Genomic DNA, 71,139 nt, shown 5'->3' with positions numbered 1-71,139 from the left:
CCATCCACGGCCGATTCGCAAGTATGGCAGCTGGGGTCTACTCGTGAGTCGCTGAGGGGGTTGGTCTACCCGTCGACTTGAACCTTTTAAAGTTCTTTTTGTATTTTCTTACTTGCATGTTTTTTGCAAATGGGTAAACACAAATCTTATTGTTTGCCACCCCAATATGAGCTGGGGTGCTTTTTGACCTCTTCCTGCAACCACTGAGTATTTCTACCTGTAACTTCAAGCTGAGGGGGCTAAGATTGAAGAAGTGTGTAGCATTTGAATGAAACTCCCCCCATCTTGTTCTTTACATTTTCGAAGCTTATCCAAGCTGCTTTTTAAGTCTAGCACAGCGGGCTTTTTCTCTGGTGCAGCATGCCTGCTGTGTTCAGAAACTTCTCGTTTTATCACCAGGTGTAAGCTTGCACATGGAAGTTTTTCCTATCCTTTTCAGTTGCAATGCAAGAGAATTCCGCTGGCATTTCCACGTGTAGGGGAGATTTAAGCTCTGTCGATAAGTGGGTTTTGCTAGCACCTTTAGAACTAACAATACCGTAGGAAGGTATTGTGGAAGCCTTTGCTCAAACAGCATGGAAAGGAACACGCGTGAGTAGCAGCCAGGGTGTCTACTCATGAGTAAGCCAACTGGTGTCTACTCATGAGCAAGTGAAATCGGGCCTACTCAGGAGAGAGCTTAGCGGGGTCTACTCACGAGAAAGCTTAGCGGGGTCTACTCGTGAGTAAGCCCATGAGGGTCTACTCGTGAGTAAACCGTCCACGGCCGATTCGCAAGTATGGCACCTGGGGTCTACTCGTGAGTCGCTGAGGGGGTTGGTCTACCCGTCGACTTTAACCTTTTAAAGTTCTTTTTGTATTTTCTTACTTGCATGTTTTTTGCAAATGGGTAAACACAAATCTTATTGTTTGCCACCCCAATATGAGCTGGGGTGCTTTTTGACCTGTTCCTGCAACCACTGAGTATTTCTACCTGTAACTAAAAGCTGAGGGGGCTAAGATTGAAGAAGTGTGTAGCATTTGAATGAAACTCCCCCCATCTTGTTCTTTACATTTTCGAAGCTTATCCAAGCTGCTTTTTAAGTCTAGCACAGCGGGCTTTTTCTCTGGTGCAGCATGCCTGCTGTGTTCAGAAACTTCTCGTTTTATCACCAGGTGTAAGCTTGCACATGGAAGTTTTTCCTATCCTTTTCAGTTGCAATGCAAGAGAATTCCGCTGGCATTTCCACGTGTAGGGGAGATTTAAGCTCTGTCGATAAGTGGGTTTTGCTAGCACCTTTAGAACTAACAATACCGTAGGAAGGTATTGTGGAAGCCTTTGCTCAAACAGCATGGAGGGGAACACGCGTGAGTAGTGGACAGGGTGTCTACTCACGAGTAAGCCAACTGGTGTCTACTCATGAGCAAGTGAAATGGGGTCTACTCATGAGTAAGCGAAATGGGGCCTACTCAGGAGAAAGCTTAGCGGGGTCTACTCGTGAGTAAGCCCACCAGGGTCTACTCGTGAGTAAACCGTCCAAGGCCGATTCGCAAGTATGGCACCTGGGGTCTACTCGTGAGTCGCTGAGGGGGTTGGTCTACCCGTCGACTTGAACCTTTTAAAGTTCTTTTTGTATTTTCTTACTTGCATGTTTTTTGCAAATGGGTAAACACAATTCTTATTGTCTGCAACCCCAATATGAGCTGGGGTGCTTTTTGACCTCTTCCTGCAACCACTGAGTATTTCTACCTGTAACTAAAAGCTGAGGGGGCTAAGATTGAAGAAGTGTGTAGCATTTGAATGAAACTCCCCCCATCTTGTTCTTTACATTTTCGAAGCTTATCCAAGCTGCTTTTTAAGTCTAGCACAGCGGGCTTTTTCTCTGGTGCAGCATGCCTGCTGTGTTCAGAAACTTCTCGTTTTATCACCAGGTGTAAGCTTGCACATGGAAGTTTTTCCTATCCTTTTCAGTTGCAATGCAAGAGAATTCCGCTGGCATTTCCACGTGTAGGGGAGATTTAAGCTCTGTCGATAAGTGGGTTTTGCTAGCACCTTTAGAACTAACAATACCGTAGGAAGGTATTGTGGAAGCCTTTGCTCAAACAGCATGGAAAGGAACACGCGTGAGTAGCAGCCAGGGTGTCTACTCATGAGTAAGCCAACTGGTGTCTACTCATGAGCAAGTGAAATCGGGCCTACTCAGGAGAGAGCTTAGCGGGGTCTACTCACGAGAAAGCTTAGCGGGGTCTACTCGTGAGTAAGCCCATGAGGGTCTACTCGTGAGTAAACCGTCCACGGCCGATTCGCAAGTATGGCACCTGGGGTCTACTCGTGAGTCGCTGAGGGGGTTGGTCTACCCGTCGACTTTAACCTTTTAAAGTTCTTTTTGTATTTTCTTACTTGCATGTTTTTTGCAAATGGGTAAACACAAATCTTATTGTTTGCCACCCCAATATGAGCTGGGGTGCTTTTTGACCTGTTCCTGCAACCACTGAGTATTTCTACCTGTAACTAAAAGCTGAGGGGGCTAAGATTGAAGAAGTGTGTAGCATTTGAATGAAACTCCCCCCATCTTGTTCTTTACATTTTCGAAGCTTATCCAAGCTGCTTTTTAAGTCTAGCACAGCGGGCTTTTTCTCTGGTGCAGCATGCCTGCTGTGTTCAGAAACTTCTCGTTTTATCACCAGGTGTAAGCTTGCACATGGAAGTTTTTCCTATCCTTTTCAGTTGCAATGCAAGAGAATTCCGCTGGCATTTCCACGTGTAGGGGAGATTTAAGCTCTGTCGATAAGTGGGTTTTGCTAGCACCTTTAGAACTAACAATACCGTAGGAAGGTATTGTGGAAGCCTTTGCTCAAACAGCATGGAGGGGAACACGCGTGAGTAGTGGACAGGGTGTCTACTCACGAGTAAGCCAACTGGTGTCTACTCATGAGCAAGTGAAATGGGGTCTACTCATGAGTAAGCGAAATGGGGCCTACTCAGGAGAAAGCTTAGCGGGGTCTACTCGTGAGTAAGCCCACCAGGGTCTACTCGTGAGTAAACCGTCCAAGGCCGATTCGCAAGTATGGCACCTGGGGTCTACTCGTGAGTCGCTGAGGGGGTTGGTCTACCCGTCGACTTGAACCTTTTAAAGTTCTTTTTGTATTTTCTTACTTGCATGTTTTTTGCAAATGGGTAAACACAATTCTTATTGTCTGCAACCCCAATTTGAGCTGGGGTGCTTTTTGACCTCTTCCTGCAACCACTGAGTATTTCTACCTGTAACTAAAAGCTGAGGGGGCTAAGATTGAAGAAGTGTGTAGCATTTGAATGAAACTCCCCCCATCTTGTTCTTTACATTTTCGAAGCTTATCCAAGCTGCTTTTTAAGTCTAGCACAGCGGGCTTTTTCTCTGGTGCAGCATGCCTGCTGTGTTCAGAAACTTCTCGTTTTATCACCAGGTGTAAGCTTGCACATGGAAGTTTTTCCTATCCTTTTCAGTTGCAATGCAAGAGAATTCCGCTGGCATTTCCACGTGTAGGGGAGATTTAAGCTCTGTCGATAAGTGGGTTTTGCTAGCACCTTTAGAACTAACAATACCGTAGGAAGGTATTGTGGAAGCCTTTGCTCAAACAGCATGGAAAGGAACACGCGTGAGTAGCAGCCAGGGTGTCTACTCATGAGTAAGCCAACTGGTGTCTACTCATGAGCAAGTGAAATCGGGCCTACTCAGGAGAGAGCTTAGCGGGGTCTACTCACGAGAAAGCTTAGCGGGGTCTACTCGTGAGTAAGCCCATGAGGGTCTACTCGTGAGTAAACCGTCCACGGCCGATTCGCAAGTATGGCACCTGGGGTCTACTCGTGAGTCGCTGAGGGGGTTGGTCTACCCGTCGACTTTAACCTTTTAAAGTTCTTTTTGTATTTTCTTACTTGCATGTTTTTTGCAAATGGGTAAACACAAATCTTATTGTCTGCCACCCCAATATGAGCTGGGGTGCTTTTTGACCTCTTCCTGCAACCACTGAGTATTTCTACCTGTAACTAAAAGCTGAGGGGGCTAAGATTGAAGAAGTGTGTAGCATTTGAATGAAACTCCCCCCATCTTGTTCTTTACATTTTCGAAGCTTATCCAAGCTGCTTTTTAAGTCTAGCACAGCGGGCTTTTTCTCTGGTGCAGCATGCCTGCTGTGTTCAGAAACTTCTCGTTTCATCACCAGGTGTAAGCTTGCACATGGAAGTTTTTCCTATCCTTTTCAGTTGCAATGAAAGAGAATTTCGCAGGGATTTCTAGGTGCAGGGGAGATTTAAGCTCTGTCGATAAGTGGGTTTTGCTAGCACCTTTAGAACTAACAATACCGTAGGAAGGTATTGTGGAAGCCTTTGCTCAAACAGCATGGAGAGGAACACGCGTGAGTAGCAGCCAGGGTGTCTACTCATGAGTAAGCCAACTGGTGTCTACTCATGAGGAAGTGAAATCGGGCCTACTCAGGAGAGAGCTTAGCGGGGTCTACTCACGAGAAAGCTTAGCGGGGTCTACTCGTGAGTAAGCCCATGAGGGTCTACTCGTGAGTAAACCGTCCACGGCCGATTCGCAAGTATGGCACCTGGGGTCTACTCGTGAGTCGCTGAGGGGGTTGGTCTACCCGTCGACTTGAACCTTTTAAAGTTCTTTTTGTATTTTCTTACTTGCATGTTTTTTGCAAATGGGTAAACACAAATCTTATTGTTTGCCACCCCAATATGAGCTGGGGTGCTTTTTGACCTCTTCCTGCAACCACTGAGTATTTCTACCTGTAACTAAAAGCTGAGGGGGCTAAGATTGAAGAAGTGTGTAGCATTTGAATGAAACTCCCCCCATCTTGTTCTTTACATTTTCGAAGCTTATCCAAGCTGCTTTTTAAGTCTAGCACAGCGGGCTTTTTCCCTGGTGCAGCATGCCTGCTGTGTTCAGAAACTTCTCGTTTTATCACCAGGTGTAAGCTTGCACATGGAAGTTTTTCCTATCCTTTTCAGTTGCAATGCAAGAGAATTCCGCTGGCATTTCCACGTGTAGGGGAGATTTAAGCTCTGTCGATAAGTGGGTTTTGCTAGCACCTTTAGAACTAACAATACCGTAGGAAGGTATTGTGGAAGCCTTTGCTCAAACAGCATGGAGGGGAACACGCGTGAGTAGTGGACAGGGTGTCTACTCACGAGTAAGCCAACTGGTGTCTACTCATGAGCAAGTGAAATGGGGTCTACTCATGAGTAAGCGAAATGGGGCCTACTCAGCAGAAAGCTTAGCGGGGTCTACTCGTGAGTAAGCCCACCAGGGTCTACTCGTGAGTAAACCGTCCACGGCCGATTCGCAAGTATGGCACCTGGGGTCTACTCGTGAGTCGCTGAGGGGGTTGGTCTACCCGTCGACTTGAACCTTTTAAAGTTCTTTTTGTATTTTCTTACTTGCATGTTTTTTGCAAATGGGTAAACACAATTCTTATTGTCTGCCACCCCAATATGAGCTGGGGTGCTTTTTGACCTCTTCCTGCAACCACTGAGTATTTCTACCTGTAACTAAAAGCTGAGGGGGCTAAGATTGAAGAAGTGTGTAGCATTTGAATGAAACTCCCCCCATCTTGTTCTTTACATTTTCGAAGCTTATCCAAGCTGCTTTTTAAGTCTAGCACAGCGGGCTTTTTCTCTGGTGCAGCATGCCTGCTGTGTTCAGAAACTTCTCGTTTCATCACCAGGTGTAAGCTTGCACATGGAAGTTTTTCCTCTCCTTTTCAGTTGCAATGCAAGAGAATTCCGCTGGCATTTCCACGTGTAGGGGAGATTTAAGCTCTGTCGATAAGTGGGTTTTGCTAGCACCTTTAGAACTAACAATACCGTAGGAAGGTATTGTGGAAGCCTTTGCTCAAACAGCATGGAGAGGAACACGCGTGAGTAGCAGCCAGGGTGTCTACTCATGAGTAAGCCAACTGGTGTCTACTCATGAGGAAGTGAAATCGGGCCTACTCAGGAGAGAGCTTAGCGGGGTCTACTCACGAGAAAGCTTAGCGGGGTCTACTCGTGAGTAAGCCCACCAGGGTCTACTCGTGAGTAAACCATCCACGGCCGATTCGCAAGTATGGCACCTGGGGTCTACTCGTGAGTCGCTGAGGGGGTTGGTCTACCCGTCGACTTTAACCTTTTAAAGTTCTTTTTGTATTTTCTTACTTGCATGTTTTTTGCAAATGGGTAAACACAAATCTTATTGTTTGCCACCCCAATATGAGCTGGGGTGCTTTTTGACCTGTTCCTGCAACCACTGAGTATTTCTACCTGTAACTAAAAGCTGAGGGGGCTAAGATTGAAGAAGTGTGTAGCATTTGAATGAAACTCCCCCCATCTTGTTCTTTACATTTTCGAAGCTTATCCAAGCTGCTTTTTAAGTCTAGCACAGCGGGCTTTTTCTCTGGTGCAGCATGCCTGCTGTGTTCAGAAACTTCTCGTTTTATCACCAGGTGTAAGCTTGCACATGGAAGTTTTTGCTATCCTTTCAGTTGCAATGCAAGAGAATTCCGCAGGCATTTCCACGTGTAGGGGAGATTTAAGCTCTGTCAATAAGTGGGTTTTGCTAGCACCTTTAGAACTAACAATACCGTAGGAAGGTACTGTGGAAGCCTTTGCTCAAACAGCATGGAGGGGAACACACGTGAGTAGCGGACAGGGTGTCTACTCACGAGTAAGCCAACTGGTGTCTACTCATGAGGAAGTGAAATCGGGCCTACTCAGGAGAGAGCTTAGCGGGGTCTACTCACGAGAAAGCTTAGCGGGGTCTACTCATGAGTAAGCCCATGAGGGTCTACTCGTGAGTAAACCGTCCACGGCCGATTCGCAAGTATGGCACCTGGGGTCTACTCGTGAGTCGCTGAGGGGGTTGGTCTACCCGTCGACTTGAACCTTTTAAAGTTCTTTTTGTATTTTCTTACTTGCATGTTTTTTGCAAATGGGTAAACACAATTCTTATTGTTTGCCACCCCAATATGAGCTGGGGTGCTTTTTGACCTCTTCCTGCAACCACTGAGTATTTCTACCTGTAACTAAAAGCTGAGGGGGCTAAGATTGAAGAAGTGTGTAGCATTTGAATGAAACTCCCCCCATCTTGTTCTTTACATTTTCGAAGCTTATCCAAGCTGCTTTTTAAGTCTAGCACAGCGGGCTTTTTCTCTGGTGCAGCATGCCTGCTGTGTTCAGAAACTTCTCGTTTCATCACCAGGTGTAAGCTTGCACATGGAAGTTTTTCCTATCCTTTTCAGTTGCAATGAAAGAGAATTTCGCAGGGATTTCTAGGTGCAGGGGAGATTTAAGCTCTGTCGATAAGTGGGTTTTGCTAGCACCTTTAGAACTAACAATACCGTAGGAAGGTATTGTGGAAGCCTTTGCTCAAACAGCATGGAGAGGAACACGCGTGAGTAGCAGCCAGGGTGTCTACTCATGAGTAAGCCAACTGGTGTCTACTCATGAGGAAGTGAAATCGGGCCTACTCAGGAGAGAGCTTAGCGGGGTCTACTCACGAGAAAGCTTAGCGGGGTCTACTCGTGAGTAAGCCCATGAGGGTCTACTCGTGAGTAAACCGTCCACGGCCGATTCGCAAGTATGGCACCTGGGGTCTACTCGTGAGTCGCTGAGGGGGTTGGTCTACCCGTCGACTTGAACCTTTTAAAGTTCTTTTTGTATTTTCTTACTTGCATGTTTTTTGCAAATGGGTAAACACAAATCTTATTGTTTGCCACCCCAATATGAGCTGGGGTGCTTTTTGACCTCTTCCTGCAACCACTGAGTATTTCTACCTGTAACTAAAAGCTGAGGGGGCTAAGATTGAAGAAGTGTGTAGCATTTGAATGAAACTCCCCCCATCTTGTTCTTTACATTTTCGAAGCTTATCCAAGCTGCTTTTTAAGTCTAGCACAGCGGGCTTTTTCCCTGGTGCAGCATGCCTGCTGTGTTCAGAAACTTCTCGTTTTATCACCAGGTGTAAGCTTGCACATGGAAGTTTTTCCTATCCTTTTCAGTTGCAATGCAAGAGAATTCCGCTGGCATTTCCACGTGTAGGGGAGATTTAAGCTCTGTCGATAAGTGGGTTTTGCTAGCACCTTTAGAACTAACAATACCGTAGGAAGGTATTGTGGAAGCCTTTGCTCAAACAGCATGGAGGGGAACACGCGTGAGTAGTGGACAGGGTGTCTACTCACGAGTAAGCCAACTGGTGTCTACTCATGAGCAAGTGAAATGGGGTCTACTCATGAGTAAGCGAAATGGGGCCTACTCAGGAGAAAGCTTAGCGGGGTCTACTCGTGAGTAAGCCCACCAGGGTCTACTCGTGAGTAAACCGTCCACGGCCGATTCGCAAGTATGGCACCTGGGGTCTACTCGTGAGTCGCTGAGGGGGTTGGTCTACCCGTCGACTTGAACCTTTTAAAGTTCTTTTTGTATTTTCTTACTTGCATGTTTTTTGCAAATGGGTAAACACAATTCTTATTGTCTGCCACCCCAATATGAGCTGGGGTGCTTTTTGACCTCTTCCTGCAACCACTGAGTATTTCTACCTGTAACTAAAAGCTGAGGGGGCTAAGATTGAAGAAGTGTGTAGCATTTGAATGAAACTCCCCCCATCTTGTTCTTTACATTTTCGAAGCTTATCCAAGCTGCTTTTTAAGTCTAGCACAGCGGGCTTTTTCTCTGGTGCAGCATGCCTGCTGTGTTCAGAAACTTCTCGTTTCATCACCAGGTGTAAGCTTGCACATGGAAGTTTTTCCTCTCCTTTTCAGTTGCAATGCAAGAGAATTCCGCTGGCATTTCCACGTGTAGGGGAGATTTAAGCTCTGTCGATAAGTGGGTTTTGCTAGCACCTTTAGAACTAACAATACCGTAGGAAGGTATTGTGGAAGCCTTTGCTCAAACAGCATGGAGAGGAACACGCGTGAGTAGCAGCCAGGGTGTCTACTCATGAGTAAGCCAACTGGTGTCTACTCATGAGGAAGTGAAATCGGGCCTACTCAGGAGAGAGCTTAGCGGGGTCTACTCACGAGAAAGCTTAGCGGGGTCTACTCGTGAGTAAGCCCACCAGGGTCTACTCGTGAGTAAACCATCCACGGCCGATTCGCAAGTATGGCACCTGGGGTCTACTCGTGAGTCGCTGAGGGGGTTGGTCTACCCGTCGACTTTAACCTTTTAAAGTTCTTTTTGTATTTTCTTACTTGCATGTTTTTTGCAAATGGGTAAACACAAATCTTATTGTTTGCCACCCCAATATGAGCTGGGGTGCTTTTTGACCTGTTCCTGCAACCACTGAGTATTTCTACCTGTAACTAAAAGCTGAGGGGGCTAAGATTGAAGAAGTGTGTAGCATTTGAATGAAACTCCCCCCATCTTGTTCTTTACATTTTCGAAGCTTATCCAAGCTGCTTTTTAAGTCTAGCACAGCGGGCTTTTTCTCTGGTGCAGCATGCCTGCTGTGTTCAGAAACTTCTCGTTTTATCACCAGGTGTAAGCTTGCACATGGAAGTTTTTGCTATCCTTTCAGTTGCAATGCAAGAGAATTCCGCAGGCATTTCCACGTGTAGGGGAGATTTAAGCTCTGTCAATAAGTGGGTTTTGCTAGCACCTTTAGAACTAACAATACCGTAGGAAGGTACTGTGGAAGCCTTTGCTCAAACAGCATGGAGGGGAACACACGTGAGTAGCGGACAGGGTGTCTACTCACGAGTAAGCCAACTGGTGTCTACTCATGAGGAAGTGAAATCGGGCCTACTCAGGAGAGAGCTTAGCGGGGTCTACTCACGAGAAAGCTTAGCGGGGTCTACTCATGAGTAAGCCCATGAGGGTCTACTCGTGAGTAAACCGTCCACGGCCGATTCGCAAGTATGGCACCTGGGGTCTACTCGTGAGTCGCTGAGGGGGTTGGTCTACCCGTCGACTTGAACCTTTTAAAGTTCTTTTTGTATTTTCTTACTTGCATGTTTTTTGCAAATGGGTAAACACAATTCTTATTGTTTGCCACCCCAATATGAGCTGGGGTGCTTTTTGACCTCTTCCTGCAACCACTGAGTATTTCTACCTGTAACTAAAAGCTGAGGGGGCTAAGATTGAAGAAGTGTGTAGCATTTGAATGAAACTCCCCCCATCTTGTTCTTTACATTTTCGAAGCTTATCCAAGCTGCTTTTTAAGTCTAGCACAGCGGGCTTTTTCTCTGGTGCAGCATGCCTGCTGTGTTCAGAAACTTCTCGTTTCATCACCAGGTGTAAGCTTGCACATGGAAGTTTTTCCTATCCTTTTCAGTTGCAATGAAAGAGAATTTCGCAGGGATTTCTAGGTGCAGGGGAGATTTAAGCTCTGTCGATAAGTGGGTTTTGCTAGCACCTTTAGAACTAACAATACCGTAGGAAGGTATTGTGGAAGCCTTTGCTCAAACAGCATGGAGAGGAACACGCGTGAGTAGCAGCCAGGGTGTCTACTCATGAGTAAGCCAACTGGTGTCTACTCATGAGGAAGTGAAATCGGGCCTACTCAGGAGAGAGCTTAGCGGGGTCTACTCACGAGAAAGCTTAGCGGGGTCTACTCGTGAGTAAGCCCATGAGGGTCTACTCGTGAGTAAACCGTCCACGGCCGATTCGCAAGTATGGCACCTGGGGTCTACTCGTGAGTCGCTGAGGGGGTTGGTCTACCCGTCGACTTGAACCTTTTAAAGTTCTTTTTGTATTTTCTTACTTGCATGTTTTTTGCAAATGGGTAAACACAAATCTTATTGTTTGCCACCCCAATATGAGCTGGGGTGCTTTTTGACCTCTTCCTGCAACCACTGAGTATTTCTACCTGTAACTAAAAGCTGAGGGGGCTAAGATTGAAGAAGTGTGTAGCATTTGAATGAAACTCCCCCCATCTTGTTCTTTACATTTTCGAAGCTTATCCAAGCTGCTTTTTAAGTCTAGCACAGCGGGCTTTTTCCCTGGTGCAGCATGCCTGCTGTGTTCAGAAACTTCTCGTTTTATCACCAGGTGTAAGCTTGCACATGGAAGTTTTTCCTATCCTTTTCAGTTGCAATGCAAGAGAATTCCGCTGGCATTTCCACGTGTAGGGGAGATTTAAGCTCTGTCGATAAGTGGGTTTTGCTAGCACCTTTAGAACTAACAATACCGTAGGAAGGTATTGTGGAAGCCTTTGCTCAAACAGCATGGAGGGGAACACGCGTGAGTAGTGGACAGGGTGTCTACTCACGAGTAAGCCAACTGGTGTCTACTCATGAGCAAGTGAAATGGGGTCTACTCATGAGTAAGCGAAATGGGGCCTACTCAGGAGAAAGCTTAGCGGGGTCTACTCGTGAGTAAGCCCACCAGGGTCTACTCGTGAGTAAACCGTCCATGGCCGATTCGCAAGTATGGCACCTGGGGTCTACTCGTGAGTCGCTGAGGGGGTTGGTCTACCCGTCGACTTGAACCTTTTAAAGTTCTTTTTGTATTTTCTTACTTGCATGTTTTTTGCAAATGGGTAAACACAATTCTTATTGTCTGCCACCCCAATATGAGCTGGGGTGCTTTTTGACCTCTTCCTGCAACCACTGAGTATTTCTACCTGTAACTAAAAGCTGAGGGGGCTAAGATTGAAGAAGTGTGTAGCATTTGAATGAAACTCCCCCCATCTTGTTCTTTACATTTTCGAAGCTTATCCAAGCTGCTTTTTAAGTCTAGCACAGCGGGCTTTTTCTCTGGTGCAGCATGCCTGCTGTGTTCAGAAACTTCTCGTTTCATCACCAGGTGTAAGCTTGCACATGGAAGTTTTTCCTCTCCTTTTCAGTTGCAATGCAAGAGAATTCCGCTGGCATTTCCACGTGTAGGGGAGATTTAAGCTCTGTCGATAAGTGGGTTTTGCTAGCACCTTTAGAACTAACAATACCGTAGGAAGGTATTGTGGAAGCCTTTGCTCAAACAGCATGGAGAGGAACACGCGTGAGTAGCAGCCAGGGTGTCTACTCATGAGTAAGCCAACTGGTGTCTACTCATGAGGAAGTGAAATCGGGCCTACTCAGGAGAGAGCTTAGCGGGGTCTACTCACGAGAAAGCTTAGCGGGGTCTACTCGTGAGTAAGCCCACCAGGGTCTACTCGTGAGTAAACCATCCACGGCCGATTCGCAAGTATGGCACCTGGGGTCTACTCGTGAGTCGCTGAGGGGGTTGGTCTACCCGTCGACTTGAACCTTTTAAAGTTCTTTTTGTATTTTCTTACTTGCATGTTTTTTGCAAATGGGTAAACACAAATCTTATTGTTTGCCACCCCAATATGAGCTGGGGTGCTTTTTGACCTGTTCCTGCAACCACTGAGTATTTCTACCTGTAACTAAAAGCTGAGGGGGCTAAGATTGAAGAAGTGTGTAGCATTTGAATGAAACTCCCCCCATCTTGTTCTTTACATTTTCGAAGCTTATCCAAGCTGCTTTTTAAGTCTAGCACAGCGGGCTTTTTCTCTGGTGCAGCATGCCTGCTGTGTTCAGAAACTTCTCGTTTTATCACCAGGTGTAAGCTTGCACATGGAAGTTTTTCCTATCCTTTTCAGTTGCAATGCAAGAGAATTCCGCAGGCATTTCCACGTGTAGGGGAGATTTAAGCTCTGTCAATAAGTGGGTTTTGCTAGCACCTTTAGAACTAACAATACCGTCGGAAGGTACTGTGGAAGCCTTTGCTCAAACAGCATGGAGGGGAACACACGTGAGTAGCGGACAGGGTGTCTACTCACGAGTAAGCCAACTGGTGTCTACTCATGAGGAAGTGAAATCGGGCCTACTCAGGAGAGAGCTTAGCGGGGTCTACTCACGAGAAAGCTTAGCGGGGTCTACTCGTGAGTAAGCCCATGAGGGTCTACTCGTGAGTAAACCGTCCACGGCCGATTCGCAAGTATGGCACCTGGGGTCTACTCGTGAGTCGCTGAGGGGGTTGGTCTACCCGTCGACTTGAACCTTTTAAAGTTCTTTTTGTATTTTCTTACTTGCATGTTTTTTGCAAATGGGTAAACACAAATCTTATTGTTTGCCACCCCAATATGAGCTGGGGTGCTTTTTGACCTGTTCCTGCAACCACTGAGTATTTCTACCTGTAACTAAAAGCTGAGGGGGCTAAGATTGAAGAAGTGTGTAGCATTTGAATGAAACTCCCCCCATCTTGTTCTTTACATTTTCGAAGCTTATCCAAGCTGCTTTTTAAGTCTAGCACAGCGGGCTTTTTCTCTGGTGCAGCATGCCTGCTGTGTTCAGAAACTTCTCGTTTTATCACCAGGTGTAAGCTTGCACATGGAAGTTTTTGCTATCCTTTTCAGTTGCAATGCAAGAGAATTCCGCTGGCATTTCCACGTGTAGGGGAGATTTAAGCTCTGTCGATAAGTGGGTTTTGCTAGCACCTTTAGAACTAACAATACCGTAGGAAGGTATTGTGGAAGCCTTTGCTCAAACAGCATGGAGGGGAACACGCGTGAGTAGTGGACAGGGTGTCTACTCACGAGTAAGCCAACTGGTGTCTACTCATGAGCAAGTGAAATGGGGTCTACTCATGAGTAAGCGAAATGGGGCCTACTCAGGAGAAAGCTTAGCGGGGTCTACTCGTGAGTAAGCCCACCAGGGTCTACTCGTGAGTAAACCGTCCAAGGCCGATTCGCAAGTATGGCACCTGGGGTCTACTCGTGAGTCGCTGAGGGGGTTGGTCTACCCGTCGACTTGAACCTTTTAAAGTTCTTTTTGTATTTTCTTACTTGCATGTTTTTTGCAAATGGGTAAACACAATTCTTATTGTCTGCAACCCCAATATGAGCTGGGGTGCTTTTTGACCTCTTCCTGCAACCACTGAGTATTTCTACCTGTAACTAAAAGCTGAGGGGGCTAAGATTGAAGAAGTGTGTAGCATTTGAATGAAACTCCCCCCATCTTGTTCTTTACATTTTCGAAGCTTATCCAAGCTGCTTTTTAAGTCTAGCACAGCGGGCTTTTTCTCTGGTGCAGCATGCCTGCTGTGTTCAGAAACTTCTCGTTTCATCACCAGGTGTAAGCTTGCACATGGAAGTTTTTCCTATCCTTTTCAGTTGCAATGCAAGAGAATTTCGCAGGGATTTCTAGGTGTAGGGGAGATTTAAGCTCTGTCGATAAGTGGGTTTTGCTAGCACCTTTAGAACTAACAATACCGTAGGAAGGTATTGTGGAAGCCTTTGCTCAAACAGCATGGAGAGGAACACGCGTGAGTAGCAGCCAGGGTGTCTACTCATGAGTAAGCCAACTGGTGTCTACTCATGAGGAAGTGAAATCGGGCCTACTCAGGAGAGAGCTTAGCGGGGTCTACTCACGAGAAAGCTTAGCGGGGTCTACTCGTGAGTAAGCCCATGAGGGTCTACTCGTGAGTAAACCGTCCACGGCCGATTCGCAAGTATGGCACCTGGGGTCTACTCGTGAGTCGCTGAGGGGGTTGGTCTACCCGTCGACTTTAACCTTTTAAAGTTCTTTTTGTATTTTCTTACTTGCATGTTTTTTGCAAATGGGTAAACACAAATCTTATTGTTTGCCACCCCAATATGAGCTGGGGTGCTTTTTGACCTGTTCCTGCAACCACTGAGTATTTCTACCTGTAACTAAAAGCTGAGGGGGCTAAGATTGAAGAAGTGTGTAGCATTTGAATGAAACTCCCCCCATCTTGTTCTTTACATTTTCGAAGCTTATCCAAGCTGCTTTTTAAGTCTAGCACAGCGGGCTTTTTCTCTGGTGCAGCATGCCTGCTGTGTTCAGAAACTTCTCGTTTTATCACCAGGTGTAAGCTTGCACATGGAAGTTTTTCCTATCCTTTTCAGTTGCAATGCAAGAGAATTTCGCAGGGATTTCTAGGTGTAGGGGAGATTTAAGCTCTGTCGATAAGTGGGTTTTGCTAGCACCTTTAGAACTAACAATACCGTAGGAAGGTATTGTGGAAGCCTTTGCTCAAACAGCATGGAGGGGAACACGCGTGAGTAGTGGACAGGGTGTCTACTCACGAGTAAGCCAACTGGTGTCTACTCATGAGCAAGTGAAATGGGGTCTACTCATGAGTAAGCGAAATGGGGCCTACTCAGCAGAAAGCTTAGCGGGGTCTACTCGTGAGTAAGCCCACCAGGGTCTACTCGTGAGTAAACCGTCCAAGGCCGATTCGCAAGTATGGCACCTGGGGTCTACTCGTGAGTCGCTGAGGGGGTTGGTCTACCCGTCGACTTGAACCTTTTAAAGTTCTTTTTGTATTTTCTTACTTGCATGTTTTTTGCAAATGGGTAAACACAATTCTTATTGTCTGCCACCCCAATATGAGCTGGGGTGCTTTTTGACCTCTTCCTGCAACCACTGAGTATTTCTACCTGTAACTAAAAGCTGAGGGGGCTAAGATTGAAGAAGTGTGTAGCATTTGAATGAAACTCCCCCCATCTTGTTCTTTACATTTTCGAAGCTTATCCAAGCTGCTTTTTAAGTCTAGCACAGCGGGCTTTTTCTCTGGTGCAGCATGCCTGCTGTGTTCAGAAACTTCTCGTTTCATCACCAGGTGTAAGCTTGCACATGGAAGTTTTTCCTATCCTTTTCAGTTGCAATGCAAGAGAATTTCGCAGGGATTTCTAGGTGTAGGGGAGATTTAAGCTCTGTCGATAAGTGGGTTTTGCTAGCACCTTTAGAACTAACAATACCGTAGGAAGGTATTGTGGAAGCCTTTGCTCAAACAGCATGGAGAGGAACACGCGTGAGTAGCAGCCAGGGTGTCTACTCATGAGTAAGCCAACTGGTGTCTACTCATGAGGAAGTGAAATCGGGCCTACTCAGGAGAGAGCTTAGCGGGGTCTACTCACGAGAAAGCTTAGCGGGGTCTACTCGTGAGTAAGCCCATGAGGGTCTACTCGTGAGTAAACCGTCCACGGCCGATTCGCAAGTATGGCACCTGGGGTCTACTCGTGAGTCGCTGAGGGGGTTGGTCTACCCGTCGACTTTAACCTTTTAAAGTTCTTTTTGTATTTTCTTACTTGCATGTTTTTTGCAAATGGGTAAACACAAATCTTATTGTTTGCCACCCCAATATGAGCTGGGGTGCTTTTTGACCTGTTCCTGCAACCACTGAGTATTTCTACCTGTAACTAAAAGCTGAGGGGGCTAAGATTGAAGAAGTGTGTAGCATTTGAATGAAACTCCCCCCATCTTGTTCTTTACATTTTCGAAGCTTATCCAAGCTGCTTTTTAAGTCTAGCACAGCGGGCTTTTTCTCTGGTGCAGCATGCCTGCTGTGTTCAGAAACTTCTCGTTTTATCACCAGGTGTAAGCTTGCACATGGAAGTTTTTCCTATACTTTTCAGTTGCAATGCAAGAGAATTCCGCTGGCATTTCCACGTGTAGGGGAGATTTAAGCTCTGTCGATAAGTGGGTTTTGCTAGCACCTTTAGAACTAACAATACCGTAGGAAGGTATTGTGGAAGCCTTTGCTCAAACAGCATGGAGGGGAACACGCGTGAGTAGTGGACAGGGTGTCTACTCACGAGTAAGCCAACTGGTGTCTACTCATGAGCAAGTGAAATGGGGTCTACTCATGAGTAAGCGAAATGGGGCCTACTCAGCAGAAAGCTTAGCGGGGTCTACTCGTGAGTAAGCCCACCAGGGTCTACTCGTGAGTAAACCGTCCAAGGCCGATTCGCAAGTATGGCACCTGGGGTCTACTCGTGAGTCGCTGAGGGGGTTGGTCTACCCGTCGACTTGAACCTTTTAAAGTTCTTTTTGTATTTTCTTACTTGCATGTTTTTTGCAAATGGGTAAACACAATTCTTATTGTCTGCCACCCCAATATGAGCTGGGGTGCTTTTTGACCTCTTCCTGCAACCACTGAGTATTTCTACCTGTAACTAAAAGCTGAGGGGGCTAAGATTGAAGAAGTGTGTAGCATTTGAATGAAACTCCCCCCATCTTGTTCTTTACATTTTCGAAGCTTATCCAAGCTGCTTTTTAAGTCTAGCACAGCGGGCTTTTTCTCTGGTGCAGCATGCCTGCTGTGTTCAGAAACTTCTCGTTTCATCACCAGGTGTAAGCTTGCACATGGAAGTTTTTCCTATCCTTTTCAGTTGCAATGCAAGAGAATTTCGCAGGGATTTCTAGGTGTAGGGGAGATTTAAGCTCTGTCGATAAGTGGGTTTTGCTAGCACCTTTAGAACTAACAATACCGTAGGAAGGTATTGTGGAAGCCTTTGCTCAAACAGCATGGAGAGGAACACGCGTGAGTAGCAGCCAGGGTGTCTACTCATGAGTAAGCCAACTGGTGTCTACTCATGAGGAAGTGAAATCGGGCCTACTCAGGAGAGAGCTTAGCGGGGTCTACTCACGAGAAAGCTTAGCGGGGTCTACTCGTGAGTAAGCCCATGAGGGTCTACTCGTGAGTAAACCGTCCACGGCCGATTCGCAAGTATGGCACCTGGGGTCTACTCGTGAGTCGCTGAGGGGGTTGGTCTACCCGTCGACTTGAACCTTTTAAAGTTCTTTTTGTATTTTCTTACTTGCATGTTTTTTGCAAATGGGTAAACACAAATCTTATTGTTTGCCACCCCAATATGAGCTGGGGTGCTTTTTGACCTCTTCCTGCAACCACTGAGTATTTCTACCTGTAACTAAAAGCTGAGGGGGCTAAGATTGAAGAAGTGTGTAGCATTTGAATGAAACTCCCCCCATCTTGTTCTTTACATTTTCGAAGCTTATCCAAGCTGCTTTTTAAGTCTAGCACAGCGGGCTTTTTCCCTGGTGCAGCATGCCTGCTGTGTTCAGAAACTTCTCGTTTTATCACCAGGTGTAAGCTTGCACATGGAAGTTTTTCCTATCCTTTTCAGTTGCAATGCAAGAGAATTCCGCTGGCATTTCCACGTGTAGGGGAGATTTAAGCTCTGTCGATAAGTGGGTTTTGCTAGCACCTTTAGAACTAACAATACCGTAGGAAGGTATTGTGGAAGCCTTTGCTCAAACAGCATGGAGGGGAACACGCGTGAGTAGTGGACAGGGTGTCTACTCACGAGTAAGCCAACTGGTGTCTACTCATGAGCAAGTGAAATGGGGTCTACTCATGAGTAAGCGAAATGGGGCCTACTCAGCAGAAAGCTTAGCGGGGTCTACTCGTGAGTAAGCCCACCAGGGTCTACTCGTGAGTAAACCGTCCAAGGCCGATTCGCAAGTATGGCACCTGGGGTCTACTCGTGAGTCGCTGAGGGGGTTGGTCTACCCGTCGACTTGAACCTTTTAAAGTTCTTTTTGTATTTTCTTACTTGCATGTTTTTTGCAAATGGGTAAACACAATTCTTATTGTCTGCCACCCCAATATGAGCTGGGGTGCTTTTTGACCTCTTCCTGCAACCACTGAGTATTTCTACCTGTAACTAAAAGCTGAGGGGGCTAAGATTGAAGAAGTGTGTAGCATTTGAATGAAACTCCCCCCATCTTGTTCTTTACATTTTCGAAGCTTATCCAAGCTGCTTTTTAAGTCTAGCACAGCGGGCTTTTTCTCTGGTGCAGCATGCCTGCTGTGTTCAGAAACTTCTCGTTTCATCACCAGGTGTAAGCTTGCACATGGAAGTTTTTCCTATCCTTTTCAGTTGCAATGCAAGAGAATTTCGCAGGGATTTCTAGGTGTAGGGGAGATTTAAGCTCTGTCGATAAGTGGGTTTTGCTAGCACCTTTAGAACTAACAATACCGTAGGAAGGTATTGTGGAAGCCTTTGCTCAAACAGCATGGAGAGGAACACGCGTGAGTAGCAGCCAGGGTGTCTACTCATGAGTAAGCCAACTGGTGTCTACTCATGAGGAAGTGAAATCGGGCCTACTCAGGAGAGAGCTTAGCGGGGTCTACTCACGAGAAAGCTTAGCGGGGTCTACTCGTGAGTAAGCCCATGAGGGTCTACTCGTGAGTAAACCGTCCACGGCCGATTCGCAAGTATGGCACCTGGGGTCTACTCGTGAGTCGCTGAGGGGGTTGGTCTACCCGTCGACTTGAACCTTTTAAAGTTCTTTTTGTATTTTCTTACTTGCATGTTTTTTGCAAATGGGTAAACACAATTCTTATTGTCTGCCACCCCAATATGAGCTGGGGTGCTTTTTGACCTCTTCCTGCAACCACTGAGTATTTCTACCTGTAACTAAAAGCTGAGGGGGCTAAGATTGAAGAAGTGTGTAGCATTTGAATGAAACTCTCCCCATCTTGTTCTTTACATTTTCGAAGCTTATCCAAGCTGCTTTTTAAGTCTAGCACAGCGGGCTTTTTCTCTGGTGCAGCATGCCTGCTGTGTTCAGAAACTTCTCGTTTCATCACCAGGTGTAAGCTTGCACATGGAAGTTTTTCCTATCCTTTTCAGTTGCAATGCAAGAGAATTTCGCAGGGATTTCCAGGTGTAGGGGAGATTTAAGCTCTGTCGATAAGTGGGTTTTGCTAGCACCTTTAGAACTAACAATACCGTAGGAAGGTATTGTGGAAGCCTTTGCTCAAACAGCATGGAGAGGAACACGCGTGAGTAGCAGCCAGGGTGTCTACTCATGAGTAAGCCAACTGGTGTCTACTCATGAGGAAGTGAAATCGGGCCTACTCAGGAGAGAGCTTAGCGGGGTCTACTCACGAGAAAGCTTAGCGGGGTCTACTCGTGAGTAAGCCCATGAGGGTCTACTCGTGAGTAAACCGTCCACGGCTGATTCGCAAGTATGGCACCTGGGGTCTACTCGTGAGTCGCTGAGGGGGTTGGTCTACCCGTCGACTTGAACCTTTTAAAGTTCTTTTTGTATTTTCTTACTTGCATGTTTTTTGCAAATGGGTAAACACAAATCTTATTGTTTGCCACCCCAATATGAGCTGGGGTGCTTTTTGACCTCTTCCTGCAACCACTGAGTATTTCTACCTGTAACTAAAAGCTGAGGGGGCTAAGATTGAAGAAGTGTGTAGCATTTGAATGAAACTCCCCCCATCTTGTTCTTTACATTTTCGAAGCTTATCCAAGCTGCTTTTTAAGTCTAGCACAGCGGGCTTTTTCCCTGGTGCAGCATGCCTGCTGTGTTCAGAAACTTCTCGTTTTATCACCAGGTGTAAGCTTGCACATGGAAGTTTTTCCTATCCTTTTCAGTTGCAATGCAAGAGAATTCCGCTGGCATTTCCACGTGTAGGGGAGATTTAAGCTCTGTCGATAAGTGGGTTTTGCTAGCACCTTTAGAACTAACAATACCGTAGGAAGGTATTGTGGAAGCCTTTGCTCAAACAGCATGGAGGGGAACACGCGTGAGTAGTGGACAGGGTGTCTACTCACGAGTAAGCCAACTGGTGTCTACTCATGAGCAAGTGAAATGGGGTCTACTCATGAGTAAGCGAAATGGGGCCTACTCAGCAGAAAGCTTAGCGGGGTCTACTCGTGAGTAAGCCCACCAGGGTCTACTCGTGAGTAAACCGTCCATGGCCGATTCGCAAGTATGGCACCTGGGGTCTACTCGTGAGTCGCTGAGGGGGTTGGTCTACCCGTCGACTTGAACCTTTTAAAGTTCTTTTTGTATTTTCTTACTTGCATGTTTTTTGCAAATGGGTAAACACAATTCTTATTGTCTGCCACCCCAATATGAGCTGGGGTGCTTTTTGACCTCTTCCTGCAACCACTGAGTATTTCTACCTGTAACTAAAAGCTGAGGGGGCTAAGATTGAAGAAGTGTGTAGCATTTGAATGAAACTCCCCCCATCTTGTTCTTTACATTTTCGAAGCTTATCCAAGCTGCTTTTTAAGTCTAGCACAGCGGGCTTTTTCTCTGGTGCAGCATGCCTGCTGTGTTCAGAAACTTCTCGTTTCATCACCAGGTGTAAGCTTGCACATGGAAGTTTTTCCTATCCTTTTCAGTTGCAATGCAAGAGAATTCCGCTGGCATTTCCACGTGTAGGGGAGATTTAAGCTCTGTCGATAAGTGGGTTTTGCTAGCACCTTTAGAACTAACAATACCGTAGGAAGGTATTGTGGAAGCCTTTGCTCAAACAGCATGGAAAGGAACACGCGTGAGTAGCAGCCAGGGTGTCTACTCATGAGTAAGCCAACTGGTGTCTACTCATGAGCAAGTGAAATCGGGCCTACTCAGGAGAGAGCTTAGCGGGGTCTACTCACGAGAAAGCTTAGCGGGGTCTACTCGTGAGTAAGCCCATGAGGGTCTACTCATGAGTAAACCGTCCACGGCCGATTCGCAAGTATGGCACCTGGGGTCTACTCGTGAGTCGCTGAGGGGGTTGGTCTACCCGTCGACTTGAACCTTTTAAAGTTCTTTTTGTATTTTCTTACTTGCATGTTTTTTGCAAATGGGTAAACACAAATCTTATTGTTTGCCACCCCAATATGAGCTGGGGTGCTTTTTGACCTGTTCCTGCAACCACTGAGTATTTCTACCTGTAACTAAAAGCTGAGGGGGCTAAGATTGAAGAAGTGTGTAGCATTTGAATGAAACTCCCCCCATCTTGTTCTTTACATTTTCGAAGCTTATCCAAGCTGCTTTTTAAGTCTAGCACAGCGGGCTTTTTCTCTGGTGCAGCATGCCTGCTGTGTTCAGAAACTTCTCGTTTTATCACCAGGTGTAAGCTTGCACATGGAAGTTTTTCCTATCCTTTTCAGTTGCAATGCAAGAGAATTCCGCTGGCATTTCCACGTGTAGGGGAGATTTAAGCTCTGTCGATAAGTGGGTTTTGCTAGCACCTTTAGAACTAACAATACCGTAGGAAGGTATTGTGGAAGCCTTTGCTCAAACAGCATGGAGGGGAACACGCGTGAGTAGTGGACAGGGTGTCTACTCACGAGTAAGCCAACTGGTGTCTACTCATGAGCAAGTGAAATGGGGTCTACTCATGAGTAAGCGAAATGGGGCCTACTCAGCAGAAAGCTTAGCGGGGTCTACTCGTGAGTAAGCCCACCAGGGTCTACTCGTGAGTAAACCGTCCAAGGCCGATTCGCAAGTATGGCACCTGGGGTCTACTCGTGAGTCGCTGAGGGGGTTGGTCTACCCGTCGACTTGAACCTTTTAAAGTTCTTTTTGTATTTTCTTACTTGCATGTTTTTTGCAAATGGGTAAACACAATTCTTATTGTCTGCAACCCCAATATGAGCTGGGGTGCTTTTTGACCTCTTCCTGCAACCACTGAGTATTTCTACCTGTAACTAAAAGCTGAGGGGGCTAAGATTGAAGAAGTGTGTAGCATTTGAATGAAACTCCCCCCATCTTGTTCTTTACATTTTCGAAGCTTATCCAAGCTGCTTTTTAAGTCTAGCACAGCGGGCTTTTTCTCTGGTGCAGCATGCCTGCTGTGTTCAGAAACTTCTCGTTTCATCACCAGGTGTAAGCTTGCACATGGAAGTTTTTCCTATCCTTTTCAGTTGCAATGCAAGAGAATTTCGCAGGGATTTCTAGGTGTAGGGGAGATTTAAGCTCTGTCGATAAGTGGGTTTTGCTAGCACCTTTAGAACTAACAATACCGTAGGAAGGTATTGTGGAAGCCTTTGCTCAAACAGCATGGAGAGGAACACGCGTGAGTAGCAGCCAGGGTGTCTACTCATGAGTAAGCCAACTGGTGTCTACTCATGAGGAAGTGAAATCGGGCCTACTCAGGAGAGAGCTTAGCGGGGTCTACTCACGAGAAAGCTTAGCGGGGTCTACTCGTGAGTAAGCCCATGAGGGTCTACTCGTGAGTAAACCGTCCACGGCCGATTCGCAAGTATGGCACCTGGGGTCTACTCGTGAGTCGCTGAGGGGGTTGGTCTACCCGTCGACTTGAACCTTTTAAAGTTCTTTTTGTATTTTCTTACTTGCATGTTTTTTGCAAATGGGTAAACACAAATCTTATTGTTTGCCACCCCAATATGAGCTGGGGTGCTTTTTGACCTCTTCCTGCAACCACTGAGTATTTCTACCTGTAACTAAAAGCTGAGGGGGCTAAGATTGAAGAAGTGTGTAGCATTTGAATGAAACTCCCCCCATCTTGTTCTTTACATTTTCGAAGCTTATCCAAGCTGCTTTTTAAGTCTAGCACAGCGGGCTTTTTCCCTGGTGCAGCATGCCTGCTGTGTTCAGAAACTTCTCGTTTTATCACCAGGTGTAAGCTTGCACATGGAAGTTTTTCCTATCCTTTTCAGTTGCAATGCAAGAGAATTCCGCTGGCATTTCCACGTGTAGGGGAGATTTAAGCTCTGTCGATAAGTGGGTTTTGCTAGCACCTTTAGAACTAACAATACCGTAGGAAGGTATTGTGGAAGCCTTTGCTCAAACAGCATGGAGGGGAACACGCGTGAGTAGTGGACAGGGTGTCTACTCACGAGTAAGCCAACTGGTGTCTACTCATGAGCAAGTGAAATGGGGTCTACTCATGAGTAAGCGAAATGGGGCCTACTCAGCAGAAAGCTTAGCGGGGTCTACTCGTGAGTAAGCCCACCAGGGTCTACTCGTGAGTAAACCGTCCATGGCCGATTCGCAAGTATGGCACCTGGGGTCTACTCGTGAGTCGCTGAGGGGGTTGGTCTACCCGTCGACTTGAACCTTTTAAAGTTCTTTTTGTATTTTCTTACTTGCATGTTTTTTGCAAATGGGTAAACACAATTCTTATTGTCTGCCACCCCAATATGAGCTGGGGTGCTTTTTGACCTCTTCCTGCAACCACTGAGTATTTCTACCTGTAACTAAAAGCTGAGGGGGCTAAGATTGAAGAAGTGTGTAGCATTTGAATGAAACTCCCCCCATCTTGTTCTTTACATTTTCGAAGCTTATCCAAGCTGCTTTTTAAGTCTAGCACAGCGGGCTTTTTCCCTGGTGCAGCATGCCTGCTGTGTTCAGAAACTTCTCGTTTTATCACCAGGTGTAAGCTTGCACATGGAAGTTTTTCCTATCCTTTTCAGTTGCAATGCAAGAGAATTCCGCTGGCATTTCCACGTGTAGGGGAGATTTAAGCTCTGTCGATAAGTGGGTTTTGCTAGCACCTTTAGAACTAACAATACCGTAGGAAGGTATTGTGGAAGCCTTTGCTCAAACAGCATGGAGGGGAACACGCGTGAGTAGTGGACAGGGTGTCTACTCACGAGTAAGCCAACTGGTGTCTACTCATGAGCAAGTGAAATGGGGTCTACTCATGAGTAAGCGAAATGGGGCCTACTCAGCAGAAAGCTTAGCGGGGTCTACTCGTGAGTAAGCCCACCAGGGTCTACTCGTGAGTAAACCGTCCATGGCCGATTCGCAAGTATGGCACCTGGGGTCTACTCGTGAGTCGCTGAGGGGGTTGGTCTACCCGTCGACTTGAACCTTTTAAAGTTCTTTTTGTATTTTCTTACTTGCATGTTTTTTGCAAATGGGTAAACACAATTCTTATTGTCTGCCACCCCAATATGAGCTGGGGTGCTTTTTGACCTCTTCCTGCAACCACTGAGTATTTCTACCTGTAACTAAAAGCTGAGGGGGCTAAGATTGAAGAAGTGTGTAGCATTTGAATGAAACTCCCCCCATCTTGTTCTTTACATTTTCGAAGCTTATCCAAGCTGCTTTTTAAGTCTAGCACAGCGGGCTTTTTCTCTGGTGCAGCATGCCTGCTGTGTTCAGAAACTTCTCGTTTCATCACCAGGTGTAAGCTTGCACATGGAAGTTTTTCCTATCCTTTTCAGTTGCAATGCAAGAGAATTCCGCTGGCATTTCCACGTGTAGGGGAGATTTAAGCTCTGTCGATAAGTGGGTTTTGCTAGCACCTTTAGAACTAACAATACCGTAGGAAGGTATTGTGGAAGCCTTTGCTCAAACAGCATGGAGAGGAACACGTGTGAGTAGCAGCCAGGGTGTCTACTCATGAGTAAGCCAACTGGTGTCTACTCATGAGGAAGTGAAATCGGGCCTACTCAGGAGAGAGCTTAGCGGGGTCTACTCACGAGAAAGCTTAGCGGGGTCTACTCGTGAGTAAGCCCATGAGGGTCTACTCATGAGTAAACCGTCCACGGCCGATTCGCAAGTATGGCACCTGGGGTCTACTCGTGAGTCGCTGAGGGGGTTGGTCTACCCGTCGACTTGAACCTTTTAAAGTTCTTTTTGTATTTTCTTACTTGCATGTTTTTTGCAAATGGGTAAACACAAATCTTATTGTTTGCCACCCCAATATGAGCTGGGGTGCTTTTTGACCTCTTCCTGCAACCACTGAGTATTTCTACCTGTAACTAAAAGCTGAGGGGGCTAAGATTGAAGAAGTGTGTAGCATTTGAATGAAACTCCCCCCATCTTGTTCTTTACATTTTCGAAGCTTATCCAAGCTGCTTTTTAAGTCTAGCACAGCGGGCTTTTTCTCTGGTGCAGCATGCCTGCTGTGTTCAGAAACTTCTCGTTTTATCACCAGGTGTAAGCTTGCACATGGAAGTTTTTGCTATCCTTTTCAGTTGCAATGCAAGAGAATTCCGCTGGCATTTCCACGTGTAGGGGAGATTTAAGCTCTGTCGATAAGTGGGTTTTGCTAGCACCTTTAGAACTAACAATACCGTAGGAAGGTATTGTGGAAGCCTTTGCTCAAACAGCATGGAGGGGAACACGCGTGAGTAGTGGACAGGGTGTCTACTCACGAGTAAGCCAACTGGTGTCTACTCATGAGCAAGTGAAATGGGGTCTACTCATGAGTAAGCGAAATGGGGCCTACTCAGCAGAAAGCTTAGCGGGGTCTACTCGTGAGTAAGCCCACCAGGGTCTACTCGTGAGTAAACCGTCCACGGCCGATTCGCAAGTATGGCACCTGGGGTCTACTCGTGAGTCGCTGAGGGGGTTGGTCTACCCGTCGACTTGAACCTTTTAAAGTTCTTTTTGTATTTTCTTACTTGCATGTTTTTTGCAAATGGGTAAACACAAATCTTATTGTTTGCCACCCCAATATGAGCTGGGGTGCTTTTTGACCTCTTCCTGCAACCACTGAGTATTTCTACCTGTAACTAAAAGCTGAGGGGGCTAAGATTGAAGAAGTGTGTAGCATTTGAATGAAACTCCCCCCATCTTGTTCTTTACATTTTCGAAGCTTATCCAAGCTGCTTTTTAAGTCTAGCACAGCGGGCTTTTTCTCTGGTGCAGCATGCCTGCTGTGTTCAGAAACTTCTCGTTTTATCACCAGGTGTAAGCTTGCACATGGAAGTTTTTCCTATCCTTTTCAGTTGCAATGCAAGAGAATTTCGCAGGGATTTCTAGGTGTAGGGGAGATTTAAGCTCTGTCGATAAGTGGGTTTTGCTAGCACCCTTAGAACTAACAATACCGTAGGAAGGTATTGTGGAAGCCTTTGCTCAAACAGCATGGAGAGGAACACGCGTGAGTAGCAGCCAGGGTGTCTACTCATGAGTAAGCCAACTGGTGTCTACTCATGAGCAAGTGAAATGGGGCCTACTCAGGAGAGAGCTTAGCGGGGTCTACTCACGAGAAAGCTTAGCGGGGTCTACTCGTGAGTAAGCCCACCAGGGTCTACTCGTGAGTAAACCGTCCACGGCCGATTCGCAAGTATGGCACCTGGGGTCTACTCGTGAGTCGCTGAGGGGGTTGGTCTACCCGTCGACTTGAACCTTTTAAAGTTCTTTTTGTATTTTCTTACTTGCATGTTTTTTGCAAATGGGTAAACACAAATCTTATTGTTTGCCACCCCAATATGAGCTGGGGTGCTTTTTGACCTCTTCCTGCAACCACTGAGTATTTCTACCTGTAACTAAAAGCTGAGGGGGCTAAGATTGAAGAAGTGTGTAGCATTTGAATGAAACTCCCCCCATCTTGTTCTTTACATTTTCGAAGCTTATCCAAGCTGCTTTTTAAGTCTAGCACAGCGGGCTTTTTCTCTGGTGCAGCATGCCTGCTGTGTTCAGAAACTTCTCGTTTTATCACCAGGTGTAAGCTTGCACATGGAAGTTTTTCCTATCCTTTTCAGTTGCAATGCAAGAGAATTCCGCTGGCATTTCCACGTGTAGGGGAGATTTAAGCTCTGTCGATAAGTGGGTTTTGCTAGCACCTTTAGAACTAACAATACCGTAGGAAGGTATTGTGGAAGCCTTTGCTCAAACAGCATGGAGGGGAACACGCGTGAGTAGTGGACAGGGTGTCTACTCACGAGTAAGCCAACTGGTGTCTACTCATGAGCAAGTGAAATGGGGTCTACTCATGAGTAAGCGAAATGGGGCCTACTCAGCAGAAAGCTTAGCAGGGTCTACTCGTGAGTAAGCCCACCAGGGTCTACTCGTGAGTAAACCGTCCACGGCCGATTCGCAAGTATGGCACCTGGGGTCTACTCGTGAGTCGCTGAGGGGGTTGGTCTACCCGTCGACTTGAACCTTTTAAAGTTCTTTTTGTATTTTCTTACTTGCATGTTTTTTGCAAATGGGTAAACACAAATCTTATTGTTTGCAACCCCAATATGAGCTGGGGTGCTTTTTGACCTCTTCCTGCAACCACTGAGTATTTCTACCTGTAACTAAAAGCTGAGGGGGCTAAGATTGAAGAAGTGTGTAGCATTTGAATGAAACTCCCCCCATCTTGTTCTTTACATTTTCGAAGCTTATCCAAGCTGCTTTTTAAGTCTAGCACAGCGGGCTTTTTCTCTGGTGCAGCATGCCTGCTGTGTTCAGAAACTTCTCGTTTTATCACCAGGTGTAAGCTTGCACATGGAAGTTTTTCCTATCCTTTTCAGTTGCAATGCAAGAGAATTTCGCAGGGATTTCTAGGTGTAGGGGAGATTTAAGCTCTGTCGATAAGTGGGTTTTGCTAGCACCCTTAGAACTAACAATACCGTAGGAAGGTATTGTGGAAGCCTTTGCTCAAACAGCATGGAGAGGAACACGCGTGAGTAGCAGCCAGGGTGTCTACTCATGAGTAAGCCAACTGGTGTCTACTCATGAGCAAGTGAAATGGGGCCTACTCAGGAGAGAGCTTAGCGGGGTCTACTCACGAGAAAGCTTAGCGGGGTCTACTCGTGAGTAAGCCCATGAGGGTCTACTCGTGAGTAAACCGTCCACGGCCGATTCGCAAGTATGGCACCTGGGGTCTACTCGTGAGTCGCTGAGGGGGTTGGTCTACCCGTCGACTTGAACCTTTTAAAGTTCTTTTTGTATTTTCTTACTTGCATGTTTTTTGCAAATGGGTAAACACAAATCTTATTGTTTGCCACCCCAATATGAGCTGGGGTGCTTTTTGACCTCTTCCTGCAACCACTGAGTATTTCTACCTGTAACTAAAAGCTGAGGGGGCTAAGATTGAAGAAGTGTGTAGCATTTGAATGAAACTCCCCCCATCTTGTTCTTTACATTTTCGAAGCTTATCCAAGCTGCTTTTTAAGTCTAGCACAGCGGGCTTTTTCTCTGGTGCAGCATGCCTGCTGTGTTCAGAAACTTCTCGTTTTATCACCAGGTGTAAGCTTGCACATGGAAGTTTTTCCTATCCTTTTCAGTTGCAATGCAAGAGAATTCCGCTGGCATTTCCACGTGTAGGGGAGATTTAAGCTCTGTCGATAAGTGGGTTTTGCTAGCACCTTTAGAACTAACAATACCGTAGGAAGGTATTGTGGAAGCCTTTGCTCAAACAGCATGGAGGGGAACACGCGTGAGTAGTGGACAGGGTGTCTACTCACGAGTAAGCCAACTGGTGTCTACTCATGAGCAAGTGAAATGGGGTCTACTCATGAGTAAGCGAAATGGGGCCTACTCAGCAGAAAGCTTAGCAGGGTCTACTCGTGAGTAAGCCCACCAGGGTCTACTCGTGAGTAAACCGTCCACGGCCGATTCGCAAGTATGGCACCTGGGGTCTACTCGTGAGTCGCTGAGGGGGTTGGTCTACCCGTCGACTTGAAGCTTTTAAAGTTCTTTTTGTATTTTCTTACTTGCATGTTTTTTGCAAATGGGTAAACACAAATCTTATTGTTTGCCACCCCAATATGAGCTGGGGTGCTTTTTGACCTCTTCCTGCAACCACTGAGTATTTCTACCTGTAACTAAAAGCTGAGGGGGCTAAGATTGAAGAAGTGTGTAGCATTTGAATGAAACTCCCCCCATCTTGTTCTTTACATTTTCGAAGCTTATCCAAGCTGCTTTTTAAGTCTAGCACAGCGGGCTTTTTCTCTGGTGCAGCATGCCTGCTGTGTTCAGAAACTTCTCGTTTTATCACCAGGTGTAAGCTTGCACATGGAAGTTTTTCCTATCCTTTTCAGTTGCAATGCAAGAGAATTTCGCAGGGATTTCTAGGTGTAGGGGAGATTTAAGCTCTGTCGATAAGTGGGTTTTGCTAGCACCCTTAGAACTAACAATACCGTAGGAAGGTATTGTGGAAGCCTTTGCTCAAACAGCATGGAGAGGAACACGCGTGAGTAGCAGCCAGGGTGTCTACTCATGAGTAAGCCAACTGGTGTCTACTCATGAGCAAGTGAAATGGGGCCTACTCAGGAGAGAGCTTAGCGGGGTCTACTCACGAGAAAGCTTAGCGGGGTCTACTCGTGAGTAAGCCCATGAGGGTCTACTCGTGAGTAAACCGTCCACGGCCGATTCGCAAGTATGGCACCTGGGGTCTACTCGTGAGTCGCTGAGGGGGTTGGTCTACCCGTCGACTTTAACCTTTTAAAGTTCTTTTTGTATTTTCTTACTTGCATGTTTTTTGCAAATGGGTAAACACAAATCTTATTGTTTGCCACCCCAATATGAGCTGGGGTGCTTTTTGACCTCTTCCTGCAACCACTGAGTATTTCTACCTGTAACTAAAAGCTGAGGGGGCTAAGATTGAAGAAGTGTGTAGCATTTGAATGAAACTCCCCCCATCTTGTTCTTTACATTTTCGAAGCTTATCCAAGCTGCTTTTTAAGTCTAGCACAGCGGGCTTTTTCTCTGGTGCAGCATGCCTGCTGTGTTCAGAAACTTCTCGTTTTATCACCAGGTGTAAGCTTGCACATGGAAGTTTTTCCTATCCTTTTCAGTTGCAATGCAAGAGAATTCCGCTGGCATTTCCACGTGTAGGGGAGATTTAAGCTCTGTCGATAAGTGGGTTTTGCTAGCACCTTTAGAACTAACAATACCGTAGGAAGGTATTGTGGAAGCCTTTGCTCAAACAGCATGGAGGGGAACACGCGTGAGTAGTGGACAGGGTGTCTACTCACGAGTAAGCCAACTGGTGTCTACTCATGAGCAAGTGAAATGGGGTCTACTCATGAGTAAGCGAAATGGGGCCTACTCAGGAGAAAGCTTAGCGGGGTCTACTCGTGAGTAAGCCCACCAGGGTCTACTCGTGAGTAAACCGTCCATGGCCGATTCGCAAGTATGGCACCTGGGGTCTACTCGTGAGTCGCTGAGGGGGTTGGTCTACCCGTCGACTTGAACCTTTTAAAGTTCTTTTTGTATTTTCTTACTTGCATGTTTTTTGCAAATGGGTAAACACAAATCTTATTGTTTGCCACCCCAATATGAGCTGGGGTGCTTTTTGACCTCTTCCTGCAACCACTGAGTATTTCTACCTGTAACTAAAAGCTGAGGGGGCTAAGATTGAAGAAGTGTGTAGCATTTGAATGAAACTCCCCCCATCTTGTTCTTTACATTTTCGAAGCTTATCCAAGCTGCTTTTTAAGTCTAGCACAGCGGGCTTTTTCTCTGGTGCAGCATGCCTGCTGTGTTCAGAAACTTCTCGTTTCATCACCAGGTGTAAGCTTGCACATGGAAGTTTTTCCTATCCTTTTCAGTTGCAATGCAAGAGAATTTCGCAGGGATTTCTAGGTGTAGGGGAGATTTAAGCTCTGTCGATAAGTGGGTTTTGCTAGCACCTTTAGAACTAACAATACCGTAGGAAGGTATTGTGGAAGCCTTTGCTCAAACAGCATGGAGAGGAACACGCGTGAGTAGCAGCCAGGGTGTCTACTCATGAGTAAGCCAACTGGTGTCTACTCATGAGGAAGTGAAATGGGGCCTACTCAGGAGAGAGCTTAGCGGGGTCTACTCACGAGAAAGCTTAGCGGGGTCTACTCATGAGTAAGCCCATGAGGGTCTACTCGTGAGTAAACCGTCCACGGCCGATTCGCAAGTATGGCACCTGGGGTCTACTCGTGAGTCGCTGAGGGGGTTGGTCTACCCGTCGACTTTAACCTTTTAAAGTTCTTTTTGTATTTTCTTACTTGCATGTTTTTTGCAAATGGGTAAACACAAATCTTATTGTTTGCCACCCCAATATGAGCTGGGGTGCTTTTTGACCTCTTCCTGCAACCACTGAGTATTTCTACCTGTAACTAAAAGCTGAGGGGGCTAAGATTGAAGAAGTGTGTAGCATTTGAATGAAACTCCCCCCATCTTGTTCTTTACATTTTCGAAGCTTATCCAAGCTGCTTTTTAAGTCTAGCACAGCGGGCTTTTTCTCTGGTGCAGCATGCCTGCTGTGTTCAGAAACTTCTCGTTTCATCACCAGGTGTAAGCTTGCACATGGAAGTTTTTCCTATCCTTTTCAGTTGCAATGCAAGAGAATTTCGCAGGGATTTCTAGGTGTAGGGGAGATTTAAGCTCTGTCGATAAGTGGGTTTTGCTAGCACCTTTAGAACTAACAATACCGTAGGAAGGTATTGTGGAAGCCTTTGCTCAAACAGCATGGAGAGGAACACGCGTGAGTAGCAGCCAGGGTGTCTACTCATGAGTAAGCCAACTGGTGTCTACTCATGAGGAAGTGAAATGGGGCCTACTCAGGAGAGAGCTTAGCGGGGTCTACTCACGAGAAAGCTTAGCGGGGTCTACTCGTGAGTAAGCCCATGAGGGTCTACTCGTGAGTAAACCGTCCACGGCCGATTCGCAAGTATGGCACCTGGGGTCTACTCGTGAGTCGCTGAGGGGGTTGGTCTACCCGTCGACTTTAACCTTTTAAAGTTCTTTTTGTATTTTCTTACTTGCATGTTTTTTGCAAATGGGTAAACACAAATCTTATTGTTTGCCACCCCAATATGAGCTGGGGTGCTTTTTGACCTCTTCCTGCAACCACTGAGTATTTCTACCTGTAACTAAAAGCTGAGGGGGCTAAGATTGAAGAAGTGTGTAGCATTTGAATGAAACTCCCCCCATCTTGTTCTTTACATTTTCGAAGCTTATCCAAGCTGCTTTTTAAGTCTAGCACAGCGGGCTTTTTCTCTGGTGCAGCATGCCTGCTGTGTTCAGAAACTTCTCGTTTCATCACCAGGTGTAAGCTTGCACATGGAAGTTTTTCCTATCCTTTTCAGTTGCAATGCAAGAGAATTTCGCAGGGATTTCTAGGTGTAGGGGAGATTTAAGCTCTGTCGATAAGTGGGTTTTGCTAGCACCTTTAGAACTAACAACACCGTAGGAAGGTATTGTGGAAGCCTTTGCTCAAACAGCATGGAGAGGAACACGCGTGAGTAGCAGCCAGGGTGTCTACTCATGAGTAAGCCAACTGGTGTCTACTCATGAGGAAGTGAAATCGGGCCTACTCAGGAGAGAGCTTAGCGGGGTCTACTCACGAGAAAGCTTAGCGGGGTCTACTCGTGAGTAAGCCCATGAGGGTCTACTCGTGAGTAAACCGTCCACGGCCGATTCGCAAGTATGGCACCTGGGGTCTACTCGTGAGTCGCTGAGGGGGTTGGTCTACCCGTCGACTTGAACCTTTTAAAGTTCTTTTTGTATTTTCTTACTTGCATGTTTTTTGCAAATGGGTAAACACAAATCTTATTGTTTGCCACCCCAATATGAGCTGGGGTGCTTTTTGACCTCTTCCTGCAACCACTGAGTATTTCTACCTGTAACTAAAAGCTGAGGGGGCTAAGATTGAAAAAGTGTGTAGCATTTGAATGAAACTCCCCCCATCTTGTTCTTTACATTTTCGAAGCTTATCCAAGCTGCTTTTTAAGTCTAGCACAGCGGGCTTTTTCTCTGGTGCAGCATGCCTGCTGTGTTCAGAAACTTCTCGTTTTATCACCAGGTGTAAGCTTGCACATGGAAGTTTTTCCTATCCTTTTCAGTTGCAATGCAAGAGAATTCCGCTGGCATTTCCACGTGTAGGGGAGATTTAAGCTCTGTCGATAAGTGGGTTTTGCTAGCACCTTTAGAACTAACAATACCGTAGGAAGGTATTGTGGAAGCCTTTGCTCAAACAGCATGGAGGGGAACACGCGTGAGTAGTGGACAGGGTGTCTACTCACGAGTAAGCCAACTGGTGTCTACTCATGAGCAAGTGAAATGGGGTCTACTCATGAGTAAGCGAAATGGGGCCTACTCAGGAGAAAGCTTAGCGGGGTCTACTCGTGAGTAAGCCCACCAGGGTCTACTCGTGAGTAAACCGTCCATGGCCGATTCGCAAGTATGGCAGCTGGGGTCTACTCGTGAGTCGCTGAGGGGGTTGGTCTACCCGTCGACTTGAACCTTTTAAAGTTCTTTTTGTATTTTCTTACTTGCATGTTTTTTGCAAATGGGTAAACACAATTCTTATTGTCTGCCACCCCAATATGAGCTGGGGTGCTTTTTGACCTCTTCCTGCAACCACTGAGTATTTCTACCTGTAACTAAAAGCTGAGGGGGCTAAGATTGAAGAAGTGTGTAGCATTTGAATGAAACTCCCCCCATCTTGTTCTTTACATTTTCGAAGCTTATCCAAGCTGCTTTTTAAGTCTAGCACAGCGGGCTTTTTCTCTGGTGCAGCATGCCTGCTGTGTTCAGAAACGTCTCGTTTCATCACCAGGTGTAAGCTTGCACATGGAAGTTTTTCCTATCCTTTTCAGTTGCAATGCAAGAGAATTTCGCAGGGATTTCTAGGTGTAGGGGAGATTTAAGCTCTGTCGATAAGTGGGTTTTGCTAGCACCTTTAGAACTAACAATACCGTAGGAAGGTATTGTGGAAGCCTTTGCTCAAACAGCATGGAGAGGAACACGCGTGAGTAGCAGCCAGGGTGTCTACTCATGAGTAAGCCAACTGGTGTCTACTCATGAGGAAGTGAAATGGGGCCTACTCAGGAGAGAGCTTAGCCGGGTCTACTCACGAGAAAGCTTAGCGGGGTCTACTCATGAGTAAGCCCATGAGGGTCTACTCGTGAGTAAACCGTCCACGGCCGATTCGCAAGTATGGCACCTGGGGTCTACTCGTGAGTCGCTGAGGGGGTTGGTCTACCCGTCGACTTGAACCTTTTAAAGTTCTTTTTGTATTTTCTTACTTGCATGTTTTTTGCAAATGGGTAAACACAAATCTTATTGTTTGCCACCCCAATATGAGCTGGGGTGCTTTTTGACCTCTTCCTGCAACCACTGAGTATTTCTACCTGTAACTAAAAGCTGAGGGGGCTAAGATTGAAGAAGTGTGTAGCATTTGAATGAAACTCCCCCCATCTTGTTCTTTACATTTTCGAAGCTTATCCAAGCTGCTTTTTAAGTCTAGCACAGCGGGCTTTTTCTCTGGTGCAGCATGCCTGCTGTGTTCAGAAACTTCTCGTTTTATCACCAGGTGTAAGCTTGCACATGGAAGTTTTTCCTATCCTTTTCAGTTGCAATGCAAGAGAATTCCGCTGGCATTTCCACGTGTAGGGGAGATTTAAGCTCTGTCGATAAGTGGGTTTTGCTAGCACCTTTAGAACTAACAATACCGTAGGAAGGTATTGTGGAAGCCTTTGCTCAAACAGCATGGAGGGGAACACGCGTGAGTAGTGGACAGGGTGTCTACTCACGAGTAAGCCAACTGGTGTCTACTCATGAGCAAGTGAAATGGGGTCTACTCATGAGTAAGCGAAATGGGGCCTACTCAGGAGAAAGCTTAGCGGGGTCTACTCGTGAGTAAGCCCACCAGGGTCTACTCGTGAGTAAACCGTCCATGGCCGATTCGCAAGTATGGCAGCTGGGGTCTACTCGTGAGTCGCTGAGGGGGTTGGTCTACCCGTCGACTTGAACCTTTTAAAGTTCTTTTTGTATTTTCTTACTTGCATGTTTTTTGCAAATGGGTAAACACAATTCTTATTGTCTGCCACCCCAATATGAGCTGGGGTGCTTTTTGACCTCTTCCTGCAACCACTGAGTATTTCTACCTGTAACTAAAAGCTGAGGGGGCTAAGATTGAAGAAGTGTGTAGCATTTGAATGAAACTCCCCCCATCTTGTTCTTTACATTTTCGAAGCTTATCCAAGCTGCTTTTTAAGTCTAGCACAGCGGGCTTTTTCTCTGGTGCAGCATGCCTGCTGTGTTCAGAAACTTCTCGTTTCATCACCAGGTGTAAGCTTGCACATGGAAGTTTTTCCTATCCTTTTCAGTTGCAATGCAAGAGAATTTCGCAGGGATTTCTACGTGTAGGGGAGATTTAAGCTCTGTCGATAAGTGGGTTTTGCTAGCACCTTTAGAACTAACAATACCGTAGGAAGGTATTGTGGAAGCCTTTGCTCAAACAGCATGGAGAGGAACACGCGTGAGTAGCAGCCAGGGTGTCTACTCATGAGTAAGCCAACTGGTGTCTACTCATGAGGAAGTGAAATCGGGCCTACTCAGGAGAGAGCTTAGCGGGGTCTACTCACGAGAAAGCTTAGCGGGGTCTACTCGTGAGTAAGCCCATGAGGGTCTACTCGTGAGTAAACCGTCCACGGTCGATTCGCAAGTATGGCACCTGGGGTCTACTCGTGAGTCGCTGAGGGGGTTGGTCTACCCGTCGACTTGAACCTTTTAAAGTTCTTTTTGTATTTTCTTACTTGCATGTTTTTTGCAAATGGGTAAACACAAATCTTATTGTTTGCCACCCCAATATGAGCTGGGGTGCTTTTTGACCTCTTCCTGCAACCACTGAGTATTTCTACCTGTAACTAAAAGCTGAGGGGGCTAAGATTGAAGAAGTGTGTAGCATTTGAATGAAACTCCCCCCATCTTGTTCTTTACATTTTCGAAGCTTATCCAAGCTGCTTTTTAAGTCTAGCACAGCGGGCTTTTTCTCTGGTGCAGCATGCCTGCTGTGTTCAGAAACTTCTCGTTTCATCACCAGGTGTAAGCTTGCACATGGAAGTTTTTCCTATCCTTTTCAGTTGCAATGCAAGAGAATTCCGCTGGCATTTCCACGTGTAGTGGAGATTTAAGCTCTGTCAATAAGTGGGTTTTGCTAGCACCTTTAGAACTAACAATACCGTAGGAAGGTACTGTGGAAGCCTTTGCTCAAACAGCATGGAGGGGAACACACGTGAGTAGCGGACAGGGTGTCTACTCACGAGTAAGCCAACTGGTGTCTACTCATGAGAAAGTGAAATCGGGCCTACTCAGGAGAGAGCTTAGCGGGGTCTACTCACGAGAAAGCTTAGCGGGGTCTACTCGTGAGTAAGCCCACCAGGGTCTACTCGTGAGTAAACCGTCCACGGCCGATTCGCAAGTATGGCACCTGGGGTCTACTCGTGAGTCGCTGAGGGGGTTGGTCTACCCGTCGACTTGAACCTTTTAAAGTTCTTTTTGTATTTTCTTACTTGCATGTTTTTTGCAAATGGGTAAACACAATTCTTATTGTCTGCCACCCCAATATGAGCTGGGGTGCTTTTTGACCTCTTCCTGCAACCACTGAGTATTTCTACCTGTAACTAAAAGCTGAGGGGGCTAAGATTGAAGAAGTGTGTAGCATTTGAATGAAACTCCCCCCATCTTGTTCTTTACATTTTCGAAGCTTATCCAAGCTGCTTTTTAAGTCTAGCACAGCGGGCTTTTTCTCTGGTGCAGCATGCCTGCTGTGTTCAGAAACTTCTCGTTTTATCACCAGGTGTAAGCTTGCACATGGAAGTTTTTGCTATCCTTTTCAGTTGCAATGCAAGAGAATTCCGCAGGCATTTCCACGTGTAGTGGAGATTTAAGCTCTGTCAATAAGTGGGTTTTGCTAGCACCTTTAGAACTAACAATACCGTAGGAAGGTACTGTGGAAGCCTTTGCTCAAACAGCATGGAGGGGAACACGCGTGAGTAGCGGACAGGGTGTCTACTCACGAGTAAGCCAACTGGTGTCTACTCATGAGAAAGTGAAATCGGGCCTACTCAGGAGAGAGCTTAGCGGGGTCTACTCACGAGAAAGCTTAGCGGGGTCTACTCGTGAGTAAGCCCACCAGGGTCTACTCGTGAGTAAACCGTCCACGGCCGATTCGCAAGTATGGCACCTGGGGTCTACTCGTGAGTCGCTGAGGGGGTTGGTCTACCCGTCGACTTGAACCTTTTAAAGTTCTTTTTGTATTTTCTTACTTGCATGTTTTTTGCAAATGGGTAAACACAATTCTTATTGTCTGCCACCCCAATATGAGCTGGGGTGCTTTTTGACCTCTTCCTGCAACCACTGAGTATTTCTACCTGTAACTAAAAGCTGAGGGGGCTAAGATTGAAGAAGTGTGTAGCATTTGAATGAAACTCCCCCCATCTTGTTCTTTACATTTTCGAAGCTTATCCAAGCTGCTTTTTAAGTCTAGCACAGCGGGCTTTTTCTCTGGTGCAGCATGCCTGCTGTGTTCAGAAACTTCTCGTTTTATCACCAGGTGTAAGCTTGCACATGGAAGTTTTTGCTATCCTTTTCAGTTGCAATGCAAGAGAATTCCGCAGGCATTTCCACGTGTAGTGGAGATTTAAGCTCTGTCAATAAGTGGGTTTTGCTAGCACCTTTAGAACTAACAATACCGTAGGAAGGTACTGTGGAAGCCTTTGCTCAAACAGCATGGAGGGGAACACGCGTGAGTAGCGGACAGGGTGTCTACTCACGAGTAAGCCAACTGGTGTCTACTCATGAGCAAGTGAAATGGGGTCTACTCATGAGTAAGCAAAATGGGGCCTACTCAGGAGAAAGACTAGCGGGGTCTACTCGTGAGTAAGCCCACCAGGGTCTACTCGTGAGTAAACCGTCCACGGCCGATTCGCAAGTATGGCACCTGGGGTCTACTCGTGAGTCGCTGAGGGGGTTGGTCTACCCGTCGACTTGAACCTTTTAAAGTTCTTTTTGTATTTTCTTACTTGCATGTTTTTTGCAAATGGGTAAACACAATTCTTATTGTCTGCCACCCCAATATGAGCTGGGGTGCTTTTTGACCTCTTCCTGCAACCACTGAGTATTTCTACCTGTAACTAAAAGCTGAGGGGGCTAAGATTGAAGAAGTGTGTAGCATTTGAATGAAACTCCCCCCATCTTGTTCTTTATATTTTCGAAGCTTATCCAAGCTGCTTTTTAAGTCTAGCACAGCGGGCTTTTTCTCTGGTGCAGCATGCCTGCTGTGTTCAGAAACTTCTCGTTTTATCACCAGGTGTAAGCTTGCACATGGAAGTTTTTCCTATCCTTTTCAGTTGCAATGCAAGAGAATTCCGCTGGCATTTCCACGTGTAGGGGAGATTTAAGCTCTGTCGATAAGTGGGTTTTGCTAGCACCTTTAGAACTAACAATACCGTAGGAAGGTATTGTGGAAGCCTTTGCTCAAACAGCATGGAGAGGAACACGCGTGAGTAGCAGCCAGGGTGTCTACTCATGAGTAAGCCAACTGGTGTCTACTCATGAGGAAGTGAAATCGGGCCTACTCAGGAGAGAGCTTAGCGGGGTCTACTCACGAGAAAGCTTAGCGGGGTCTACTCGTGAGTAAGCCCATGAGGGTCTACTCGTGAGTAAACCGTCCACGGTCGATTCGCAAGTATGGCACCTGGGGTCTACTCGTGAGTCGCTGAGGGGGTTGGTCTACCCGTCGACTTGAACCTTTTAAAGTTCTTTTTGTATTTTCTTACTTGCATGTTTTTTGCAAATGGGTAAACACAAATCTTATTGTTTGCCACCCCAATATGAGCTGGGGTGCTTTTTGACCTCTTCCTGCAACCACTGAGTATTTCTACCTGTAACTAAAAGCTGAGGGGGCTAAGATTGAAGAAGTGTGTAGCATTTGAATGAAACTCCCCCCATCTTGTTCTTTACATTTTCGAAGCTTATCCAAGCTGCTTTTTAAGTCTAGCACAGCGGGCTTTTTCTCTGGTGCAGCATGCCTGCTGTGTTCAGAAACTTCTCGTTTTATCACCAGGTGTAAGCTTGCACATGGAAGTTTTTCCTATCCTTTTCAGTTGCAATGCAAGAGAATTCCGCTGGCATTTCCACGTGTAGGGGAGATTTAAGCTCTGTCGATAAGTGGGTTTTGCTAGCACCTTTAGAACTAACAATACCGTAGGAAGGTATTGTGGAAGCCTTTGCTCAAACAGCATGGAGGGGAACACGCGTGAGTAGTGGACAGGGTGTCTACTCACGAGTAAGCCAACTGGTGTCTACTCATGAGCAAGTGAAATGGGGTCTACTCATGAGTAAGCGAAATGGGGCCTACTCAGGAGAAAGCTTAGCGGGGTCTACTCGTGAGTAAGCCCACCAGGGTCTACTCGTGAGTAAACCGTCCACGGCCGATTCGCAAGTATGGCACCTGGGGTCTACTCGTGAGTCGCTGAGGGGGTTGGTCTACCCGTCGACTTGAACCTTTTAAAGTTCTTTTTGTATTTTCTTACTTGCATGTTTTTTGCAAATGGGTAAACACAATTCTTATTGTCTGCCACCCCAATATGAGCTGGGGTGCTTTTTGACCTCTTCCTGCAACCACTGAGTATTTCTACCTGTAACTAAAAGCTGAGGGGGCTAAGATTGAAGAAGTGTGTAGCATTTGAATGAAACTCCCCCCATCTTGTTCTTTACATTTTCGAAGCTTATCCAAGCTGCTTTTTAAGTCTAGCACAGCGGGCTTTTTCTCTGGTGCAGCATGCCTGCTGTGTTCAGAAACTTCTCGTTTCATCACCAGGTGTAAGCTTGCACATGGAAGTTTTTCCTATCCTTTTCAGTTGCAATGCAAGAGAATTTCGCAGGGATTTCTACGTGTAGGGGAGATTTAAGCTCTGTCGATAAGTGGGTTTTGCTAGCACCTTTAGAACTAACAATACCGTAGGAAGGTATTGTGGAAGCCTTTGCTCAAACAGCATGGAGAGGAACACGCGTGAGTAGCAGCCAGGGTGTCTACTCATGAGTAAGCCAACTGGTGTCTACTCATGAGGAAGTGAAATCGGGCCTACTCAGGAGAGAGCTTAGCGGGGTCTACTCACGAGAAAGCTTAGCGGGGTCTACTCGTGAGTAAGCCCATGAGGGTCTACTCGTGAGTAAACCGTCCATGGCCGATTCGCAAGTATGGCACCTGGGGTCTACTCGTGAGTCGCTGAGGGGGTTGGTCTACCCGTCGACTTGAACCTTTTAAAGTTCTTTTTGTATTTTCTTACTTGCATGTTTTTTGCAAATGGGTAAACACAAATCTTATTGTTTGCCACCCCAATATGAGCTGGGGTGCTTTTTGACCTCTTCCTGCAACCACTGAGTATTTCTACCTGTAACTAAAAGCTGAGGGGGCTAAGATTGAAGAAGTGTGTAGCATTTGAATGAAACTCCCCCCATCTTGTTCTTTACATTTTCGAAGCTTATCCAAGCTGCTTTTTAAGTCTAGCACAGCGGGCTTTATCTCTGGTGCAGCATGCCTGCTGTGTTCAGAAACTTCTCGTTTCATCACCAGGTGTAAGCTTGCACATGGAAGTTTTTCCTATCCTTTTCAGTTGCAATGCAAGAGAATTCCGCTGGCATTTCCACGTGTAGTGGAGATTTAAGCTCTGTCAATAAGTGGGTTTTGCTAGCACCTTTAGAACTAACAATACCGTAGGAAGGTACTGTGGAAGCCTTTGCTCAAACAGCATGGAGGGGAACACACGTGAGTAGCGGACAGGGTGTCTACTCACGAGTAAGCCAACTGGTGTCTACTCATGAGCAAGTGAAATCGGGCCTACTCAGGAGAGAGCTTAGCGGGGTCTACTCACGAGAAAGCTTAGCGGGGTCTACTCGTGAGTAAGCCCACCAGGGTCTACTCGTGAGTAAACCGTCCACGGCCGATTCGCAAGTATGGCACCTGGGGTCTACTCGTGAGTCGCTGAGGGGGTTGGTCTACCCGTCGACTTGAACCTTTTAAAGTTCTTTTTGTATTTTCTTACTTGCATGTTTTTTGCAAATGGGTAAACACAATTCTTATTGTCTGCCACCCCAATATGAGCTGGGGTGCTTTTTGACCTCTTCCTGCAACCACTGAGTATTTCTACCTGTAACTAAAAGCTGAGGGGGCTAAGATTGAAGAAGTGTGTAGCATTTGAATGAAACTCCCCCCATCTTGTTCTTTATATTTTCGAAGCTTATCCAAGCTGCTTTTTAAGTCTAGCACAGCGGGCTTTTTCTCTGGTGCAGCATGCCTGCTGTGTTCAGAAACTTCTCGTTTTATCACCAGGTGTAAGCTTGCACATGGAAGTTTTTCCTATCCTTTTCAGTTGCAATGCAAGAGAATTCCGCTGGCATTTCCACGTGTAGGGGAGATTTAAGCTCTGTCGATAAGTGGGTTTTGCTAGCACCTTTAGAACTAACAATACCGTAGGAAGGTATTGTGGAAGCCTTTGCTCAAACAGCATGGAGAGGAACACGCGTGAGTAGCAGCCAGGGTGTCTACTCATGAGTAAGCCAACTGGTGTCTACTCATGAGGAAGTGAAATCGGGCCTACTCAGGAGAGAGCTTAGCGGGGTCTACTCACGAGAAAGCTTAGCGGGGTCTACTCGTGAGTAAGCCCATGAGGGTCTACTCGTGAGTAAACCGTCCACGGTCGATTCGCAAGTATGGCACCTGGGGTCTACTCGTGAGTCGCTGAGGGGGTTGGTCTACCCGTCGACTTGAACCTTTTAAAGTTCTTTTTGTATTTTCTTACTTGCATGTTTTTTGCAAATGGGTAAACACAAATCTTATTGTTTGCCACCCCAATATGAGCTGGGGTGCTTTTTGACCTCTTCCTGCAACCACTGAGTATTTCTACCTGTAACTAAAAGCTGAGGGGGCTAAGATTGAAGAAGTGTGTAGCATTTGAATGAAACTCCCCCCATCTTGTTCTTTACATTTTCGAAGCTTATCCAAGCTGCTTTTTAAGTCTAGCACAGCGGGCTTTTTCTCTGGTGCAGCATGCCTGCTGTGTTCAGAAACTTCTCGTTTCATCACCAGGTGTAAGCTTGCACATGGAAGTTTTTCCTATCCTTTTCAGTTGCAATGCAAGAGAATTCCGCTGGCATTTCCACGTGTAGTGGAGATTTAAGCTCTGTCAATAAGTGGGTTTTGCTAGCACCTTTAGAACTAACAATACCGTAGGAAGGTACTGTGGAAGCCTTTGCTCAAACAGCATGGAGGGGAACACACGTGAGTAGCGGACAGGGTGTCTACTCACGAGTAAGCCAACTGGTGTCTACTCATGAGAAAGTGAAATCGGGCCTACTCAGGAGAGAGCTTAGCGGGGTCTACTCACGAGAAAGCTTAGCGGGGTCTACTCGTGAGTAAGCCCACCAGGGTCTACTCGTGAGTAAACCGTCCACGGCCGATTCGCAAGTATGGCACCTGGGGTCTACTCGTGAGTCGCTGAGGGGGTTGGTCTACCCGTCGACTTGAACCTTTTAAAGTTCTTTTTGTATTTTCTTACTTGCATGTTTTTTGCAAATGGGTAAACACAATTCTTATTGTCTGCCACCCCAATATGAGCTGGGGTGCTTTTTGACCTCTTCCTGCAACCACTGAGTATTTCTACCTGTAACTAAAAGCTGAGGGGGCTAAGATTGAAGAAGTGTGTAGCATTTGAATGAAACTCCCCCCATCTTGTTCTTTACATTTTCGAAGCTTATCCAAGCTGCTTTTTAAGTCTAGCACAGCGGGCTTTTTCTCTGGTGCAGCATGCCTGCTGTGTTCAGAAACTTCTCGTTTTATCACCAGGTGTAAGCTTGCACATGGAAGTTTTTGCTATCCTTTTCAGTTGCAATGCAAGAGAATTCCGCAGGCATTTCCACGTGTAGTGGAGATTTAAGCTCTGTCAATAAGTGGGTTTTGCTAGCACCTTTAGAACTAACAATACCGTAGGAAGGTACTGTGGAAGCCTTTGCTCAAACAGCATGGAGGGGAACACGCGTGAGTAGCGGACAGGGTGTCTACTCACGAGTAAGCCAACTGGTGTCTACTCATGAGCAAGTGAAATGGGGTCTACTCATGAGTAAGCAAAATGGGGCCTACTCAGGAGAAAGACTAGCGGGGTCTACTCGTGAGTAAGCCCACCAGGGTCTACTCGTGAGTAAACCGTCCACGGCCGATTCGCAAGTATGGCACCTGGGGTCTACTCGTGAGTCGCTGAGGGGGTTGGTCTACCCGTCGACTTGAACCTTTTAAAGTTCTTTTTGTATTTTCTTACTTGCATGTTTTTTGCAAATGGGTAAACACAATTCTTATTGTCTGCCACCCCAATATGAGCTGGGGTGCTTTTTGACCTCTTCCTGCAACCACTGAGTATTTCTACCTGTAACTAAAAGCTGAGGGGGCTAAGATTGAAGAAGTGTGTAGCATTTGAATGAAACTCCCCCCATCTTGTTCTTTATATTTTCGAAGCTTATCCAAGCTGCTTTTTAAGTCTAGCACAGCGGGCTTTTTCTCTGGTGCAGCATGCCTGCTGTGTTCAGAAACTTCTCGTTTTATCACCAGGTGTAAGCTTGCACATGGAAGTTTTTGCTATCCTTTTCAGTTGCAATGCAAGAGAATTCCGCAGGCATTTCCACGTGTAGTGGAGATTTAAGCTCTGTCAATAAGTGGGTTTTGCTAGCACCTTTAGAACTAACAATACCGTAGGAAGGTATTGTGGAAGCCTTTGCTCAAACAGCATGGAGAGGAACACACGTGAGTAGCGGACAGGGTGTCTACTCATGAGTAAGCCAACTGGTGTCTACTCATTAGCAAGTGAAATCGGGCCTACTCAGGAGAGAGCTTAGCGGGGTCTACTCACGAGAAAGCTTAGCGGGGTCTACTCATGAGTAAGCCCATGAGGGTCTACTCGTGAGTAAACCGTCCACGGCCAATTCGCAAGTATGGCACCTGGGGTCTACTCGTGAGTCGCTGAGGGGGTTGGTCTACCCGTCGACTTGAACCTTTTAAAGTTCTTTTTGTATTTTCTTACTTGCATGTTTTTTGCAAATGGGTAAACACAAATCTTATTGTTTGCCACCCCAATATGAGCTGGGGTGCTTTTTGACCTCTTCCTGCAACCACTGAGTATTTCTACCTGTAACTAAAAGCTGAGGGGGCTAAGATTGAAGAAGTGTGTAGCATTTGAATGAAACTCCCCCCATCTTGTTCTTTACATTTTCGAAGCTTATCCAAGCTGCTTTTTAAGTCTAGCACAGCGGGCTTTTTCTCTGGTGCAGCATGCCTGCTGTGTTCAGAAACTTCTCGTTTTATCACCAGGTGTAAGCTTGCACATGGAAGTTTTTCCTATCCTTTTCAGTTGCAATGCAAGAGAATTCCGCTGGCATTTCCACGTGTAGGGGAGATTTAAGCTCTGTCGATAAGTGGGTTTTGCTAGCACCTTTAGAACTAACAATACCGTAGGAAGGTATTGTGGAAGCCTTTGCTCAAACAGCATGGAGGGGAACACGCGTGAGTAGTGGACAGGGTGTCTACTCACGAGTAAGCCAACTGGTGTCTACTCATGAGCAAGTGAAATGGGGTCTACTCATGAGTAAGCGAAATGGGGCCTACTCAGGAGAAAGCTTAGCGGGGTCTACTCGTGAGTAAGCCCACCAGGGTCTACTCGTGAGTAAACCGTCCATGGCCGATTCGCAAGTATGGCACCTGGGGTCTACTCGTGAGTCGCTGAGGGGGTTGGTCTACCCGTCGACTTGAACCTTTTAAAGTTCTTTTTGTATTTTCTTACTTGCATGTTTTTTGCAAATGGGTAAACACAATTCTTATTGTCTGCCACCCCAATATGAGCTGGGGTGCTTTTTGACCTCTTCCTGCAACCACTGAGTATTTCTACCTGTAACTAAAAGCTGAGGGGGCTAAGATTGAAGAAGTGTGTAGCATTTGAATGAAACTCCCCCCATCTTGTTCTTTACATTTTCGAAGCTTATCCAAGCTGCTTTTTAAGTCTAGCACAGCGGGCTTTTTCTCTGGTGCAGCATGCCTGCTGTGTTCAGAAACTTCTCGTTTCATCACCAGGTGTAAGCTTGCACATGGAAGTTTTTCCTATCCTTTTCAGTTGCAATGCAAGAGAATTTCGCAGGGATTTCTACGTGTAGGGGAGATTTAAGCTCTGTCGATAAGTGGGTTTTGCTAGCACCTTTAGAACTAACAATACCGTAGGAAGGTATTGTGGAAGCCTTTGCTCAAACAGCATGGAGAGGAACACGCGTGAGTAGCAGCCAGGGTGTCTACTCATGAGTAAGCCAACTGGTGTCTACTCATGAGGAAGTGAAATCGGGCCTACTCAGGAGAGAGCTTAGCGGGGTCTACTCACGAGAAAGCTTAGCGGGGTCTACTCGTGAGTAAGCCCATGAGGGTCTACTCGTGAGTAAACCGTCCACGGTCGATTCGCAAGTATGGCACCTGGGGTCTACTCGTGAGTCGCTGAGGGGGTTGGTCTACCCGTCGACTTGAACCTTTTAAAGTTCTTTTTGTATTTTCTTACTTGCATGTTTTTTGCAAATGGGTAAACACAAATCTTATTGTTTGCCACCCCAATATGAGCTGGGGTGCTTTTTGACCTCTTCCTGCAACCACTGAGTATTTCTACCTGTAACTAAAAGCTGAGGGGGCTAAGATTGAAGAAGTGTGTAGCATTTGAATGAAACTCCCCCCATCTTGTTCTTTACATTTTCGAAGCTTATCCAAGCTGCTTTTTAAGTCTAGCACAGCGGGCTTTTTCTCTGGTGCAGCATGCCTGCTGTGTTCAGAAACTTCTCGTTTCATCACCAGGTGTAAGCTTGCACATGGAAGTTTTTCCTATCCTTTTCAGTTGCAATGCAAGAGAATTCCGCTGGCATTTCCACGTGTAGTGGAGATTTAAGCTCTGTCAATAAGTGGGTTTTGCTAGCACCTTTAGAACTAACAATACCGTAGGAAGGTACTGTGGAAGCCTTTGCTCAAACAGCATGGAGGGGAACACACGTGAGTAGCGGACAGGGTGTCTACTCACGAGTAAGCCAACTGGTGTCTACTCATGAGAAAGTGAAATCGGGCCTACTCAGGAGAGAGCTTAGCGGGGTCTACTCACGAGAAAGCTTAGCGGGGTCTACTCATGAGTAAGCCCACCAGGGTCTACTCGTGAGTAAACCGTCCACGGCCGATTCGCAAGTATGGCACCTGGGGTCTACTCGTGAGTCGCTGAGGGGGTTGGTCTACCCGTCGACTTGAACCTTTTAAAGTTCTTTTTGTATTTTCTTACTTGCATGTTTTTTGCAAATGGGTAAACACAATTCTTATTGTCTGCCACCCCAATATGAGCTGGGGTGCTTTTTGACCTCTTCCTGCAACCACTGAGTATTTCTACCTGTAACTAAAAGCTGAGGGGGCTAAGATTGAAGAAGTGTGTAGCATTTGAATGAAACTCCCCCCATCTTGTTCTTTACATTTTCGAAGCTTATCCAAGCTGCTTTTTAAGTCTAGCACAGCGGGCTTTTTCTCTGGTGCAGCATGCCTGCTGTGTTCAGAAACTTCTCGTTTTATCACCAGGTGTAAGCTTGCACATGGAAGTTTTTGCTATCCTTTTCAGTTGCAATGCAAGAGAATTCCGCAGGCATTTCCACGTGTAGTGGAGATTTAAGCTCTGTCAATAAGTGGGTTTTGCTAGCACCTTTAGAACTAACAATACCGTAGGAAGGTACTGTGGAAGCCTTTGCTCAAACAGCATGGAGGGGAACACGCGTGAGTAGCGGACAGGGTGTCTACTCACGAGTAAGCCAACTGGTGTCTACTCATGAGCAAGTGAAATGGGGTCTACTCATGAGTAAGCAAAATGGGGCCTACTCAGGAGAAAGACTAGCGGGGTCTACTCGTGAGTAAGCCCACCAGGGTCTACTCGTGAGTAAACCGTCCACGGCCGATTCGCAAGTATGGCACCTGGGGTCTACTCGTGAGTCGCTGAGGGGGTTGGTCTACCCGTCGACTTGAACCTTTTAAAGTTCTTTTTGTATTTTCTTACTTGCATGTTTTTTGCAAATGGGTAAACACAATTCTTATTGTCTGCCACCCCAATATGAGCTGGGGTGCTTTTTGACCTCTTCCTGCAACCACTGAGTATTTCTACCTGTAACTAAAAGCTGAGGGGGCTAAGATTGAAGAAGTGTGTAGCATTTGAATGAAACTCCCCCCATCTTGTTCTTTATATTTTCGAAGCTTATCCAAGCTGCTTTTTAAGTCTAGCACAGCGGGCTTTTTCTCTGGTGCAGCATGCCTGCTGTGTTCAGAAACTTCTCGTTTTATCACCAGGTGTAAGCTTGCACATGGAAGTTTTTGCTATCCTTTTCAGTTGCAATGCAAGAGAATTCCGCTGGCATTTCCACGTGTAGGGGAGATTTAAGCTCTGTCGATAAGTGGGTTTTGCTAGCACCTTTAGAACTAACAATACCGTAGGAAGGTATTGTGGAAGCCTTTGCTCAAACAGCATGGAGAGGAACACGCGTGAGTAGCAGCCAGGGTGTCTACTCATGAGTAAGCCAACTGGTGTCTACTCATGAGGAAGTGAAATCGGGCCTACTCAGGAGAGAGCTTAGCGGGGTCTACTCACGAGAAAGCTTAGCGGGGTCTACTCGTGAGTAAGCCCATGAGGGTCTACTCGTGAGTAAACCGTCCACGGTCGATTCGCAAGTATGGCACCTGGGGTCTACTCGTGAGTCGCTGAGGGGGTTGGTCTACCCGTCGACTTGAACCTTTTAAAGTTCTTTTTGTATTTTCTTACTTGCATGTTTTTTGCAAATGGGTAAACACAAATCTTATTGTTTGCCACCCCAATATGAGCTGGGGTGCTTTTTGACCTCTTCCTGCAACCACTGAGTATTTCTACCTGTAACTAAAAGCTGAGGGGGCTAAGATTGAAGAAGTGTGTAGCATTTGAATGAAACTCCCCCCATCTTGTTCTTTACATTTTCGAAGCTTATCCAAGCTGCTTTTTAAGTCTAGCACAGCGGGCTTTTTCTCTGGTGCAGCATGCCTGCTGTGTTCAGAAACTTCTCGTTTCATCACCAGGTGTAAGCTTGCACATGGAAGTTTTTCCTATCCTTTTCAGTTGCAATGCAAGAGAATTCCGCTGGCATTTCCACGTGTAGTGGAGATTTAAGCTCTGTCAATAAGTGGGTTTTGCTAGCACCTTTAGAACTAACAATACCGTAGGAAGGTACTGTGGAAGCCTTTGCTCAAACAGCATGGAGGGGAACACACGTGAGTAGCGGACAGGGTGTCTACTCACGAGTAAGCCAACTGGTGTCTACTCATGAGAAAGTGAAATCGGGCCTACTCAGGAGAGAGCTTAGCGGGGTCTACTCACGAGAAAGCTTAGCGGGGTCTACTCGTGAGTAAGCCCACCAGGGTCTACTCGTGAGTAAACCGTCCACGGCCGATTCGCAAGTATGGCACCTGGGGTCTACTCGTGAGTCGCTGAGGGGGTTGGTCTACCCGTCGACTTGAACCTTTTAAAGTTCTTTTTGTATTTTCTTACTTGCATGTTTTTTGCAAATGGGTAAACACAATTCTTATTGTCTGCCACCCCAATATGAGCTGGGGTGCTTTTTGACCTCTTCCTGCAACCACTGAGTATTTCTACCTGTAACTAAAAGCTGAGGGGGCTAAGATTGAAGAAGTGTGTAGCATTTGAATGAAACTCCCCCCATCTTGTTCTTTACATTTTCGAAGCTTATCCAAGCTGCTTTTTAAGTCTAGCACAGCGGGCTTTTTCTCTGGTGCAGCATGCCTGCTGTGTTCAGAAACTTCTCGTTTTATCACCAGGTGTAAGCTTGCACATGGAAGTTTTTGCTATCCTTTTCAGTTGCAATGCAAGAGAATTCCGCAGGCATTTCCACGTGTAGTGGAGATTTAAGCTCTGTCAATAAGTGGGTTTTGCTAGCACCTTTAGAACTAACAATACCGTAGGAAGGTACTGTGGAAGCCTTTGCTCAAACAGCATGGAGGGGAACACGCGTGAGTAGCGGACAGGGTGTCTACTCACGAGTAAGCCAACTGGTGTCTACTCATGAGCAAGTGAAATGGGGTCTACTCATGAGTAAGCAAAATGGGGCCTACTCAGGAGAAAGACTAGCGGGGTCTACTCGTGAGTAAGCCCACCAGGGTCTACTCGTGAGTAAACCGTCCACGGCCGATTCGCAAGTATGGCACCTGGGGTCTACTCGTGAGTCGCTGAGGGGGTTGGTCTACCCGTCGACTTGAACCTTTTAAAGTTCTTTTTGTATTTTCTTACTTGCATGTTTTTTGCAAATGGGTAAACACAATTCTTATTGTCTGCCACCCCAATATGAGCTGGGGTGCTTTTTGACCTCTTCCTGCAACCACTGAGTATTTCTACCTGTAACTAAAAGCTGAGGGGGCTAAGATTGAAGAAGTGTGTAGCATTTGAATGAAACTCCCCCCATCTTGTTCTTTATATTTTCGAAGCTTATCCAAGCTGCTTTTTAAGTCTAGCACAGCGGGCTTTTTCTCTGGTGCAGCATGCCTGCTGTGTTCAGAAACTTCTCGTTTTATCACCAGGTGTAAGCTTGCACATGGAAGTTTTTCCTATCCTTTTCAGTTGCAATGCAAGAGAATTCCGCTGGCATTTCCACGTGTAGGGGAGATTTAAGCTCTGTCGATAAGTGGGTTTTGCTAGCACCTTTAGAACTAACAATACCGTAGGAAGGTATTGTGGAAGCCTTTGCTCAAACAGCATGGAGAGGAACACACGTGAGTAGCGGACAGGGTGTCTACTCATGAGTAAGCCAACTGGTGTCTACTCATTAGCAAGTGAAATCGGGCCTACTCAGGAGAGAGCTTAGCGGGGTCTACTCACGAGAAAGCTTAGCGGGGTCTACTCATGAGTAAGCCCATGAGGGTCTACTCGTGAGTAAACCGTCCACGGCCAATTCGCAAGTATGGCACCTGGGGTCTACTCGTGAGTCGCTGAGGGGGTTGGTCTACCCGTCGACTTGAACCTTTTAAAGTTCTTTTTGTATTTTCTTACTTGCATGTTTTTTGCAAATGGGTAAACACAAATCTTATTGTTTGCCACCCCAATATGAGCTGGGGTGCTTTTTGACCTCTTCCTGCAACCACTGAGTATTTCTACCTGTAACTAAAAGCTGAGGGGGCTAAGATTGAAGAAGTGTGTAGCATTTGAATGAAACTCCCCCCATCTTGTTCTTTACATTTTCGAAGCTTATCCAAGCTGCTTTTTAAGTCTAGCACAGCGGGCTTTTTCTCTGGTGCAGCATGCCTGCTGTGTTCAGAAACTTCTCGTTTTATCACCAGGTGTAAGCTTGCACATGGAAGTTTTTCCTATCCTTTTCAGTTGCAATGCAAGAGAATTCCGCTGGCATTTCCACGTGTAGGGGAGATTTAAGCTCTGTCGATAAGTGGGTTTTGCTAGCACCTTTAGAACTAACAATACCGTAGGAAGGTATTGTGGAAGCCTTTGCTCAAACAGCATGGAGGGGAACACGCGTGAGTAGTGGACAGGGTGTCTACTCACGAGTAAGCCAACTGGTGTCTACTCATGAGCAAGTGAAATGGGGTCTACTCATGAGTAAGCGAAATGGGGCCTACTCAGGAGAAAGCTTAGCGGGGTCTACTCGTGAGTAAGCCCACCAGGGTCTACTCGTGAGTAAACCGTCCATGGCCGATTCGCAAGTATGGCACCTGGGGTCTACTCGTGAGTCGCTGAGGGGGTTGGTCTACCCGTCGACTTGAACCTTTTAAAGTTCTTTTTGTATTTTCTTACTTGCATGTTTTTTGCAAATGGGTAAACACAATTCTTATTGTCTGCAACCCCAATATGAGCTGGGGTGCTTTTTGACCTCTTCCTGCAACCACTGAGTATTTCTACCTGTAACTAAAAGCTGAGGGGGCTAAGATTGAAGAAGTGTGTAGCATTTGAATGAAACTCCCCCCATCTTGTTCTTTACATTTTCGAAGCTTATCCAAGCTGCTTTTTAAGTCTAGCACAGCGGGCTTTTTCTCTGGTGCAGCATGCCTGCTGTGTTCAGAAACTTCTCGTTTCATCACCAGGTGTAAGCTTGCACATGGAAGTTTTTCCTATCCTTTTCAGTTGCAATGCAAGAGAATTTCGCAGGGATTTCTACGTGTAGGGGAGATTTAAGCTCTGTCGATAAGTGGGTTTTGCTAGCACCTTTAGAACTAACAATACCGTAGGAAGGTATTGTGGAAGCCTTTGCTCAAACAGCATGGAGAGGAACACGCGTGAGTAGCAGCCAGGGTGTCTACTCATGAGTAAGCCAACTGGTGTCTACTCATGAGGAAGTGAAATCGGGCCTACTCAGGAGAGAGCTTAGCGGGGTCTACTCACGAGAAAGCTTAGCGGGGTCTACTCGTGAGTAAGCCCATGAGGGTCTACTCGTGAGTAAACCGTCCACGGTCGATTCGCAAGTATGGCACCTGGGGTCTACTCGTGAGTCGCTGAGGGGGTTGGTCTACCCGTCGACTTGAACCTTTTAAAGTTCTTTTTGTATTTTCTTACTTGCATGTTTTTTGCAAATGGGTAAACACAAATCTTATTGTTTGCCACCCCAATATGAGCTGGGGTGCTTTTTGACCTCTTCCTGCAACCACTGAGTATTTCTACCTGTAACTAAAAGCTGAGGGGGCTAAGATTGAAGAAGTGTGTAGCATTTGAATGAAACTCCCCCCATCTTGTTCTTTACATTTTCGAAGCTTATCCAAGCTGCTTTTTAAGTCTAGCACAGCGGGCTTTTTCTCTGGTGCAGCATGCCTGCTGTGTTCAGAAACTTCTCGTTTCATCACCAGGTGTAAGCTTGCACATGGAAGTTTTTCCTATCCTTTTCAGTTGCAATGCAAGAGAATTCCGCTGGCATTTCCACGTGTAGTGGAGATTTAAGCTCTGTCAATAAGTGGGTTTTGCTAGCACCTTTAGAACTAACAATACCGTAGGAAGGTACTGTGGAAGCCTTTGCTCAAACAGCATGGAGGGGAACACACGTGAGTAGCGGACAGGGTGTCTACTCACGAGTAAGCCAACTGGTGTCTACTCATGAGAAAGTGAAATCGGGCCTACTCAGGAGAGAGCTTAGCGGGGTCTACTCACGAGAAAGCTTAGCGGGGTCTACTCGTGAGTAAGCCCACCAGGGTCTACTCGTGAGTAAACCGTCCACGGCCGATTCGCAAGTATGGCACCTGGGGTCTACTCGTGAGTCGCTGAGGGGGTTGGTCTACCCGTCGACTTGAACCTTTTAAAGTTCTTTTTGTATTTTCTTACTTGCATGTTTTTTGCAAATGGGTAAACACAATTCTTATTGTCTGCCACCCCAATATGAGCTGGGGTGCTTTTTGACCTCTTCCTGCAACCACTGAGTATTTCTACCTGTAACTAAAAGCTGAGGGGGCTAAGATTGAAGAAGTGTGTAGCATTTGAATGAAACTCCCCCCATCTTGTTCTTTATATTTTCGAAGCTTATCCAAGCTGCTTTTTAAGTCTAGCACAGCGGGCTTTTTCTCTGGTGCAGCATGCCTGCTGTGTTCAGAAACTTCTCGTTTTATCACCAGGTGTAAGCTTGCACATGGAAGTTTTTCCTATCCTTTTCAGTTGCAATGCAAGAGAATTCCGCTGGCATTTCCACGTGTAGGGGAGATTTAAGCTCTGTCGATAAGTGGGTTTTGCTAGCACCTTTAGAACTAACAATACCGTAGGAAGGTATTGTGGAAGCCTTTGCTCAAACAGCATGGAGAGGAACACACGTGAGTAGCGGACAGGGTGTCTACTCATGAGTAAGCCAACTGGTGTCTACTCATTAGCAAGTGAAATCGGGCCTACTCAGGAGAGAGCTTAGCGGGGTCTACTCACGAGAAAGCTTAGCGGGGTCTACTCATGAGTAAGCCCATGAGGGTCTACTCGTGAGTAAACCGTCCACGGCCAATTCGCAAGTATGGCACCTGGGGTCTACTCGTGAGTCGCTGAGGGGGTTGGTCTACCCGTCGACTTGAACCTTTTAAAGTTCTTTTTGTATTTTCTTACTTGCATGTTTTTTGCAAATGGGTAAACACAATTCTTATTGTCTGCCACCCCAATATGAGCTGGGGTGCTTTTTGACCTCTTCCTGCAACCACTGAGTATTTCTACCTGTAACTAAAAGCTGAGGGGGCTAAGATTGAAGAAGTGTGTAGCATTTGAATGAAACTCCCCCCATCTTGTTCTTTACATTTTCGAAGCTTATCCAAGCTGCTTTTTAAGTCTAGCACAGCGGGCTTTTTCTCTGGTGCAGCATGCCTGCTGTGTTCAGAAACTTCTCGTTTTATCACCAGGTGTAAGCTTGCACATGGAAGTTTTTCCTATCCTTTTCAGTTGCAATGCAAGAGAATTCCGCTGGCATTTCCACGTGTAGGGGAGATTTAAGCTCTGTCGATAAGTGGGTTTTGCTAGCACCTTTAGAACTAACAATACCGTAGGAAGGTATTGTGGAAGCCTTTGCTCAAACAGCATGGAGGGGAACACGCGTGAGTAGTGGACAGGGTGTCTACTCACGAGTAAGCCAACTGGTGTCTACTCATGAGCAAGTGAAATGGGGTCTACTCATGAGTAAGCGAAATGGGGCCTACTCAGGAGAAAGCTTAGCGGGGTCTACTCGTGAGTAAGCCCACCAGGGTCTACTCGTGAGTAAACCGTCCATGGCCGATTCGCAAGTATGGCACCTGGGGTCTACTCGTGAGTCGCTGAGGGGGTTGGTCTACCCGTCGACTTGAACCTTTTAAAGTTCTTTTTGTATTTTCTTACTTGCATGTTTTTTGCAAATGGGTAAACACAATTCTTATTGTCTGCCACCCCAATATGAGCTGGGGTGCTTTTTGACCTCTTCCTGCAACCACTGAGTATTTCTACCTGTAACTAAAAGCTGAGGGGGCTAAGATTGAAGAAGTGTGTAGCATTTGAATGAAACTCCCCCCATCTTGTTCTTTACATTTTCGAAGCTTATCCAAGCTGCTTTTTAAGTCTAGCACAGCGGGCTTTTTCTCTGGTGCAGCATGCCTGCTGTGTTCAGAAACTTCTCGTTTCATCACCAGGTGTAAGCTTGCACATGGAAGTTTTTCCTATCCTTTTCAGTTGCAATGCAAGAGAATTTCGCAGGGATTTCTACGTGTAGGGGAGATTTAAGCTCTGTCGATAAGTGGGTTTTGCTAGCACCTTTAGAACTAACAATACCGTAGGAAGGTATTGTGGAAGCCTTTGCTCAAACAGCATGGAGAGGAACACGCGTGAGTAGCAGCCAGGGTGTCTACTCATGAGTAAGCCAACTGGTGTCTACTCATGAGGAAGTGAAATCGGGCCTACTCAGGAGAGAGCTTAGCGGGGTCTACTCACGAGAAAGCTTAGCGGGGTCTACTCGTGAGTAAGCCCATGAGGGTCTACTCGTGAGTAAACCGTCCACGGTCGATTCGCAAGTATGGCACCTGGGGTCTACTCGTGAGTCGCTGAGGGGGTTGGTCTACCCGTCGACTTGAACCTTTTAAAGTTCTTTTTGTATTTTCTTACTTGCATGTTTTTTGCAAATGGGTAAACACAAATCTTATTGTTTGCCACCCCAATATGAGCTGGGGTGCTTTTTGACCTCTTCCTGCAACCACTGAGTATTTCTACCTGTAACTAAAAGCTGAGGGGGCTAAGATTGAAGAAGTGTGTAGCATTTGAATGAAACTCCCCCCATCTTGTTCTTTACATTTTCGAAGCTTATCCAAGCTGCTTTTTAAGTCTAGCACAGCGGGCTTTTTCTCTGGTGCAGCATGCCTGCTGTGTTCAGAAACTTCTCGTTTTATCACCAGGTGTAAGCTTGCACATGGAAGTTTTTCCTATCCTTTTCAGTTGCAATGCAAGAGAATTCCGCTGGCATTTCCACGTGTAGTGGAGATTTAAGCTCTGTCAATAAGTGGGTTTTGCTAGCACCTTTAGAACTAACAATACCGTAGGAAGGTACTGTGGAAGCCTTTGCTCAAACAGCATGGAGGGGAACACACGTGAGTAGCGGACAGGGTGTCTACTCACGAGTAAGCCAACTGGTGTCTACTCATGAGAAAGTGAAATCGGGCCTACTCAGGAGAGAGCTTAGCGGGGTCTACTCACGAGAAAGCTTAGCGGGGTCTACTCGTGAGTAAGCCCACCAGGGTCTACTCGTGAGTAAACCGTCCACGGCCGATTCGCAAGTATGGCACCTGGGGTCTACTCGTGAGTCGCTGAGGGGGTTGGTCTACCCGTCGACTTGAACCTTTTAAAGTTCTTTTTGTATTTTCTTACTTGCATGTTTTTTGCAAATGGGTAAACACAATTCTTATTGTCTGCCACCCCAATATGAGCTGGGGTGCTTTTTGACCTCTTCCTGCAACCACTGAGTATTTCTACCTGTAACTAAAAGCTGAGGGGGCTAAGATTGAAGAAGTGTGTAGCATTTGAATGAAACTCCCCCCATCTTGTTCTTTACATTTTCGAAGCTTATCCAAGCTGCTTTTTAAGTCTAGCACAGCGGGCTTTTTCTCTGGTGCAGCATGCCTGCTGTGTTCAGAAACTTCTCGTTTTATCACCAGGTGTAAGCTTGCACATGGAAGTTTTTCCTATCCTTTTCAGTTGCAATGCAAGAGAATTCCGCAGGCATTTCCACGTGTAGTGGAGATTTAAGCTCTGTCAATAAGTGGGTTTTGCTAGCACCTTTAGAACTAACAATACCGTAGGAAGGTACTGTGGAAGCCTTTGCTCAAACAGCATGGAGGGGAACACGCGTGAGTAGCGGACAGGGTGTCTACTCACGAGTAAGCCAACTGGTGTCTACTCATGAGCAAGTGAAATGGGGTCTACTCATGAGTAAGCAAAATGGGGCCTACTCAGGAGAAAGACTAGCGGGGTCTACTCGTGAGTAAGCCCACCAGGGTCTACTCGTGAGTAAACCGTCCACGGCCGATTCGCAAGTATGGCACCTGGGGTCTACTCGTGAGTCGCTGAGGGGGTTGGTCTACCCGTCGACTTGAACCTTTTAAAGTTCTTTTTGTATTTTCTTACTTGCATGTTTTTTGCAAATGGGTAAACACAATTCTTATTGTTTGCCACCCCAATATGAGCTGGGGTGCTTTTTGACCTCTTCCTGCAACCACTGAGTATTTCTACCTGTAACTAAAAGCTGAGGGGGCTAAGATTGAAAAAGTGTGTAGCATTTGAATGAAACTCCCCCCATCTTGTTCTTTACATTTTCGAAGCTTATCCAAGCTGCTTTTTAAGTCTAGCACAGCGGGCTTTTTCTCTGGTGCAGCATGCCTGCTGTGTTCAGAAACTTCTCGTTTTATCACCAGGTGTAAGCTTGCACATGGAAGTTTTTCCTATCCTTTTCAGTTGCAATGCAAGAGAATTCCGCTGGCATTTCCACGTGTAGGGGAGATTTAAGCTCTGTCGATAAGTGGGTTTTGCTAGCACCTTTAGAACTAACAATACCGTAGGAAGGTACTGTGGAAGCCTTTGCTCAAACAGCATGGAGAGGAACACGCGTGAGTAGCAGCCAGGGTGTCTACTCATGAGTAAGCCAACTGGTGTCTACTCATGAGGAAGTGAAATCGGGCCTACTCAAGAGAGAGCTTAGCGGGGTCTACTCACGAGAAAGCTTAGCGGGGTCTACTCGTGAGTAAGCCCATGAGGGTCTACTCGTGAGTAAACCGTCCACGGCCGATTCGCAAGTATGGCACCTGGGGTCTACTCGTGAGTCGCTGAGGGGGTTGGTCTACCCGTCGACTTGAACCTTTTAAAGTTCTTTTTGTATTTTCTTACTTGCATGTTTTTTGCAAATGGGTAAACACAAATCTTATTGTTTGCCACCCCAATATGAGCTGGGGTGCTTTTTGACCTCTTCCTGCAACCACTGAGTATTTCTACCTGTAACTAAAAGCTGAGGGGGCTAAGATTGAAGAAGTGTGTAGCATTTGAATGAAACTCCCCCCAACTTGTTCTTTACATTTTCGAAGCTTATCCAAGCTGCTTTTTAAGTCTAGCACAGCGGGCTTTTTCTCTGGTGCAGCATGCCTGCTGTGTTCAGAAACTTCTCGTTTCATCACCAGGTGTAAGCTTGCACATGGAAGTTTTTGCTATCCTTTTCAGTTGCAATGCAAGAGAATTCCGCTGGCATTTCCACGTGTAGTGGAGATTTAAGCTCTGTCAATAAGTGGGTTTTGCTAGCACCTTTAGAACTAACAATACCGTAGGAAGGTACTGTGGAAGCCTTTGCTCAAACAGCATGGAGGGGAACACACGTGAGTAGCGGACAGGGTGTCTACTCACGAGTAAGCCAACTGGTGTCTACTCATGAGAAAGTGAAATCGGGCCTACTCAGGAGAGAGCTTAGCGGGGTCTACTCACGAGAAAGCTTAGCGGGGTCTACTCGTGAGTAAGCCCACCAGGGTCTACTCGTGAGTAAACCGTCCACGGCCGATTCGCAAGTATGGCACCTGGGGTCTACTCGTGAGTCGCTGAGGGGGTTGGTCTACCCGTCGACTTGAACCTTTTAAAGTTCTTTTTGTATTTTCTTACTTGCATGTTTTTTGCAAATGGGTAAACACAATTCTTATTGTCTGCCACCCCAATATGAGCTGGGGTGCTTTTTGACCTCTTCCTGCAACCACTGAGTATTTCTACCTGTAACTAAAAGCTGAGGGGGCTAAGATTGAAGAAGTGTGTAGCATTTGAATGAAACTCCCCCCATCTTGTTCTTTACATTTTCGAAGCTTATCCAAGCTGCTTTTTAAGTCTAGCACAGCAGGCTTTTTCTCTGGTGCAGCATGCCTGCTGTGTTCAGAAACTTCTCGTTTTACCACCAGGTGTAAGCTTGCACATGGAAGTTTTTGCTATCCTTTTCAGTTGCAATGCAAGAGAATTCCGCAGGCATTTCCACGTGTAGTGGAGATTTAAGCTCTGTCAATAAGTGGGTTTTGCTAGCACCTTTAGAACTAACAATACCGTAGGAAGGTACTGTGGAAGCCTTTGCTCAAACAGCATGGAGGGGAACACGCGTGAGTAGCGGACAGGGTGTCTACTCACGAGTAAGCCAACTGGTGTCTACTCATGAGCAAGTGAAATGGGGTCTACTCATGAGTAAGCGAAATGGGGCCTACTCAGGAGAAAGCTTAGCGGGGTCTACTCGTGAGTAAGCCCACCAGGGTCTACTCGTGAGTAAACCGTCCACGGCCGATTCGCAAGTATGGCAGCTGGGGTCTACTCGTGAGTCGCTGAGGGGGTTGGTCTACCCGTCGACTTGAACCTTTTAAAGTTCTTTTTGTATTTTCTTACTTGCATGTTTTTTGCAAATGGGTAAACACAATTCTTATTGTCTGCCACCCCAATATGAGCTGGGGTGCTTTTTGACCTCTTCCTGCAACCACTGAGTATTTCTACCTGTAACTAAAAGCTGAGGGGGCTAAGATTGAAGAAGTGTGTAGCATTTGAATGAAACTCCCCCCATCTTGTTCTTTACATTTTCGAAGCTTATCCAAGCTGCTTTTTAAGTCTAGCACAGCGGGCTTTTTCTCTGGTGCAGCATGCCTGCTGTGTTCAGAAACTTCTCGTTTTATCACCAGGTGTAAGCTTGCACATGGAAGTTTTTGCTATCCTTTTCAGTTGCAATGCAAGAGAATTCCGCAGGCATTTCCACGTGTAGTGGAGATTTAAGCTCTGTCAATAAGTGGGTTTTGCTAGCACCTTTAGAACTAACAATACCGTAGGAAGGTACTGTGGAAGCCTTTGCTCAAACAGCATGGAGGGGAACACGCGTGAGTAGCGGACAGGGTGTCTACTCACGAGTAAGCCAACTGGTGTCTACTCATGAGCAAGTGAAATGGGGTCTACTCATGAGTAAGCAAAATGGGGCCTACTCAGGAGAAAGCTTAGCGGGGTCTACTCGTGAGTAAACCGTCCACGGCCGATTCGCAAGTATGGCAGCTGGGGTCTACTCGTGAGTCGCTGAGGGGGTTGGTCTACCCGTCGACTTGAACCTTTTAAAGTTCTTTTTGTATTTTCTTACTTGCATGTTTTTTGCAAATGGGTAAACACAATTCTTATTGTCTGCCACCCCAATATGAGCTGGGGTGCTTTTTGACCTCTTCCTGCAACCACTGAGTATTTCTACCTGTAACTAAAAGCTGAGGGGGCTAAGATTGAAGAAGTGTGTAGCATTTGAATGAAACTCCCCCCATCTTGTTCTTTATATTTTCGAAGCTTATCCAAGCTGCTTTTTAAGTCTAGCACAGCAGGCTTTTTCTCTGGTGCAGCATGCCTGCTGTGTTCAGAAACTTCTCGTTTTATCACCAGGTGTAAGCTTGCACATGGAAGTTTTTCCTATCCTTTTCAGTTGCAATGCAAGAGAATTCCGCTGGCATTTCCACGTGTAGGGGAGATTTAAGCTCTGTCGATAAGTGGGTTTTGCTAGCACCTTTAGAACTAACAATACCGTAGGAAGGTATTGTGGAAGCCTTTGCTCAAACAGCATGGAGAGGAACACACGTGAGTAGCGGACAGGGTGTCTACTCATGAGTAAGCCAACTGGTGTCTACTCATGAGGAAGTGAAATCGGGCCTACTCAGGAGAGAGCTTAGCGGGGTCTACTCACGAGAAAGCTTAGCGGGGTCTACTCATGAGTAAGCCCATGAGGGTCTACTCGTGAGTAAACCGTCCACGGCCGATTCGCAAGTATGGCACCTGGGGTCTACTCGTGAGTCGCTGAGGGGGTTGGTCTACCCGTCGACTTGAACCTTTTAAAGTTCTTTTTGTATTTTCTTACTTGCATGTTTTTTGCAAATGGGTAAACACAAATCTTATTGTTTGCCACCCCAATATGAGCTGGGGTGCTTTTTGACCTCTTCCTGCAACCACTGAGTATTTCTACCTGTAACTAAAAGCTGAGGGGGCTAAGATTGAAGAAGTGTGTAGCATTTGAATGAAACTCCCCCCATCTTGTTCTTTACATTTTCGAAGCTTATCCAAGCTGCTTTTTAAGTCTAGCACAGCGGGCTTTTTCTCTGGTGCAGCATGCCTGCTGTGTTCAGAAACTTCTCGTTTCATCACCAGGTGTAAGCTTGCACATGGAAGTTTTTGCTATCCTTTTCAGTTGCAATGCAAGAGAATTCCGCAGGCATTTCCACGTGTAGTGGAGATTTAAGCTCTGTCAATAAGTGGGTTTTGCTAGCACCTTTAGAACTAACAATACCGTAGGAAGGTACTGTGGAAGCCTTTGCTCAAACAGCATGGAGGGGAACACGCGTGAGTAGCGGACAGGGTGTCTACTCACGAGTAAGCCAACTGGTGTCTACTCATGAGGAAGTGAAATCGGGCCTACTCAGGAGAGAGCTTAGCGGGGTTTACTCAGGAGAAAGCTTAGCGAGGTCTACTCGTGAGTAAGCCCACCAGGGTCTACTCGTGAGTAAACCGTCCACGGCCGATTCGCAAGTATGGCACCTGGGGTCTACTCGTGAGTCGCTGAGGGGGTTGGTCTACCCGTCGACTTGAACCTTTTAAAGTTCTTTTTGTATTTTCTTACTTGCATGTTTTTTGCAAATGGGTAAACACAAATCTTATTGTCTGCCACCCCAATATGAGCTGGGGTGCTTTTTGACCTGTTCCTGCAACCACTGAGTATTTCTACCTGTAACTAAAAGCTGAGGGGGCTAAGATTGAAGAAGTGTGTAGCATTTGAATGAAACTCCCCCCATCTTGTTCTTTATATTTTCGAAGCTTATCCAAGCTGCTTTTTAAGTCTAGCACAGCGGGCTTTTTCTCTGGTGCAGCATGCCTGCTGTGTTCAGAAACTTCTCGTTTTATCACCAGGTGTAAGCTTGCACATGGAAGTTTTTGCTATCCTTTTCAGTTGCAATGCAAGAGAATTCCGCAGGCATTTCCACGTGTAGTGGAGATTTAAGCTCTGTCAATAAGTGGGTTTTGCTAGCACCTTTAGAACTAACAATACCGTAGGAAGGTACTGTGGAAGCCTTTGCTCAAACAGCATGGAGGGGAACACGCGTGAGTAGCGGACAGGGTGTCTACTCACGAGTAAGCCAACTGGTGTCTACTCATGAGGAAGTGAAATCGGGCCTACTCAGGAGAGAGCTTAGCAGCGTCTACTCATGAGAAAGCTTAGCGGGGTCTACTCGTGAGTAAGCCCACCAGGGTCTACTCGTGAGTAAACCGTCCACGGCCGATTCGCAAGTATGGCACCTGGGGTCTACTCGTGAGTCGCTGAGGGGGTTGGTCTACCCGTCGACTTGAACCTTTTAAAGTTCTTTTTGTATTTTCTTACTTGCATGTTTTTTGCAAATGGGTAAACACAAATCTTATTGTCTGCCACCCCAATATGAGCTGGGGTGCTTTTTGACCTCTTCCTGCAACCACTGAGTATTTCTACCTGTAACTAAAAGCTGAGGGGGCTAAGATTGAAGAAGTGTGTAGCATTTGAATGAAACTCCCCCCATCTTGTTCTTTATATTTTCGAAGCTTATCCAAGCTGCTTTTTAAGTCTAGCACAGCGGGCTTTTTCTCTGGTGCAGCATGCCTGCTGTGTTCAGAAACTTCTCGTTTTATCACCAGGTGTAAGCTTGCACATGGAAGTTTTTCCTATCCTTTTCAGTTGCAATGCAAGAGAATTCCGCTGGCATTTCCACGTGTAGGGGAGATTTAAGCTCTGTCGATAAGTGGGTTTTGCTAGCACCTTTAGAACTAACAATACCGTAGGAAGGTATTGTGGAAGCCTTTGCTCAAACAGCATGGAGAGGAACACACGTGAGTAGCGGACAGGGTGTCTACTCATGAGTAAGCCAACTGGTGTCTACTCATTAGCAAGTGAAATCGGGCCTACTCAGGAGAGAGCTTAGCGGGGTCTACTCACGAGAAAGCTTAGCGGGGTCTACTCATGAGTAAGCCCATGAGGGTCTACTCGTGAGTAAACCGTCCATGGCCGATTCGCAAGTATGGCACCTGGGGTCTACTCGTGAGTCGCTGAGGGGGTTGGTCTACCCGTCGACTTGAACCTTTTAAAGTTCTTTTTGTATTTTCTTACTTGCATGTTTTTTGCAAATGGGTAAACACAATTCTTATTGTCTGCCACCCCAATATGAGCTGGGGTGCTTTTTGACCTCTTCCTGCAACCACTGAGTATTTCTACCTGTAACTAAAAGCTGAGGGGGCTAAGATTGAAGAAGTGTGTAGCATTTGAATGAAACTCCCCCCATCTTGTTCTTTATATTTTCGAAGCTTATCCAAGCTGCTTTTTAAGTCTAGCACAGCAGGCTTTTTCTCTGGTGCAGCATGCCTGCTGTGTTCAGAAACTTCTCGTTTTATCACCAGGTGTAAGCTTGCACATGGAAGTTTTTCCTATCCTTTTCAGTTGCAATGCAAGAGAATTCCGCTGGCATTTCCACGTGTAGGGGAGATTTAAGCTCTGTCGATAAGTGGGTTTTGCTAGCACCTTTAGAACTAACAATACCGTAGGAAGGTATTGTGGAAGCCTTTGCTCAAACAGCATGGAGAGGAACACACGTGAGTAGCGGACAGGGTGTCTACTCATGAGTAAGCCAACTGGTGTCTACTCATGAGGAAGTGAAATCGGGCCTACTCAGGAGAGAGCTTAGCGGGGTCTACTCACGAGAAAGCTTAGCGGGGTCTACTCATGAGTAAGCCCATGAGGGTCTACTCGTGAGTAAACCGTCCACGGCCGATTCGCAAGTATGGCACCTGGGGTCTACTCGTGAGTCGCTGAGGGGGTTGGTCTACCCGTCGACTTGAACCTTTTAAAGTTCTTTTTGTATTTTCTTACTTGCATGTTTTTTGCAAATGGGTAAACACAAATCTTATTGTTTGCCACCCCAATATGAGCTGGGGTGCTTTTTGACCTGTTCCTGCAACCACTGAGTATTTCTACCTGTAACTAAAAGCTGAGGGGGCTAAGATTGAAGAAGTGTGTAGCATTTGAATGAAACTCCCCCCATCTTGTTCTTTACATTTTCGAAGCTTATCCAAGCTGCTTTTTAAGTCTAGCACAGCGGGCTTTTTCTCTGGTGCAGCATGCCTGCTGTGTTCAGAAACTTCTCGTTTCATCACCAGGTGTAAGCTTGCACATGGAAGTTTTTGCTATCCTTTTCAGTTGCAATGCAAGAGAATTCCGCTGGCATTTCCACGTGTAGTGGAGATTTAAGCTCTGTCAATAAGTGGGTTTTGCTAGCACCTTTAGAACTAACAATACCGTAGGAAGGTACTGTGGAAGCCTTTGCTCAAACAGCATGGAGGGGAACACGCGTGAGTAGCGGACAGGGTGTCTACTCACGAGTAAGCCAACTGGTGTCTACTCATGAGGAAGTGAAATCGGGCCTACTCAGGAGAGAGCTTAGCGGGGTTTACTCAGGAGAAAGCTTAGCGAGGTCTACTCGTGAGTAAGCCCACCAGGGTCTACTCGTGAGTAAACCGTCCACGGCCGATTCGCAAGTATGGCACCTGGGGTCTACTCGTGAGTCGCTGAGGGGGTTGGTCTACCCGTCGACTTGAACCTTTTAAAGTTCTTTTTGTATTTTCTTACTTGCATGTTTTTTGCAAATGGGTAAACACAAATCTTATTGTCTGCCACCCCAATATGAGCTGGGGTGCTTTTTGACCTGTTCCTGCAACCACTGAGTATTTCTACCTGTAACTAAAAGCTGAGGGGGCTAAGATTGAAGAAGTGTGTAGCATTTGAATGAAACTCCCCCCATCTTGTTCTTTATATTTTCGAAGCTTATCCAAGCTGCTTTTTAAGTCTAGCACAGCGGGCTTTTTCTCTGGTGCAGCATGCCTGCTGTGTTCAGAAACTTCTCGTTTTATCACCAGGTGTAAGCTTGCACATGGAAGTTTTTGCTATCCTTTTCAGTTGCAATGCAAGAGAATTCCGCAGGCATTTCCACGTGTAGTGGAGATTTAAGCTCTGTCAATAAGTGGGTTTTGCTAGCACCTTTAGAACTAACAATACCGTAGGAAGGTACTGTGGAAGCCTTTGCTCAAACAGCATGGAGGGGAACACGCGTGAGTAGCGGACAGGGTGTCTACTCACGAGTAAGCCAACTGGTGTCTACTCATGAGGAAGTGAAATCGGGCCTACTCAGGAGAGAGCTTAGCAGGGTCTACTCATGAGAAAGCTTAGCGGGGTCTACTCGTGAGTAAGCCCACCAGGGTCTACTCGTGAGTAAACCGTCCACGGCCGATTCGCAAGTATGGCACCTGGGGTCTACTCGTGAGTCGCTGAGGGGGTTGGTCTACCCGTCGACTTGAACCTTTTAAAGTTCTTTTTGTATTTTCTTACTTGCATGTTTTTTGCAAATGGGTAAACACAAATCTTATTGTCTGCCACCCCAATATGAGCTGGGGTGCTTTTTGACCTCTTCCTGCAACCACTGAGTATTTCTACCTGTAACTAAAAGCTGAGGGGGCTAAGATTGAAGAAGTGTGTAGCATTTGAATGAAACTCCCCCCATCTTGTTCTTTATATTTTCGAAGCTTATCCAAGCTGCTTTTTAAGTCTAGCACAGCGGGCTTTTTCTCTGGTGCAGCATGCCTGCTGTGTTCAGAAACTTCTCGTTTTATCACCAGGTGTAAGCTTGCACATGGAAGTTTTTCCTATCCTTTTCAGTTGCAATGCAAGAGAATTCCGCTGGCATTTCCACGTGTAGGGGAGATTTAAGCTCTGTCGATAAGTGGGTTTTGCTAGCACCTTTAGAACTAACAATACCGTAGGAAGGTATTGTGGAAGCCTTTGCTCAAACAGCATGGAGAGGAACACACGTGAGTAGCGGACAGGGTGTCTACTCATGAGTAAGCCAACTGGTGTCTACTCATTAGCAAGTGAAATCGGGCCTACTCAGGAGAGAGCTTAGCGGGGTCTACTCACGAGAAAGCTTAGCGGGGTCTACTCATGAGTAAGCCCATGAGGGTCTACTCGTGAGTAAACCGTCCATGGCCGATTCGCAAGTATGGCACCTGGGGTCTACTCGTGAGTCGCTGAGGGGGTTGGTCTACCCGTCGACTTGAACCTTTTAAAGTTCTTTTTGTATTTTCTTACTTGCATGTTTTTTGCAAATGGGTAAACACAATTCTTATTGTCTGCAACCCCAATATGAGCTGGGGTGCTTTTTGACCTCTTCCTGCAACCACTGAGTATTTCTACCTGTAACTAAAAGCTGAGGGGGCTAAGATTGAAGAAGTGTGTAGCATTTGAATGAAACTCCCCCCATCTTGTTCTTTACATTTTCGAAGCTTATCCAAGCTGCTTTTTAAGTCTAGCACAGCGGGCTTTTTCTCTGGTGCAGCATGCCTGCTGTGTTCAGAAACTTCTCGTTTTATCACCAGGTGTAAGCTTGCACATGGAAGTTTTTGCTATCCTTTTCAGTTGCAATGCAAGAGAATTCCGCAGGCATTTCCACGTGTAGTGGAGATTTAAGCTCTGTCAATAAGTGGGTTTTGCTAGCACCTTTAGAACTAACAATACCGTAGGAAGGTACTGTGGAAGCCTTTGCTCAAACAGCATGGAGGGGAACACGCGTGAGTAGCGGACAGGGTGTCTACTCACGAGTAAGCCAACTGGTGTCTACTCATGAGCAAGTGAAATGGGGTCTACTCATGAGTAAGCAAAATGGGGCCTACTCAGGAGAAAGCTTAGCGGGGTCTACTCGTGAGTAAGCCCACCAGGGTCTACTCGTGAGTAAACCGTCCACGGCCGATTCGCAAGTATGGCAGCTGGGGTCTACTCGTGAGTCGCTGAGGGGGTTGGTCTACCCGTCGACTTGAACCTTTTAAAGTTCTTTTTGTATTTTCTTACTTGCATGTTTTTTGCAAATGGGTAAACACAATTCTTATTGTCTGCCACCCCAATATGAGCTGGGGTGCTTTTTGACCTCTTCCTGCAACCACTGAGTATTTCTACCTGTAACTAAAAGCTGAGGGGGCTAAGATTGAAGAAGTGTGTAGCATTTGAATGAAACTCCCCCCATCTTGTTCTTTATATTTTCGAAGCTTATCCAAGCTGCTTTTTAAGTCTAGCACAGCAGGCTTTTTCTCTGGTGCAGCATGCCTGCTGTGTTCAGAAACTTCTCGTTTTATCACCAGGTGTAAGCTTGCACATGGAAGTTTTTCCTATCCTTTTCAGTTGCAATGCAAGAGAATTCCGCTGGCATTTCCACGTGTAGGGGAGATTTAAGCTCTGTCGATAAGTGGGTTTTGCTAGCACCTTTAGAACTAACAATACCGTAGGAAGGTATTGTGGAAGCCTTTGCTCAAACAGCATGGAGAGGAACACACGTGAGTAGCGGACAGGGTGTCTACTCATGAGTAAGCCAACTGGTGTCTACTCATTAGCAAGTGAAATCGGGCCTACTCAGGAGAGAGCTTAGCGGGGTCTACTCACGAGAAAGCTTAGCGGGGTCTACTCATGAGTAAGCCCATGAGGGTCTACTCGTGAGTAAACCGTCCACGGCCGATTCGCAAGTATGGCACCTGGGGTCTACTCGTGAGTCGCTGAGGGGGTTGGTCTACCCGTCGACTTGAACCTTTTAAAGTTCTTTTTGTATTTTCTTACTTGCATGTTTTTTGCAAATGGGTAAATACAAATCTTATTGTTTGCCACCCCAATATGAGCTGGGGTGCTTTTTGACCTCTTCCTGCAACCACTGAGTATTTCTACCTGTAACTAAAAGCTGAGGGGGCTAAGATTGAAGAAGTGTGTAGCATTTGAATGAAACTCCCCCCATCTTGTTCTTTACATTTTCGAAGCTTATCCAAGCTGCTTTTTAAGTCTAGCACAGCGGGCTTTTTCTCTGGTGCAGCATGCCTGCTGTGTTCAGAAACTTCTCGTTTCATCACCAGGTGTAAGCTTGCACATGGAAGTTTTTGCTATCCTTTTCAGTTGCAATGCAAGAGAATTCCGCTGGCATTTCCACGTGTAGTGGAGATTTAAGCTCTGTCAATAAGTGGGTTTTGCTAGCACCTTTAGAACTAACAATACCGTAGGAAGGTACTGTGGAAGCCTTTGCTCAAACAGCATGGAGGGGAACACGCGTGAGTAGCGGACAGGGTGTCTACTCACGAGTAAGCCAACTGGTGTCTACTCATGAGGAAGTGAAATCGGGCCTACTCAGGAGAGAGCTTAGCGGGGTTTACTCAGGAGAAAGCTTAGCGAGGTCTACTCGTGAGTAAGCCCACCAGTGTCTACTCGTGAGTAAACCGTCCACGGCCGATTCGCAAGTATGGCACCTGGGGTCTACTCGTGAGTCGCTGAGGGGGTTGGTCTACCCGTCGACTTGAACCTTTTAAAGTTCTTTTTGTATTTTCTTACTTGCATGTTTTTTGCAAATGGGTAAACACAAATCTTATTGTTTGCCACCCCAATATGAGCTGGGGTGCTTTTTGACCTCTTCCTGCAACCACTGATTATTTCTACCTGTAACTAAAAGCTGAGGGGGCTAAGATTGAAGAAGTGTGTAGCATTTGAATGAAACTCCCCCCATCTTGTTCTTTACATTTTCGAAGCTTATCCAAGCTGCTTTTTAAGTCTAGTACAGCGGGCTTTTTCTCTGGTGCAGCATGCCTGCTGTGTTCAGAAACTTCTCGTTTTATCACCAGGTGTAAGCTTGCACATGGAAGTTTTTGCTATCCTTTTCAGTTGCAATGCAAGAGAATTCCGCAGGCATTTCCACGTGTAGTGGAGATTTAAGCTCTGTCAATAAGTGGGTTTTGCTAGCACCTTTAGAACTAACAATACCGTAGGAAGGTACTGTGGAAGCCTTTGCTCAAACAGCATGGAGGGGAACACGCGTGAGTAGCGGACAGGGTGTCTACTCACGAGTAAGCCAACTGGTGTCTACTCATGAGGAAGTGAAATCGGGCCTACTCAGGAGAGAGCTTAGCAGGGTCTACTCATGAGAAAGCTTAGCGGGGTCTACTCGTGAGTAAGCCCACCAGGGTCTACTCGTGAGTAAACCGTCCACGGCCGATTCGCAAGTATGGCACCTGGGGTCTACTCGTGAGTCGCTGAGGGGGTTGGTCTACCCGTCGACTTGAACCTTTTAAAGTTCTTTTTGTATTTTCTTACTTGCATGTTTTTTGCAAATGGGTAAACACAAATCTTATTGTTTGCCACCCCAATATGAGCTGGGGTGCTTTTTGACCTGTTCCTGCAACCACTGAGTATTTCTACCTGTAACTAAAAGCTGAGGGGGCTAAGATTGAAGAAGTGTGTAGCATTTGAATGAAACTCCCCCCATCTTGTTCTTTACATTTTCGAAGCTTATCCAAGCTGCTTTTTAAGTCTAGCACAGCGGGCTTTTTCTCTGGTGCAGCATGCCTGCTGTGTTCAGAAACTTCTCGTTTTATCACCAGGTGTAAGCTTGCACATGGAAGTTTTTCCTATCCTTTTCAGTTGCAATGCAAGAGAATTTCGCAGGGATTTCTAGGTGTAGGGGAGATTTAAGCTCTGTCGATAAGTGGGTTTTGCTAGCACCTTTAGAACTAACAATACCGTAGGAAGGTATTGTGGAAGCCTTTGCTCAAACAGCATGGAGAGGAACACGCGTGAGTAGCAGCCAGGGTGTCTACTCATGAGTAAGCCAACTGGTGTCTACTCATGAGGAAGTGAAATCGGGCCTACTCAGGAGAGAGCTTAGCGGGGTCTACTCACGAGAAAGCTTAGCGGGGTCTACTCGTGAGTAAGCCCACCAGGGTCTACTCGTGAGTAAACCGTCCACGGCCGATTCGCAAGTATGGCACCTGGGGTCTACTCGTGAGTCGCTGAGGGGGTTGGTCTACCCGTCGACTTGAACCTTTTAAAGTTCTTTTTGTATTTTCTTACTTGCATGTTTTTTGCAAATGGGTAAACACAAATCTTATTGTTTGCCACCCCAATATGAGCTGGGGTGCTTTTTGACCTCTTCCTGCAACCACTGAGTATTTCTACCTGTAACTAAAAGCTGAGGGGGCTAAGATTGAAGAAGTGTGTAGCATTTGAATGAAACTCCCCCCATCTTGTTCTTTACATTTTCGAAGCTTATCCAAGCTGCTTTTTAAGTCTAGCACAGCGGGCTTTTTCTCTGGTGCAGCATGCCTGCTGTGTTCAGAAACTTCTCGTTTTATCACCAGGTGTAAGCTTGCACATGGAAGTTTTTCCTATCCTTTTCAGTTGCAATGCAAGAGAATTCCGCTGGCATTTCCACGTGTAGGGGAGATTTAAGCTCTGTCGATAAGTGGGTTTTGCTAGCACCTTTAGAACTAACAATACCGTAGGAAGGTATTGTGGAAGCCTTTGCTCAAACAGCATGGAGAGGAACACGCGTGAGTAGCAGCCAGGGTGTCTACTCATGAGTAAGCCAACTGGTGTCTACTCATGAGGAAGTGAAATCGGGCCTACTCAGGAGAGAGCTTAGCGGGGTCTACTCGTGAGTAAGCCCACCAGGGTCTACTCGTGAGTAAACCGTCCACGGCCGATTCGCAAGTATGGCACCTGGGGTCTACTCGTGAGTCGCTGAGGGGGTTGGTCTACCCGTCGACTTGAACCTTTTAAAGTTCTTTTTGTATTTTCTTACTTGCATGTTTTTTGCAAATGGGTAAACACAAATCTTATTGTTTGCCACCCCAATATGAGCTGGGGTGCTTTTTGACCTCTTCCTGCAACCACTGAGTATTTCTACCTGTAACTAAAAGCTGAGGGGGCTAAGATTGAAGAAGTGTGTAGCATTTGAATGAAACTCCCCCCATCTTGTTCTTTACATTTTCGAAGCTTATCCAAGCTGCTTTTTAAGTCTAGCACAGCGGGCTTTTTCCCTGGTGCAGCATGCCTGCTGTGTTCAGAAACTTCTCGTTTTATCACCAGGTGTAAGCTTGCACATGGAAGTTTTTGCTATCCTTTTCAGTTGCAATGCAAGAGAATTCCGCAGGCATTTCCACGTGTAGTGGAGATTTAAGCTCTGTCAATAAGTGGGTTTTGCTAGCACCTTTAGAACTAACAATACCGTAGGAAGGTACTGTGGAAGCCTTTGCTCAAACAGCATGGAGGGGAACACGCGTGAGTAGCGGACAGGGTGTCTACTCACGAGTAAGCCAACTGGTGTCTACTCATGAGCAAGTGAAATCGGGCCTACTCAGGAGAGAGCTTAGCGGGGTCTACTCACGAGAAAGCTTAGCGGGGTCTACTCATGAGTAAGCCCATGAGGGTCTACTCGTGAGTAAACCGTCCACGGCCGATTCGCAAGTATGGCACCTGGGGTCTACTCGTGAGTCGCTGAGGGGGTTGGTCTACCCGTCGACTTGAACCTTTTAAAGTTCTTTTTGTATTTTCTTACTTGCATGTTTTTTGCAAATGGGTAAACACAAATCTTATTGTTTGCCACCCCAATATGAGCTGGGGTGGTTTTTGACCTGTTCCTGCAACCACTGAGTATTTCTACCTGTAACTAAAAGCTGAGGGGGCTAAGATTGAAGAAGTGTGTAGCATTTGAATGAAACTCCCCCATCTTGTTCTTTACATTTTCGAAGCTTATCCAAGCTGCTTTTTAAGTCTAGCACAGCGGGCTTTTTCTCTGGTGCAGCATGCCTGCTGTGTTCAGAAACTTCTCGTTTTATCACCAGGTGTAAGCTTGCACATGGAAGTTTTTCCTATCCTTTTCAGTTGCAATGCAAGAGAATTTCGCAGGCATTTCTAGGTGTAGGGGAGATTTAAGCTCTGTCGATAAGTGGGTTTTGCTAGCACCTTTAGAACTAACAATACCGTAGGAAGGTATTGTGGAAGCCTTTGCTCAAACAGCATGAAGGGGAACACGCGTGAGTAGTGGACAGGGTGTCTACTCACGAGTAAGCCAACTGGTGTCTACTCATGAGCAAGTGAAATGGGGTCTACTCATGAGTAAGCGAAATGGGGCCTACTCAGGAGAAAGCTTAGCGGGGTCTACTCGTGAGTAAGCCCACCAGGGTCTACTCGTGAGTAAACCGTCCACGGCCGATTCGCAAGTATGGCACCTGGGGTCTACTCGTGAGTCGCTGAGGGGGTTGGTCTACCCGTCGACTTGAACCTTTTAAAGTTCTTTTTGTATTTTCTTACTTGCATGTTTTTTGCAAA

This window comes from Hemicordylus capensis, chromosome 12, assembly GCF_027244095.1.
Source record: "Hemicordylus capensis ecotype Gifberg chromosome 12, rHemCap1.1.pri, whole genome shotgun sequence".
Lineage (NCBI taxonomy): Eukaryota > Metazoa > Chordata > Lepidosauria > Squamata > Cordylidae > Hemicordylus > Hemicordylus capensis.
The sequence above is the reverse complement of the archived record's forward strand: the minus strand, read 5'-3'. Positions refer to the sequence as shown.